At 41.2% G+C, this 72,089-nt stretch overlaps 1 pseudogene across 1 annotated transcript; it reads right to left on the reverse strand.

The window, feature by feature from the left end:
* Positions 1–35,970: 35,970 nt before the first annotated feature.
* Positions 35,971–36,678, reverse strand: LOC311608066 (aldose reductase-related protein 2-like; annotated as a pseudogene). Its single transcript has one exon. The product of its transcript is annotated as an aldose reductase-related protein 2-like (transcript).
* Positions 36,679–72,089: the final 35,411 nt, after the last annotated feature.

A 72,089-nucleotide genomic window follows, 5' to 3' on the forward strand; every position in this document is an offset into this window, starting at 1 on the left:
GATGGAAAGATTATAAGAGCCAGAGGAAGTGGATGATTTCACAGACACAGTGGTTTCTGGACACAAGAGAGAAGTTACACATATGAATTCATAGTAACTGGGACAGTTATTACTGGTTCTCAACTTGACTAAATCTGGAATAAACTACAACCCACAAATGGAGGGACCATCTGTGAGAGATTGTTTGCTTGGTTTGTAGTGGGTGAATCCACTTTTAGTCCAGACCTCTGAGATAGGAAGACACATGCTTGTAATCTTGGGGGGGTGGGGCGCCAGTGACACCTTTAATCTGGCCACACCTTCTGTTGGCAGCCTTTATAAGGACATAGAAAAAGGAAGCTTCTTCTCTTTGCCTGCTTGCCTTTCCTTTGCTAGCAAGTACATTCCTTCACTGGCAATAGAGCATATTTCTTGAGGATTCTAGAATATCTTGAAGACTAACTGAGACACACAGCCTTGCAGACTGAGAAACTACCAGATCATTGAACTTTCTGTTCACATCCAGCACCTGGCCATCATGATGATGACAAAGTGGGAGAAGTACCTATACCAAAAGATCATGTTTGGCAAGTGGCACAAAATCCGAGACCAACAAGCTCGCAGAGAAAAGGGAAGCCCATGATGACACTGTGAGGTCTGAGAAAAAGGCCACGAGGACAGGGCCTGTGTGAACTCAAGTCATCCCTCACTGAGATTTGGACCTGCAGAAGCGAGCTAGTGAAACAACACACCAGCCAACACCCTCATACTTTTGGCAGTGTGTGAGCATCCTAGCCTCCCATGGTGTCCATGCTGGTGTCTGGGCAAAGAGGCCTCTACCCAAGCCAGTCTTTACTCCAAGAGTCATCTGACATCCTCATTTTCTGTGGATTTCCACAGCCTTCTGCATAGCTTGTGCCCATCCTGTGCTCGGGATGCTGTCATGGAGAAAAAGGTGAGGAGCTTTTGCTTTTAAACGGCTGGACTTTTGTAGCCAATTTTGAAAAAAAAAATAGGGCTCAGAAACATTCATACTTCCTGATTTCAAAGCTTACTATAAAGCTATAGTAATCACAGCTGTGTGGTGCTGATTCACAGACAGACACAAAGACAAACAGAATACATTAAAAAAATACAGAGATAAGTCCTCACAAAAAGGGTCCAAATACTCTTTGTTTGTTGGCTTGTTTTTTGTTTTTTCGAGACAGGGTTTTTCTGTGTAACCTTGACTGTCCTAGACTCACTTTGTAGATCAGGCTGGCCTTGAACTCACATTGATCCGCCTGCCTCTGCCTCCCAAGTGCTGGGATTAAAAGCATGTGCTTAACAAGGCATCAAAGCATACAGGCCATGGAGAAGATAAAGGGCACTATGCTCAACAAAGAGTGCTGGGAAAATGGGGCCGGTGTGTGCAAGAGACTTATGTTGTATTCCACATCACATTGAAAGTTAACAGAAGCATACCAAACTGCCAAATATAGGAACTAAATCTATTTTGATAGAAAAGATGGTGGTGGGGGGAACATCATGTTTGGATTGGATAATAATTTCTTGATGGGACACCAGAATTGCAGTCAACTAAAGAGATTACTCAGCTATTAAAAGCAAGGAATTCCTGAAATTTGTGGACAAATGGATTGAACTAGAAATGATCATAATGAGTGAGTTAACCCAGAAGCAGAAAGACTCAAATGGTATATACTCACTTATATCTGCATACTAGCCCAAGGGACAGGTCCCATGAAAGTCTTCACTTACCAGGAAACTGAGACAGAGGGGAAGACATCCTATTGGGATTCTAGATGAGAGAAGCATGAGAGAATGGCAAAGTAGAAGGATCCAGAGGGTCCTAGAAACCTACAAGAAGAACATTTTGATAGGCAGATTTGGGCCCAGGGGTCCTGCTCAAACTATGGCACCAGCCAAGGACAATACAGGCCATAAACTTCAAACCCCTACCCAGATCTAGCTAATGGACAGGACATTCTCCACAGTTGAGTGGAGAGTGGGGTATGACTTTCACATGTACTCTGGTGCCTCACCTTTGACCATGTCCCCTGGAGGGGGAGACCTGGTGGCACTGAGAGGAAAGATAGCAGGCTACCAAGAAGAGACTTGATACCCTATGAGCATACACAGGGGGAGGAGGTTCCCCTCAGGCACAGTCATAGGGGAGGGAAGTAAGGGGAAAATGGGAGGGAGGGAGGAATGGGAGGATACAAGGGATGGGATAACCATTGAGATATAATATGAATAAATTAAAAAATAAAAATAAAAATAAAAAATAAAAAAAACAAATGACCTAATCTTAAAACAGGAAAAACACTTAAATAACTTTTTAGATCCAATATTTATGTGAAAAAAAAGTTCACTATTGCTAGAAATTCGCAGCTCTGTGGGTATAGCACATGCCACACAAGTGAGAGGGTAGTTGTTGGATTGCCCCAAACACCCATAAAACCCGGCACCATTGTGGGACCGAATGTCCCAGGGTTATAGAGGAAAAGTGAAAGAAGCTTCAACCCCAGATACCTCAAAACATGAGGATGGAAGGAGTTGGCCAAGCCCCCAATCCCATCGTAACGCCACAAAGCCTATGCCCTCACCATCAACCCTGGTTTATTACCCTGACAATCATCAGGCTTCACCGGACCTTATAAGGTCCATCTGCCACCCTCCTACACACCCTGGGTATGCAGATCTTCCATCACCCTATGCCCTGGCAAATGGTACACAGATACCCTGGCCACCTCCCCATAGGCATAGATATTCTGCTCTCCCCAATAAGCCTGTCCAGTTCTCTGAAGCTGTGTGTTCTCTACCTGTGAACTTTCCAGCCAAGACCCAGCACTGCTCTCACCCACACACAGCTGAGCTTTACTGCCTCTGGGCTAGGCAGTGTGCAATGGGGCTGGCTACCTGAGGGGTGGCCCATTGTAGCTTTTGAATCACAGCGTTCTTCCTACATTGGAGGTAAACACAGAAGACTCCCCAGCCAGCTAGCCTATGTGCAGCTCAGCACTGAGCCCCATGAGACTTAGTCCTATTTAAAAGAGAAGGCAAGGACCAATACCTGATACTGTCCTAGGCCGTCTACAAACATGCCAAGGCACGTGTGTGCCGGTGCTCACATGAATGAGTGCATGAACACATCACACACACACACACACACACACACACACACACACACACACACACACACACACACAAAATCTTAAAATAAAATAAAATAATAAGAAAGAAAAGAAAAACAACCCAGAAATGACAGCATTCATGAGGTTGTGAAAATGGAATGCTGGTGGTGGTTGGTGGGGAAGTGAAATGGTACAAATGCAGTGGGAAAACATGGCAGTTTCTTTAGAATTACCAAAAGACTCACTACATGAGCCATAACCCCTTTGCGTGACTCAGATATCTGTACACTGTGTTCATAGCATTATTACTCACAAAAGTAAATGATGGAAGCAACGTAAGTGTTTAAATGGTGGTTGTTGAATAAGCACAATAGAATATTACTTTAAAACAGAATTAGGATAATTAAGAAATAGAATAGGAAACAAATTCAAATACACTAAAAAACATGGATTAATGCAGGGCTGGTAGCTGGCTAAAACACTGCAGATGCAAATGTCCAGATGTTAGCTGATCCCACTTGCATGTGGTGTCTACAACAGGAGATTCAAGTGCAGAAAGAGGAGAGTGGTGGCTGCCCAAGACCAGAGGAAGTGGGAGCTAGGAGCCTTGCGTTTGATGGGAACAGGCTTTAAGTATCTGTGGAGATGATGGAGTGATAGCTGTCTGTACAGCAATTCAAATGGATTTAATGCCACTGAACCATGTACTTACTAAGGTATGAAATACTAAGTTTTATGTTAATGTAGTTTTTATTACAATTTTTAAAACAATTACCCTGTCACTGCACAGGAACTGCAAGGTCAATATATGAGGTAGAGTCTGCTGACGTAGCATTTTGTCTGTGACCACTGGGGAAGTCAGTCCAAGCATAACCGATGACACATAGGCCTGCTGGGAGGCCATGGCTAATGGGAGCCACTGGCACATTCTAAATAAAGCAGATTCACTCCAAGCAGAAGAAAAAAAGAGCTGCAGTTGCAAAACCTTGTCCCGAACACATGATTATTGTATTAAGTTCCTCTAACCATGATCTCTGGTTACGTGGGCTCTCCCCCCATGTCTGGAACTCTATCTTGTGGTCAAAATGGAAACATTTGTAAAAAATGATGAGGAGATATATATTGCACGTAGAGAAAAAGGGGCCAAGTTTTTAAAATCACCTCAGAATACTTAGAAAAAAAATAGCTCCCTGTGCCTGACACCCTCAGAAACTGGGCCTTAACTGCCTTATGGCTTTGATGCATGGCCCTGCTTTTCTGTGGGCTCCATTTTGTATCATGGAACTGTGAGGTTGCAAAGCAAGTATAACTTATAAATATCCAAATGACAGCATTAAGTCTACATGAATAATTTTCTCCTTCATAATAATAATGTCAGGACTGTTATTACACTTGGCTCTGTAGGGACTGGAAGTGTTTCTCAGAAGGGAAGTTCCAGCTCTAGACTCTTTCAAGAGCCCCATTCCCAGATACTCACTGGAAACCACATTCCTTTTTGCATGCCTTTCATCAGTGCGATTCCTCCCTTTCAGAACCCTTCCCAGACCACCTCATTAAGCTCAAGAAGGAATGTGACCACTAGGGGCTAGTGCACTGGGGAATAAGTTCTGTTCCCATGCCGGATAGGAAAGGAAAGGAAAGGAAAGGAAAGGAAAGGAAAGGAAAGGAAAGGAAAGGAAAGGAAAGGAAAGACCTCTTGCATTGGTGGTGGTGGTGGTGGTGGTGGTGGTGGTGGTGGTGGTGTGTGTGTGTGTGTGTGTGTGTGTGTGTGTGTGTCTTTCTTCCTGAGAATATTTTGTTAACTCCTAGCATATTTCAAAATGATCAAAGGGTCTAACAGATTCAATAATTCAAAGTCTTTAATCTGGAAGTGAGAGAACAAGCCTGTGATGGCAAGGTTATCAAAGTCTGTGTAAAGTCTCTAGAGTTGGTCTAGATTTTAGGTTGAGGATTTTCTGAAAAAATATCAGGGAAATCCACTGGATATCTTTGTAAATAATTACAGTAAAGAAAATAAAACATAAGAAAAGCAAAATGCTTCCTTCTTCACCATTCTTTGTTTTTAAAAAAAAAAGGAGGGGGGATCAACTTTTTTGAAAATCTAGGAGGAATTTTGAATATTAAATGTTTGAAACTGGACGATTTGTTTATGAAGATTCAATAAAGTAAATATCAGCACAAAGGAAGAATATTGAACATACAGAATTAAACGGCTTATTAAATTATTGCGTACCACAAAACACACCCCTTCAGGTGTGATGGCAACAGTTGTCCTGATGAAGTTGTGTAGTAAGTGGACCCCAGCCTCAGGGGAGTGGCTCTTTCTTGTCCTGACATTTCCACATCAGTGTTGGGGAAGTGAAAGGACCTTGACAGAATGGAGGTAAGAAGGTGAAAATGGCAATGTTTAAGGGGAGGCAACATTCTTTTTGGCATGCCTTTCATCAGTGTGATTTCTCCCCTTTCAGAATGCTTCCCAGACTTCATCATCAAGCTCAAGAAGGAATGTGACCACTAGGGCTAGGCCTACTCAGATAGGCCAGGTAGGCATGTGACTCCATAACTTATCATTCCATGCAAAACTAATTGTGTTCCTTCCTTGTCTGAAGTTGTAAAGTAAAACTATGTCAGTTATCAGAAATTTCCAAGGAACTCCAAGAAACACGAAGAAAGTCCCACTGTCCTCTGGGTGGTGGAAAAAGTGTGCTTAATAGAAAATGAACTAGAAACAGGCATAGAAGTCTGTGTATAAAAAAAGAAAAATAGAGTCTAGCTTTTGCTACACTACAAAGAAGGAAATGAGCAAAATGAACACCTGACAATCCTGTGCACCTCCCTAGACATCATAAACTGGCCCTGGACATTCAACAGATTGGATACTCAGCTTTATGTACATCCTCCGTGATGTCTTGTTCTCTGACCATCTTAGTGCAGAATATTTCTGAACACATTTTATTGTAGGTCTATGACTGACAAATTCTTCATCTGAGAGTCCTATCTTCCTTTTAAACAGTAATTAGCTAAGTGTAAAACTTTGTTCATGGCCTACTTCTGTTGAGGAATCTGGTTTTAATCTGAACATGTTTTAACTGTGGCTAGTTTTATAATTTCTTCTCTCCCATTAGTGTTTTGAGTGTCTCACTGCACAAACTTATTTTTAAACTTTCTACTTGGGACAGTGAGACTCTTCATTTTGAATGTTTTCATTTGATTTGTAAGTTTCTTAGGGACTGTCTATTTAAAATACTATCTCATTCTGCTTTTTTGTCTTCTAATTTCTCCTCTTATTATGCAGCTTATCAAGTAAATATATTACATGCAGCCACATCATATAGAAAACACAACTTAGTGTGACTCAAATAAAAAAAAAGAGACATATGTTTGTTTGTTTTCTTATAGAATGAAGACCTTTCAGATTTCTGCTTTGTATATCAGCGTCACCATTTGCATCCTGTTCATGTTCCACATAAAGGACTTGAGAGGCCAAAGATTCTCCTCAAAAACATAACTTGGAAATTTCTGCTTCTATTTCATCAGACAGAATTATATCATTTTGGTAATCACTTTCTACTGGGCAACTAGAAAAAAATTTTTTTTCTTGTAGGAATAATGTCATACCAAACAAATCTGCACTGAGTAAAGATGTCAGGATGGTGTTGTTGGTATTGGTAGGTAGGACCTGCCTGTGTCACTCTATACTGCTCTTCTGTCATTCCCACTTACGTCTGACTTCCCCAAATACACATCCCTCTTTCACTTCTGTTTAATGTGAGATTTAAACCAATTATAAAGTATTATTAATTTTATTGACAAAATATTCTATTAATTAAAATTATTTCTGAAAATTGCTGTTTCTTCACTGAAATTTAAAACTTTTTCTAAGCTACCTATTTTCCTTTAAAAATGACTTATCTTTTAAAAATATAATTTATTAATTTATTCATATTACATCTCAATTGTTATCGCATTCCTTGTATCCTCCCATTGCTCCCTCCCTCCCATTTCCCCCTACTCCCTTCCCTTATGGACTTATCTTTTTTATAGTAATTCTTTATCTTTTTTTACCTAATATTTTTTATAACTTATGGCATGCAAATTGTTTGACTATTTCAATTTCCTAGGATTTGCTGTTTCTTTTTACTTATCATTTATAATAGATACTTCTTTGTGCTTTTGACTTTTGATTTTGAAGTTGTCATTACAGTTTAAATCTGACATGTCCCCCCCAACAGGCTCATGTTTAAGTAAGTGTTCCCCAGTTGACAGTGCTAATTGGGAGGCATGGAGCTTTGTGACATGGCCTGTCCAGTATGCCATTGGGGTAGGTGCATTTGATTCTAGTCCAAATATTCCCGTTTCTTATTCTACCACCATATGAAGAACCCAAGTCTCGTGCTCCTGGCAGCTTGCATTCCACCATGTCATGAACTTCAGATTCTAGAACCAAGACAAATTTTTCATTTCCCAAGTTGCTACTGTAGGTATTTTGGGCACAGTGAAACTAAAAGCACCCATACAAAAGTTCATAAAGGTCTCTCATCCTTTTCCCTTGCCGTCTTGTGGGGCTTTGTTGAGATGGTTCCCCCAGGGTAACTTTATACATGCTTGTCTGGGTGCTTTGGTCATGCCTGCAGTGTAAGGATACTAGATCATCTACACTGCCGTAAATGACAGAATTTTCTTCTTTGTGTACTCAACTGTGTAGATGTCCCCCATTTTCCTTATCTCGTCATCTACTGAAGGATGCAGATTGTCTGAGGCTCTCACATTATCCCAGAGGCCATGAAACTCTTGTTTTCACAAAGCACATACACTATTAAACATGCCTGTGAGCAGTCCTTATTTTCCTGCTAGGAAGCAAGCACATGGTATATTCTAGATATATTCTTCAAGAACTAATAGATCCATACAGTGGGAACAAGAGCGTAGGAGTTCTGTTTTATGTCCCCTGACTTTCTACCTGTAGGAAATTTGAATGAACATAGCACCTCATCGTCCTCTAACGTCACCAGCCAAGCCATGCCGGGAGAAGACACTCACAGAAGCCTTCAAAGAGGGACCTTCCCGATGTATTCAGAAGGGCGTGCCTTTTCGCCTCTCTTCCAGAGGATCGTGTGGGTAGCTGGCCTCCTCCAGAGCAGGAGAAATTCCTTAGGAGCTCCCTGGAATGAGGCTTCTGTTCTTTATCGGGCCACAAGCTGCTGGCCTATCTGTTTACAAGATATCCCACAGCCTTTCAGAATGACCTGCTTTCAGAGAGCAGTCCCAAGTGGTACATGAAAGCTGCCCAGAGCCCCAGACAGCAGGAGGTCTTTGTCAGCAAGTCACGTCATTGGAGCGAGGGCTTCTCCTGCTCTTGTGGGGGTAGTGAGGGCTTGCTCTGTGGGTTGTCTGATTAAGTAAGATTAGGGGAATATGCTAAATGTGCAGGACAATAGGCTCCCAAATCCCTCTTCCTGGTGTCAACTGCCTAGGGATATTGAGCACTTAAAGGGCACTAGATCCCAAAAAGGAAAAGCAATCTTTTCTTCTAAGGAAAAACAGATACCAGCCAATACACTCCCTCCTCTCTTCTCTTGCTCCCTCGTCCGCTCTAATTCTTATCCCTCCTGCCTATCCCATCCTCCTTCCTGAGACTGCCAATAGATCTGAAGCTATTTTGGAAGCAAGCAGTGGGACTGGTTTTCTGTGTTTGTAGTTGGAAAAATGGCATTCTTGAAAATATTTCAATAGTCTATTAATGGAGTATGTTAACTAACAACTATTTAGACAGATTTTGTGCGGGTTCTTGTTATTGTTGTTGTTGCTTTTCCTTTTCATTCCCCACTCCCCAATGATCACACAGCAAGATTAGTTTTTTTTTGTTTTTTTTTTTTAGAAAGGCTTGCTATGTCGGCCAGGTTGGCATTGAACCCCTAGACTCAAAGCCACTTCTACCTTCAGCATTCAGGGAAGAGGTATGTATCCTTGTGTCCAACTTTAATCAATTTTTACAAAGTAACTTTATGAATGGACAAAGGGCAAATTCTTCCTTTGCTCATGAACATGGCTACTTTGTCCTGAAGTCTCTGCTAGCTAATCCCTCTCTGATTAGCAGTTTCAATCTGTTAATGTGCTTTATCTGTATGGAGACAGTCTATGGCCCTCATGGAAGGTGTGTGTTTCACTTAGGGTTTCTGCTGCTGTGATAAAACACCTTGACCAAGAGCAATCTGGAGAGCAGGGAGGGGTTAATTTCAACGTATAAGTCTCAAGTCATACTCAATCACTGCAGGAAGTCAGGGCAGGAGTTCAAGGCAGGAACCTGGGACCAGGAACTGAAGCAGAGGCCTTGGTGGAATGCGCCTTCCAGCCCAGGGAAAACCCACCCTCCTATATCAATCACTAATGGAGAAAATGCCGTACGTGCTTGCCTGCAGTCAAATGTCTGGAGGTATTTCCTCAGTCTAGAGTCCCTCCTCCCAGCTGACTCTAGCTTGTGTCATATTGCCATAAAACTAACCGACACTGTGCACAAGCCAATTAAGCTTCATGGGAGAAGAGTGTCATAGTATAAACACACACACACACACACACACACACACACACACACACACACACACACATATATGGGAAAAGGCAAAATGGATTAGCACAAGCAAGGGGAGTGGGTCTAAGGAGGAACACAAAACAGGCATCCCTATAGGGAGTGTTTCATTACAAGGCAAGTCTCAAGAAAAGAGCTGCCAGAGTTAATGATGGCACTGAGCTCTCTTTATCCAATATTTATTTTAGGCAAATACCATCCATCCACTCAAGGAAGACTTGGGGGAACATGCATTTTGGCCACCAAGAGTATTCCCCCTTCCCTATTTCAGTCTTGGGCTTGGGCAAATGCCAAGGTCCTCTTCTATAGACGTTTGCAATAAGGATAGGACAAGCAGGACAGACTTCAGTGAAATGACTTAGCCCAGCAAGCACTGAGGGCCTTTCAAGGGAAAGCCTTCTCAAGTCAATAGACTCTACCTCTGGATAGAGACCTGCCATAGTCTCTTCTTTCAGAGTTTATTCAGCTAGGCTGATCAATCATGGCCATCCTCAGGAAGGCAGGCTCACTTTAAACTTTGAAGAGTAATTATGTTTTCACTGAGACACTGTGCTTTCTCTCCTCAGAATTCTGCATTTCTCACTAGTTGCCATGAAGTTCAACTAGGTCTAACACCTTATTTTTTGTTTGTAAAAGTAACTTTCATTCTCCTGGCTCAATTGTTGTTTGGGGGGCTTACTACCTCCTTCTACTGGCTTAGGCCTACTCCTGGAAGCTTCTAGCCTCTGTATAATCTAAAGTAGGCCTACAATGTTTTCAGCCTCTGAGACTTACTGCTTAATGAGCTCACCCTTACTTGTTATTTTTGAGCTCTGGGCTGGCTGGTTGAACTCAGCTGCTAAGGCTCCAACTCCTCTCCTTGCTGACTTATTTAATCTAGCTTCTTTTTGCCCAGAATTGCTTTGCTTGGCCTAAACTAACTCAGCAATCTGTTCTGATCATCTGGCTTCTTCTCATTTTCTGAATTGGTCTATCTTTACCTGAGTTCTGTCTCTGCAATCCACCCCTCTATTACTGTCCTGGTAAAACTGCCTCCTCTCTCAAGTAGCTTTTCTTTCTTCTCTCTTCTCCTGAGAGTTGGTCATATCCTATTTTTTCAAATCTTCTCTGATTCATCACGTTTCTGCCACTCAATAGACATCAAACACGAGTGCTTCCTTCTACAAACTGACTTTACCTTGGGATGAAAGGCGTGTACCACCACGCCTGGACCTAAGCTTTTCTTTACCTGATACTTGCTCTCTACTTGCTACATGCTGGCCTTGACCTCAATTTTGCTTGCCTCCGTCTCCCAGATTTAAGGCATGTTTGTATTCCAGCTGGATAACACAGGCCTAGAAGGTCTTTGGATATGATCTCTTGCCAGAACAGCCATGTTCTGAATTAACATTCTTATACATTTGTCTGTTTGCTTGTTTGTTTATTCTGGCTCTTCCAGATGCTATCCAGAGTTTAAGTATGCTTTCTCTGGTACTTTGGGATTCCTTATTGTCGAGCTCTGCTTCCCACTGTGTGGCTACTGTCCATGCCAGACCAGCTGTTTTAACTCAAAGGGCATTCCTTTTCTCTTCTTCTCCATCTTTCTCCTCTGGACAGAATCTGCCTGTCCATTAATATCCACCTAATAGTGAGGACATAACATATTTATCTTTCTGGGTCTGGGTTAACTCACTCAGATGATATTTTCTAATTCTATCCATTTGTCTGCAAATTTCACAATGTTATTATCTTTAACAGCTGAGTAATACTCCATTATGTCAATATACCACATTTTCTTTATTCATTCTTTGGTTGAGGGACATTGTTTCCAGTTTTTGGCTATAATAAATAAAGCAACTATGAATATAGTTGAGCAAGTGTCCTTGCGGCATGGTGAAGCATCCTTTGGGTATATGACCAAAAGTGGTATGGTTGAGTTTTGAAGTAAATCTATCCCCAATTTTCTGAGAAACCTCCAAATTGTTTTCCAAAGTGGCTGTACAAGTTGGCAGTCCCACCAGCAATGGAGGATTGTCCTTCTTGCCCCACAGCAGAGGGAGGTTAAATGGCACAATCTTACTTCTTGAAGCATAGGCTTTTGAATTCAGCAAGGGTTAGACTTAAATCAGGTTCCAGTCACAGTGAGTCACCTCAGCATTCAGGTCTATGAATTGGGATAACACTGACCGCACAAGAATGTTCTGTACATGAAATTAGGTATGGAAAGACCTCAACATCTAACAAGTATTGGCAAATATCCACCACTTTTGTTTTGCTAAGTCCATGTGTGGGAGTACTAGGCTTCAGCAAGCACTGCCCCATGGTAGTGATAAGACAGGGGCAACACAATCATCTGATGACTGTTCCTTCTAGTTTTGAAGTCCTTGTCTATCCCCACAAGGACAGTTCTTCAGACACGATTTCAGACCTTTGTGGAGAGATGTGCATTTGCTGTTTCTCTCTTGGCAACAAGGCTGGTGTCAGAGGCAGCTGTGCAGCTGAGTTGTAATATTGCATTACAGTCCTGCAGGAAGCGAGAGGAGGATCCAGGATGCACACATGCGGCAAGGTAGGCACAGTGAGTTTTGGGATACTTGCTCTCTTCTTTTGATGCTTAGAGATGGCAAGGGGAGGCCTCTTCCTAAACTTCTAGCTGGTGGCCTCTGTGAGGCATTTGGGTGTGGTTCTTTCTCGGTTCTAAGAACATCTTTGCACCAGATGCACTGAACGATCCCTTTTAAGTATAGGTGCAGCTTATGCAGAGCTGGCAGAGCGCTGCCCTGTTGAAAGGATAAGAAGGCCATAGACTCAGCCATCTGGGGTAAAGATTGTAGCTGAGCTGCAGAGAGGGTTCATGGCAACCAAACAGCTCACTCTGGATCAGCCTCCTCCTAAGGGTACTGGCCTGATCAAAAGCATATCACAGTGACAGGGCGATCTCTCTTCAGCTGGAAGAGAGGTTTGGCAGCTCCATATTCTGCTTAGCTCCATGTTTAGCTTTGCAGCCTCTGTGGTATCAGTACACAGTTGGTGCTTGTGAAATGTGAACAAAAGGCTGGGGTATACCAACAGAAGATATTACAAGTTAGCCTTAGGGACCTTCATGCCTCAGCTCAAGTGGCACATACTCTACCCTGGAGCTTCCTTTCGAAGGCCTCCTTAGGACCCATTCACCCCCTCACACTCTGCTTACATGTAGCTTTACTCATGCACTGGTTACTCTCCACTTCCGAGTCCCTGGGCTATAAGAGAAGAGACAGTTTCTGTCTTGTCAATGCTCCTTTTAAGAGCTTAGGAAAATGACTGGTCCAAATAGCCACTCAAAGAATATCCGTGAACTTGATTGAATGGTTTATTATGGCTATGAGATATATAAATGTGAAATATAGTAGTACTTCATTATCTGGGAGTCAGAAATTTGATAACTTGAAATTCTGGAAAATGCTTTTGAAACTAGAAATACAAAAGTGTTTAATGCTAAAAGCATCAGGAAGGAACTCTCCGTACAAGAAACAAGGAGTGGACTTGCTCGCCCTTGAGAGTGATGTGCTCGACTTTCACATTTTAAGGCATGTGGAATGAAATGTGCAAGGGCCCCCAGGAAGCCTTGGCCTGGCCGGAAGTCCACCATAGTTGTCTGGGAATCCTGTGGCAAGATTGTAGATACCCACTTTCTGTGGATAAGGTGGTGGGAAGGCCTTAGCTCCACGTAAGGACTTTGAATGTGTAAACAATTGAAAGAGCCAGCTTATTCACCTGGGCTTGGTTTGGCTGACTCCTCATTGTCCAGCAGATGTTCACTGATGGTAAAGAGAAAATAATTAATTGTGAGGCTTTCAAAGACAATAGCACAATTAGATAATGCTTTTTAATACATGTGTTTATAACATGCATGGTTTTACCTAACTATTTAGATATATCACACAACTTATTTATTGTCTCTAGATAACCATGTTAAAAATATGGCTTTCTGACCAGAAGAAACTGAACCTATAAACAAGGCTGTGTGTGGCTAGAACAGTTGCAGCTGCTCTTATTTTTAACTGCATTTGTGTGTGGATACAGGGAGAAACACCGTGGGAAGAACAGGATGTTTTAGACATGTGTTCATTGCATTACTTAATAGTGCAGTTGCAGAACTCACAAGATTCCTCTGCAGGTGTTGGAAGCATCAAAGATTGATGTGGCTGTGCTTTAAGCAGAGTAATAGTGAACAATGAAAACCCTACCAGTGCATTTGTGATGCCAGAGGCTAACCAAGTACAATGCAGACTTGTGGAAGTCAGGTTCTAATTGTGTCACCATGTGGAGTTACCTAACTTTTGTGTGCGGAGGCCTTGTTTCCACAACATGAACTCAGAAAGGTAATAGACTCTGTGACAACTACAATGTACAACCATGAAATCAAGTAAGTTTTTGATGGGAAAAAAAAATTGCAACTCTGCCTCCTGCCCTTTGAAAAGTTTTTCTACTCAATCCACTGGACTTTCACTCTATTCACTTTCTGCCCTCTAATTTAGCTAGCAGCACATCTAGGGGTGCCCTGTCTTACAAATTAGGGGTAACTGCCAAGGTTATAGTCAAAAGGGGAATTTGGAGCTTTCCTCTCAGCTCCTAGGTGAACGCTTATGTTAGTGCCAAACACAGAAGGTATATTAACTATAAATTGCAAGTGAAGAAGACAATCCACTTAAGCATGGCAGCCCTGGGCACACAGAGTGGGGCTTCTCAGACACACTAAAGAGTTAGCATCCAAAAAGGCCTGTTCTTCTAGGGTTGTGGTAGACCACTGCAGGGGACTTCTTCACAACAAAAGCTCAGTCATGATATCTTCTTACAGAGTCTCAGGCCCATTAGGCTTCTAACAAAGTGTCTACACTTAAACATGGAACCACTCTACCACCTTGTAGTGTGAACACGGGGCTTTGAGCTTCCCTCTCGCCTTGTTCATAGAGAAAGAACCAGGAAAGCAAGCCAAGTGATTGGCTTATAAGATAGCTGCCAGCCATTAAAAGCTTAAAACTTCTTCAAAAGCTAATACAAACATCACACCATTTGTTCTAGCCATAAACCACAGGTAAGCACATAATAGTTAAAAACTTGAAAACCTTAGCTAGTTCCATCTGTGTTTCCTTGGGTACAACCACTCTGAGACTCGATTCTCTCTCTCTCTCTCTCTCTCTCTCTCTCTCTCTCTCTCTCTCTCTCTCTCTCTCTCTTTGTTTTGTTTTGTTTTGTTTTGTTTTTTGTAGTATCAGGGGCCATGGGTATTGATTAGGTTGGCGTGTGAAAACCACCTAGATAGCATATTATGGCCTGCAGCTCTAGTAAAGAAACAAGCTTGCCCAAGGTCATCAGTGCAGCCAGTCCAAACTCTCTTCTAAACATGATGCCTGCTACTAAGTCACACAGAGTCAGCAACAGGACAAGAAACTGCATAAAGCTTGTTGCTAGTCTAGGAAAGACCTTTGAATCCAGGAAAGTATTTTACCTACCCTTCAGCCTCCAAAATGCCCTCGGGCTGCTCCCAGCCTACATCCAGTAAAGAGGCTTGTGCAGTAAGGAGGGCCCATGGGTGGCTGTGTCAGTAGTTGTCATTTGTCCTGACCTCAGTTCTGACAAGCTCTGCATCTTCTCCAATGGAATCCAAAGCAAACCGCAAATGAACAGTGTCGCTTCACGGTGTGCAAACTGCCCTCCTTTTCTTCTGTATAAAAGTCACCAGATGAAGTTGACTTTTTGTTTTGCTTTGTTTTGTTTTTATTTGCTTTTAAATTACATGTCCATGATATTTTTTTGGCTGATTGGCAGAAGGTGACTGTGATCTGAGGATGACGTTGATTTTTATTTCAGTTCATTTATGCAAGAGGTTTGGATCCAAGACCTTGCCTTGTGTAGTGTGCATTGATTTCTAGCTTTGGCTGGTGGATATGATTGCTAGATTTGCCTGCCAGGAAGCTGTGGGCTCCACAGTGACTCTTGCTGTGGTATGAAGTCAGAGAACAGTGTGGTACAGTTGCACTGTGAAGCTCTTGTGAACAAGTTAAAAGGGAGGTTTCCATTCTTGACACCACTGATGCTCAGGGCCAGGTCATGCCATGTCTGGGGTGAAAGGACTGACCTGTGTGTTCAGGGCTTTGGACAAACAGCCTGATATCTACTCACTATCTACAAATAGCATACCCCCTTACACAGCTACGAATATATGCAGAGTTTGCTGATGTCCCTGGTGAGAGCTGTAATATAGAACTAAGAACCACTGTGTTAGACATTTGGATCCCCAGCTTCTGTAGGGTGCCGAAAGACTGTGGTCTTTAGTGCCCTAAGATAGCAATGCATGGAGGAGGAGGAGGAAAGTGCTCACGATGGAATCCCTTTCATGGAAAACATAAACTAAATAAATAGGCTGCACAAAGTGGCATATCTGGCCTTAAAGACCAAAAACCACATAACAACAACAAAGAAAAAAAATAGAACAATTAATTCCAGATTTTTGTAAAAACAATTTTGAACACCCAGAGGTCTATTGGGCTTTGTTTCTTACTGTTTGAAAAAGCACACCCTGAATAACATCTTGCACCAAGCCTCACATCCCAAACCCAACACTTCCATATACTGTCTTCCTTGACTATAGAAATAAATGTCAAAAAAAGGGGTAGGGGCTCAGAATAGGTAGAGTTCTTGATGGTTTCACGGGGACTATGTGGTTCACACTCTTTTTACCAAGCGATTTAGAAGCCTACAGTGCTCAAACTCCTCCTTTCCCTAGGAGAGCTGAAATGAGGTCAAAGGAATGTGGTCCCTGAAGCTGATCTTCCAACAGTCAACACTGTCCTGCAGTGTTCTGATGGCTGCTCTGTCACTGCCACGGTGACTGTATACACCCATGCTGTGTTTCTTTATGAGGCGGTATATGTTTCTGTGTATGAGAATACACGTCTGTGTTTCTATACCTTTGTCTATGTGTAAGCCTATAGTTCAACGTATGTCTGTGTTTGTCTACATAGATGTGTCTGTTAGTGTGTGCTCCTGTGTATGTCTCTGTATGTTAGTGTGGTTGAGACTGGAGTGTGGTAGTTGTGGAAGAGCCTTGCAATCTCTTTTTTTCCAGCACGGGAAGGTGGCAGCTAGGAACTATCCTGCACTGCAGAGAAGAAGGTAACATGGTTTTATGCAGCAGGTTACAGATAGGTTTTGTTTTGAATCTACAAAGTTCATATAAATAAAAACATAAAAAAAATTAGTAGCTTGTGATGTTATCCTGGTTAAAACCAAAAACATCTGTATAGCATGTCTTCTCTTGTGTTTCACATGGCATCAGACACTTCCCCACCCACCAGTCCCCCTCCCAATACTTTGTGAGCCAAAAATTTAGTGCCAGCACTCTCTGCCATGACAGAATTGTCAGTCACTGGACCACAGGCATGCCATTTGTGCTACTAATTCTCTCAGTCCAAGTGTACCGACATCAGCATTGCTGAGGACCAGAATGGGAGGAGGTAGGAGGAGCAAGGTTTGTTACTGCCTTTCCTACTGGCTTATCACTGGAGGCTAACTGAAGTGAGAGGCATCTGGATTCATAAGAAGCTCCTTTCTGGTGATACTTTGCATTGGGAGCCTCCCTAATTGATGTGACATTAACTTCCCTTATGGTAGACCAGGGACCTTTCTTCTTTGCCCCTGGGGGATGGAGCTGAAAGTTGGTGATTAGTTTCTGTCACTGGCAAGAACAGCAGGAGATAGGATGGAAATACAGCTGCTAGGTCTTTAGGACAAGGAAGAGGAGAGCTAGCTCTCAGGATAGTGGTCTCCCTTTCTCTGTGTCTGTCATGCTTGAAAGTCAGGCCACAACAACCCTACCCTTTAACATTGCGTTCTGAGTACAGGATCATATTTCTTTGTCTGGCATGGGTTTGACTCAGAAGTATATATGAGTCCCTGCAAAGGACTCTTTTTCATCCCTAGCCAGAGAAGCACCTACCTGGTCCTAGTCTAATTCTTAAATTAATAAGTGTGTTTAGTTCAAGAGATCAGAAACAGGGAATGGAACCTTGGTGGTTAAATTAATAAATGAATGGATATATGTAGACAAGTTTCTAGCACATAAACCTCTGGGGAACATATTTAACCATCACTAAGACTCAGAGAATTCTGACTAGACTTTAGAGTTGAGAATAGGGAAGGATGGGGTTTATTCTCAAGTTTTCATTTGAGTGGGAATATGTAAATACATTATTACCACAGTAAATGAGGATTAGGAAAAAAGGAAGATCGAGAGAGAGAGAGAGAGAGAGAGAGAGAGAGAGAGAGAGAGAGAGAGAGAGGCAGAAAGTTAGATTTAAGACTTGAGTTGGAAGTCTAATGATATTATATGCTTGAAAGTTGTGGAGAGTGGAAGACCCGAAGATACGAATAATTGGTAATTCAGAGTATGGTGAAATCTCATATAGGATTCCCATAGATGCTGGTCTTATACAGTGTATTATAGACTTGATTTGGGGTTTAAGGCTTGGCTAGATTTTACTACTAGAGGGACTTCCTTCTAGAAGCCACCATCTATGGTAGGAGTAGCTCTCCAGGATGAAACTGTAATACCCACAGCGGGCAGGGAATGGGAGGACAAAGCCTCCTCTCTCAAAGGCTTTGGAGGCTGGTCGGCATAACAAAAGAGGAAATAAGCACTGGACATGGAAATTTCACAGTCTGTAAGCACCAGCTTTTCTATAATGCAAACAAAAAGAACAGCAAGGAAACGAAACTACAGCACTAAGGTCATAAGTGTTGAGCATGCTGAGTCTGTGCCAAGTAGTCACAAGTAGCTAGCTGCCTTCTTCATTACTGCATCCTCAGATCCAGAGAGAGTATCTGATCCCTAATGGTCTGCTATGGGAGCTATCTTAGGGCTGTCAAGGCAGGGGAATCAGTTAAAGAGAAATTCTGCAAGCGCTCATTGGCCTGTGGGACAGGACAGTGATACTGTCTTCGGTAGACACTAGAAAGATGAGAGAGATCAAGCAAGTCCAGTTTGGGAAGAAAGAGGATACGTTTCCTTCCAAAACAGGTAGTTTTAAAGTATTGTGTGAGTTGTTACAGTTAGAGCCTGGGCTCTGGCAGCCCTGAGATGCCAAGTCAGGAGTTGGCAGTAGTGAAAAGCTGAGAAAGGAGGTTTACTCAGTGTGGTCATGTCGGGAAAAGTAAAGTAACAAGGTGGGAAGAGATCCCCTCCCACTGCATTCTATCTTTGGGCTAATAACATGAAGACTTATTTAAACAGGAGGTGAGGAGTGTGCATAACTAAGCAGCTATCCTTGAGCTGTGGTTCTTCCTTCTCTGACTCATCTCCATCTTGCCTCTGGTATCTCCCGGAAGGTGGTCTGACAAGGTGTTAGAATTGTATGAGATCTCTTCCTGAGAGATAAGTTCCTCCTCTGACTAGCACCAGGCTTACCCGGTTACTTCTCCCAGCATGAGACTCTTGGGGGGAAATTACAACTCCTCTGGGACCATTTTTTTAAGAACCCTGGTAGAAGAGAGCAACCAGGCTTCAGAATATCTTTGCTCCTATCTGGAGGCTTGAAAAATGGATAGTACATAATTCATTCACAAATGTTAATTGCAGCTGGGAGAGTGTACTGATTATTTCTATTAAAGCTTTTGATGAACTATAGTAGAAACTCTCAGTAGAGAGACAATTGCCAAGCCGTGGTTCGTAGAGTCAATGCCTCAGACACAGTGGTTTAAACCTCAGGTGGAAGTCGAGGATGGAGGGAGCTGTAGGGAAAGCTAGAAATGGGGCGTGGACTCTGGAAAGAAGAAAACCCACCGAGTAATGCCATCATCTGGAGCAGGCTTGCCAGCAACATTTGGATGCTACTTTTTAATCTACACGAGAAGCATGACTAATGGTGGTGGGTACTTTCATTAGTCAGATGTGTCCTGGCTGGGGGGAATGTGAGCCGGGAGATAAAGGACCCAGGTTACAGGGATTTTCCAGCTTGTAGCTTTCCTATCAATCGACTTCAAAGTCTCCTCATAAAGATAAGAGTCACTGGCAGATAACACCTTTCACTGTGTTCATGTCTCTCTCTGAGGAGCTCAGATATAATCAATTCCTGAGGTTCTGAACCTCAGAGATGATTGCTGGGACACTTTGCCTCCAAGTGCTCACCTGTGAGAATGCTTGTGCTCAAGAGAAAGCACTTACTGTTGCGTCTGTAAGAATACTCCCTCTCTTGTCTGCTCAGTTTTGTTCTGTAGGGCTAAGGCTCTGTTTTTGCTGACTTGTGCACAGACACCAAGAAGCACCCTAGCTTATTAGCAAACAGAAAATGAAATCTGAGGCACATATGACAGTAGGTCCTCCTGATGTGTAACTAGTTGGGGACTGAGATCATTCAGGGCTGCAGAGGCCTGCCAAATCCAGGTCTGCTTGTCTCCTCCTGTTGCTCAAACAGGTAGTTCTGTAAATGAGCAAGTTTTGCGCCCTTCCTGGGGGACCAAACACAGCTCCTGTCTACCAGTCCTCAACACACGCAGGGAGGAAGAGCTACTATCTCAGGTAATCCTTGGAGGAAGCAATGCAAGCCTGTTTTGATGAACTTTATAATTGCCTTACACCATAATTTTCTGCTTATTGAGATGGGTCAACAGTTACTCAAGATCTGGGATGCTCTAAGTTCTTAGATTCTTGAGTATGACCGAAAAAAAATCATCAAAACTACTGTACGACCAGTTTTAGCAAGCATGGCACAGCCTGCTTGAGCTAGGGGCTGGTTAGTAGGAGTTAGAAGTTTAGGGCTGTAAAAAAATGGTTCCTGTCTTCTTTTTATTACGACTCAGCTAGTAACAACTGTGTAGGCGGCAGGAGATCAGAAATAAATGTCTGACTTGGATTTTGCACAATTGGGTTCCGCTCCAAAGCGCTCTGCCTGCCCGCTGACCCAGCTCAGGTTTTACAGGAACAGCAAATGGGTATAGTTTGGGAAATCTCAGCCTAGCCTCCCGAGAGAGTTTGCACCCTGGAACTTGCAGGTTTGCAGGTCGCTGCTGATTAGAAGGCCGCCAGCTGGTCTGCTTTCCGATTCAATTCTGAGAACACTACAAAAACTTCATCTAGTTTCTTCTTTTTTCTTCCCCGGGGGCATTTGCCTCTTTGATTCCTTCTCCTCCCTCCTCTTTCTCTTTCTCTTGTTTTTACAGTCTCCTGGTAATGACTAATTGGCTGTGTTTCCCAACTTTTTTATGTTTCTCTTGCTCTTGTTACAAGCGGTACTAACCCCGTGATATCCACAGGGACCTATAGGCAGCCAACATTTCCAAATGATATACAGCGTTCTCCTTTCTTTCAAAGTGTAAAACATTTACAAGGAAATGTACAAATGTATTAGGCACATTTCCCGGGACAGTCATTAGCACGCCTCTCCGCGCCGGGGTGCGTTGGCCCTCCCCCACCTCCCGCCACGGTCCCCTCTGGAGCGCGCGTTTCCGCGTGCCAGCGGGGCGGCCCGCGAGACCGCAATTGCTCTGGCCGGGATTGACGAGCCTCGGATGCCCATTTACTACGCGCGGCAGCCACTCTGGAGCCGCGGCACATCTGGATGGAGTCAGCCGCCGAGCGCCAGGGGCCAGCGCAGCGCGGCGGCGAGCGTGAGGGAGGCCGGCGCCCGGGCCGCCTCCGCGCTGCCCCGGTGCGCCCGAGCTGGATTTCCTGATGTAAACAGAGTGGCCCTGCAGGAACACAGCCGCTCCGCTCCCCAAGTCACTGAGCGTGCTTTATCTGCTCAGGGTCAGCATTGGGACTTAGGAAAAACAGAAGCGTTGCTTTGAATTTAAACAGCTCCAAAGCCACAGCCCATCTCTGCTGGGCGGGGGAGGGGAGGCCTGGCAATCCAGCTCCGGCCTTTGTGTTTACTTGTTCCAGTTTCTGGTAATTTGGGGGCTAATTTCATTACCTACAGCAGAATTGGAAACAAGATGCTTTTTCTGTCCGCGACGCTATGGGCATGTGTGAATCTCTAGGCAGAAGCTGTGACGTGCCAGCTCACCAGCGATCCCCCCCACCCCCACCCAAGCCCTGTGCCTCCTGGGGCGATCTCTAAGGCGTGGTCTTGATTTGGGGCCTGCCGGGTTTACGGAGCTGTGGGATCCAGTCCTGTGAGGCTGAGCTCTTAAAAACCTTTCCCTAAGTAGAAAACGAGCCAAGTATAAAACCGTGACAAAGGCGTTTTGACATGGCCGGTGGAGAAGGAAAATTCAAAATGATGGCAGAACCTGTATTGTCATCACCGATAATTAAAATGAAATGTAGATAGATATGTTTCCAGTTCAACAACAAGCCACTTTAACAGCCACGTCTAGAAACTTCTACTGACAGAATCATCCTGGGATACCAGCAGAACTTTCCTAACAACAGTCAAGCAGGGACTGGTTTTTCACAAGTCTTTAAAGGGAAACCCGAAGGAGCGGGTAGTGTGCACGCCTCTGAGGACCAGTTGGGAGGATAGAAGTGGAGTGTAGGCTGGCTTGGAAGGCCCTGGGGCCCTGGGGGAGGAGACTTTCAGGGTTGCAGCTTCCTGTGACATGTGCCAGGGTGTTCTGAGTCCTGCTCGGGATTGCAGGGACACCTTGCCTTGGAAAGAACCCCTGTGTGTCACTGCACCAGAGCCATCTCTGTAATTAAATAAGCACTAAACACCCAGTCATACAGCGCTTACAATGGGACTCACCTATGAATGGGTTGAAGAACTTGTGTCATTTCTTCCTACAGGCTGTATTTTGATGAATTTGCTACAAATTGAGTCTATAGTGATGGAAAAAAAAATCTGGGTTTGACTAGGCAAATTGGCTGTTAACTGCTCTTCTTGATACAAAAGCAGGATAAAAACGAGTGTCACTGAGGTCGGTTAGGGCGACACCCCTTCCCTCAGAGCAAATACACGCCTGGCTTTACAGTATCTGAGGAAGAGGAGGAGTCCCGAATGACCTAGGGTTACTGTTGGTGGCTTAGTTGTTCCAGCACGGTGGAGATGCCCCAACATGGCAAGGTGGTCATCTCTGGTAACTCTTAGCACCCTGGAGACAGAGGCAGTAGCCGCGAATCTAGCGAGTTGCAGGGCAAACTGGAGAGCAAGATGCTGGCCCAGGAAACAAGAGCAGAAAACAAGTAAGCATATCAGTATCCGAGCCAAATAGTGTGAGTGTGGCCCAGGTACTTGGCCTATAAAATGTTTAAAGCGACTTAACTTTATCTCTGGTGTTGAATAATCTCCTTCTAATGCAATGTGTGTGTGTGTGTGTGTGTGTGTGTGTGTGTGTGTGTGTGTGTTTTAATTTCTTCATTAATTATCTCATCAGCATTTTTGTAATTTTCAGTAGAGTTCTTGGGCATGCTTTGCTAAATGTTTAAGCAGTTTTTTTTTGTGTGTGTGTGTGTGTGTACTAGATGGTAATTTGATTTTTATTTCAATCACTGAATGTTCATCTTTGGGAGAATTGCAAGTGACTTTTGTAGATTGGTCTTGCACCTGTAGTCTTATTAAACTTATTTTATTCTGGAAGTTTTCTGTGTAGATTCGTTTGGATAATCTACATAAGACACTACATAATCTGATTCTACAGTTTTGTATTCCTTTCTTTCGATATATATGCCTGTTATTACTTTATCTTTCTTTTGCGGTAGCTAGTACTTTTAGAATTGTGCTGAATAAGAGTGGGCAGAACGTCAGTGTGTCTCCATCTTGGTGAGAAAATAAAGAGTTTTTTGGTACTAAGTATTATATTAAGGGCCAGTGAGATGGCAAAGTGCATTTGCTGCCACGCCTGAATACCTGAATTTAGTTGTGGTACAGGGACTCATGGGTATGTGCGCACACACACAGAGTAGACAAGTGAAATGTAAGAGGAAAAATTTAAAAACATGTGACATCAGGTTGTGAGGGTTTTTGTATGGACTGTTTCTTGTCAAGTAATATCCTTCCATTCCTAATTTCTACTTTCATCGTGAATGGTTTTGAGATTTTTTTCAAATGCTTTCTGAGCATCAATTAATGAAGCTTTTCTTATTGGCTTGTTGAGTAGATAGAATACATCAGCCACATTTCAAAGGCTGAGGTAACTAACTTTTCATGTTCCAGTTGGCCATAGCTTGTAAGTATTTATTTAGTTGATGTAATTTGCTAATGTTTTATTGAGGGTTTTGGACTCTACTTTATTATTTCTGTATGTATTTCTTTCCTCCCCTTTTCTCTGTTTTTGTGTAAACATGCTTGCATTATCATGTGAATTCAGAAGTATTCCTTTCTCTTTCATTATTGGGAAAAGAATTTGGCAGCTTAGTTTTCTTTAACATTTTGGTAGAAATCTTTAGTCCAGTAAAAGCATTGGCCTTAGAAACTACTTTTTTGGTAGTTCCTTAATTATCAATCTAATGGCTTTAATGGTAACAGAACAATTCTGATAACATTTTTTATGTCAGTTGAGTTTGTGTAGCATTTGGTTTTAAATTTAAGGATTTGTGAGTATAAGCCATAATGTCCCCCTTATTACCTTATAGTGATAGTAGGATCAGCAGAAATACTTCCAATTCATTATTAATAAATTTCTATTGCTGTTCTTTTTAATTTTTGTCAATATAATATAATTATATTTTATCAATATATATTATTTAACATGATAATATATAATTTTTGTGCAATGTATTTCCTTAGCACATTTTTAAATTGCACCCTACTTCTCCTGATAAACGCTCTTCCTCATGTACTTTCATGTACCTTGTTTTCACCTCGGATTTTCTTTTGGACATCATTTTAAACTCATGAGTGACTTAGAAATTAAATTGGAGATATCCTGATGTATCTATTCTGCTATTCATTTGAGGTTTTATTTCATTGTGACTAAGAAGTATGTAATTTTTAATATGTGTGAGTTTGTTGTTCTTTGTTTTACCCAACAGAAGTAATCATTCCAGGCACACTTGAAAAGAATTTTCTATCTTTTTTTTTTTTTTTTTTTTTTTGGTTTTTAGAGACAGGGTCTCTCTGTGTAGCCTTGGCTGTTCTAGACTCACTTTGTATACCAGGCTGGCCTTGAACTCACAGCGATCCACCTGCCTCTGCCTATGAGTGCTGGGATTAAAGACGTGCGCCACCATGCCCGGCAGAATCTTCATTCTCAATGTCATGTGGTATGCTCTGTGCAGGTCAGTTAGGTCCTGCTGGTCAACATCTTTGCTCAGGTCCTCTGTTTTCTAGATTTCTGTCTTGAAGTGATATCTCTCATTGATATGGGACTACTGAAACCATCAATTATAGTTTTGTAGATTTGTCTATTTCTTTCCGTTGCTTCTTGTATTTTGAAATTTCTTTATTTGCTACCTAATCACAATATTTTACTGAGAGAGCTCATCTCTATTTCTATAATTTTCTTGTTTTCAAGTCTATGTTATCAATAAAAATAGAGTTACAATCGGTGGGTAAAATCACTATTTTATTGAAACATCTATTTCCAGTCTTCTGCATTTAATATGCCTATGTCATTGTATAAGAAAAGCAAACAGCATTTAGTTGGTAATGTTTCTTTATGTATTCTGTTAACTTATATTTATGATGATGATTAGAATATTTAGAAAATTCACATTCAGTTGACTTACAAATTATCAAATTCCTATTTTTATTGTTTTTCTCTGTGATTTTTTCTTCCTTTTCTATGGGTTACTTGATACTGTTTTAGGAGTCCCATTTAACTTACTATTAGCATATTAGCCTGTTTCATTAAATAGCTTTTACAGCACTTGCTCTGTTTCATGATATATACATTGTGATTCTTACCACCATTTTATAATTTATTTTCTATTAAGGGTTAAAAGTTCAATTCCTTTTGAATTCCTTGAACTTCTACCTTTAAGTACCATTTTTCTTATGAGTCAGAACATATTATGATTTTTATTCTATCACTCATGGTTTATATAAAAGTAAAAAGAACAAAACAATCTTTTGTGTGTGTTTGTTCATGTATATTCTTTCTTTCTTCTATTATTCCTTTTCTCTTTACTTTATTTGGGAATATTTAAGAGTATGTCTTCTTTTGAATTATCCCAGGAATTATTTTCATAATTGCATGCACCAGGAAAAGTATAATTTTCCACTTAATTCTAGGATAGTTTTTGCTGGATATAGAATTTAGACTGACCATTTGTTGTTGCTACTTTAAAAAGTATTAATATTTGTTTAACTTTTTAAATATAGGTTTTGCATGGCTTGATGCAGTTTCACACACACACACACACACACACACACACACACACACACACACTCAGGCATTTCTTTCTTTTTTCTTTCTTTCTTTCACACTCTAAAGATATGAATGTTGAATTTTCTGTCTCAGAGACGCTTAAAGAATATTCTACTCAGTTTTTAAGACCCTGGTGTTTCTTTGCTGCTCCCGTAGGGTAAATCTTGTTCTGTCTTAACATGAGTGCTAGCTAACACTCATCTTTATCTTTAATCTCCCCCCAAGCCTATGAAATATGTTTTTATACTTGTCAGTATGTTTTCAGTTCTATGGATTTTATTTGGAATTTAAAATAACAGTGATTTTCTGAAATTTACTTTTTCCTTTATTTCAAGAGAATTTTTAATGATTATGTAATGTTTTTGTGGCAGCTGCTGCTTCTGACACTGACGTTCTCTCCTTATCAGCACCTGTATTAACAGGCATTATTATCATGTGTGCCTTCATTTTTTTGTCTTCTTTATTATTGGTAAGAGTGGTGATTTTCACTTATAGACTGGGCATTTTATATATGATGTTAGGAATCTCTGAGCTCTAGGTGCTTATATATTTTATCAGGTAGTCAATCCATATAGGCTTAACACAATCCTAAGTGGTTCTGTGGACTGAGTTTCTAGGTGCAATTTAATTATCAGTCTTTGCTGTGCTATCTTTGGCCTTCTTGATTATTCTGGTTTCCCAGGATACACTGGGCTCCTGTTGGGATAGACTGAGGACTAGAAGTGGAAATCAAGTTTCACTTGGTGGGAGAGAGGCACGGTGGGATCTGCATCTGTGCTCTAGCACTACAGGCATCTCCTGCACAGGCTGGAGAGTCCACGCCCCTTGCAGTAGTGTATCTCTCACTAGTTACTTGCCCTTCTGTGTCTCTAGTCCTTGATTTTGTCTGTCTGTACAGAAAAGATCTGTGCTAGACTCAGTAGAAAGGAACCCCTGCCTCTATAGATCACTGAATTTTCATGAGGTTCTTGTCAGGGCCTGCTGATATTGTTGGAAATGAGCCCACTTCGATGACCACCGCCTTGTGCTGGTGTTCTTATTCTTTTGGAGAGTGAGCCCTATCAAGGTGTTATCCTCTTGGCTCTTGGGCTCACCTGTATTCCTCTCACCGCCAATGCATAGTCCTTCAAGGCCAACTTTGAGCTGCCTCTAGGTTTGCAGTTGTATTGGAGTGGATAACAGAGCAAAGCCTTCTCTCCATCTTGTTCTTCCACATGGCTTTAAGCTTGGTTCCTCCTCAGGAAAGTCATTGATTTTTCTGGGTGTCCTGTCACTCAGTAAAGATAATAGCCTGGCCTTGAATTTCTACTTTGTAGATGTATTTGGATCCCGCACCCATGCATCAGCCTTGCACTCATGACCTTGGAAAGTATGTCCTCTGTGATTCTGAAGCCAGATGACCACTGGCCAGTGTCTTAGGCTAGCTAAGCTTCATGACCGCTACTAAGTATGGTTATTCCAGTGAACCCTTCATTCCCTTCGGATTATGCTTTGGATAGTTAATCATTTGGTCCTCATCCCAAGGTCTGTTGTGAGGACTCTCTATTAGTTAACTTAGGTGTACTGCTTGATATGTTGAAATATCTTAATAAATGCTACTAATTACTATAATTGTGTAAATTTCCTTGCAAAGTGTAATATAGATATGTTATCTATGTCCCATATCAACCACTTACTAAATATTCAGGAAGCTTTCTTCTTATTTTAGGAACAAATGAAAGTTAAAATCCTAACTATGGAAGTCACTATGGAGGTTACTAAATAAAACTAAAAATAGAACTGCCATATGACCTTACTGAACCACATAGGACTCTCTAAGTCAGCATACTTCTGAGATACTTGCTCATCCGTCTGACAGCAACATCCATCTGAACAACATCCATTCGTTGTTCACAATAACTAAATAAGGGATCAACAAATGGATTGAGAAGGAAAATGTATTACGTTTACATAATGGTATTTTACTTAGTCATAAAGAAGAATGAAATTATGTCAAGAAAATGACAGGAATGATCACTGTGTTAATCAAAATAAGGCATCTTATGGCAGGATGACACAGCAGGCATACTGATAAGCCTGACAATCTTAGTTGGTCTTTGCCACGTGGCACCCCAAATAATAAATAAAGTAAAAAGACGTTAGACAAAGTAGACAAAGTAGATGGTCTATATGACAAAGTAGATGGTAGAGGAGGATTATATAGGAATAGAAAAGCACCTGAAAGGGGAGAGGGAAAGAAGAGAGGGTAATGGGAGAAGAAAGACTAAACTTTTTTTTTCCAGCTATGGAATCTAGATTTAAATAGACAAGACATGAAAGCAGAGGGTAGCTGTTTGGGAGGGCTGCTGAAGTCCAATGCACTTTTGGGTGCCCAGTGGACCAGCCCTAGAGGCTAAGCATTCTGAGTCTGGTATAAGTAGGAAAGAACATTCGCGGGGGGGGGGGGGGGGTAGGGGGGGAGGGGTGAGCGAGCACTGACAGAAAAGACATTTCATCATTTCATCGTGAGGAAACACGGAAGTGGAGGTAGAAGGCATAGTTTCCTCAAGGGGAATGATAGAAGAATCAGGTTATATGGCAATACAGCTCTCCACTTACTTCCTGGGCATGGCTCTCTGTCACAGGTGGGGGCTACAGAAAGCAGTGGCTGATTTTGTGCTCAACTGGTCCCTGAGCTTTGGATCTTCTGTTTGGAACAATACAGAGAAACTTTATGTGCCAATTTGGAAAACAAAGGTTTTGAACTGTTGGGAATGAAACAGAGTATGAAGGGTACAACATTCTGTTTTATGTGTCATTCTAAGTAATATTATTTCAAGTTTTAGGATAGCAGCAATGTAAACCCCACCCATGGGAATAGGAATATGGCATATGCTATTAATTGATTCAGGGAAGTCTATTTGGACTTTATTGCACTGTTGGCTTGTTCAACGTCCAGGCATTTTTAATAGTGACAGAAACGTATTTCTTGGCAGCTTGCTTTGCTTCCTAGTTATAGTTTTATTTTGGTATAATGACAAGTAGTCTAGAGGAGCAGGGCTGGTTCTCAAAAGAGAATCATTTAACCTGTGTTTTCTTGCCAATGGTTTTCCTGAAAATATAGGTATTTTGAGACTTACTAGAGTTTTCCAGTAGCTCAATATAGTACTTTAAAAGGGAGTCATTTCAAAGCAAACTGCTTCCCAAAACAATAATAATGAAGACCCTCTTTGCTACTCAATGAAAGAACTGAAGAGAACTGAATGGTTGTGTTGTAACTATTCCTTCTGATTACTACTATAGAGTTTTTAGTCACACAAAAGCCTTGGGGTATAGGTGAGATTCATAGTTGTACAACAAGCAATTTAACATATTTCACTCTATGTACATTTTCTGACTGTTCTCTAAAAGATGGAACCAATCAGAACTCACAGTTACCAGACTATGCAGTGGTCCCTGGAACCCATGAGAAGTACCATGCACTACACATATGCATTAGGTCTCCAGTTTGTCTTAGAGATCTATTTTTTTTTTATTTTTTTACTTATTTTTTTATTGAAAAATAAAACATTCATATTACATTTCAATTGCTATCCCATCCTGTGCATCCTCCCATGCCTCCCTCCCTCCCACTTTCACCCCATTCCCCTTCCCTATGATTGTGACTGAAGGGGACCTCCTCCCCTTGAATATGATGCTAGGGTATCAAGTTTCTTCTTGGTAGTCTGCTATCCTTCCTCCTAGTGCCATCGGGCCTCCCCATCAAGGGGACATGGCCAAATAAGGGGCAACAGAGTTCGTGTGAAAGTCAGTCCCCAGTCTCCACTTAACTGTGGAGAATATTCTGTCCCTTAGCTAGGTCTGGGTAGGTAGATGATGACTACACAAATTGTCCTTGGTTAGTGCCATTGATCAAGCAGAACCCCTGGGCCCAGATCTGCCCATTATAGTGTTCTTGTAGGTTTCTAGGACCCTCTGGATCCATCTATTTCCCTATCTCCTATATTTCTCCCACCTTAGGATGTCCTTACCACTATCCCATTTTCCTGGTAAGTGAAGACTTTCAGGAGACATACCCCTTGGCCTAGTGTCCAGATATAAGTGAGTATATACTATTTGAGTCTCTCTGCTTCTGGGTTAGCTCACTGAGATCTATTTTCTTAAGCAACAATAACAAAGCCAACACTGGATTTATTCTATGAAATCATTCATCTTCCTGTTTAAAACAATGTTTAGGTACGGAAAAAGAGCTTTGTAGATAAAAGTGCTTTCTGTCTACGTATGAAGATCTGGGTCATCACAGCACCCCTGTGAGAAGCAAGCACTTGTGATGTCAGTGCCACGGGGTGGGAGACTGGAGCTTCTGCGAAGCTTGCTGGCCATTGGTCTACTTTTTCTCTCAGTGAGAGGTCATGTCTCAAAAGGATAAGGTGGAAAGTTATAGAGCAATGCAACCAACATCCTCCTGTGGCCTCCACAGGCTTGCATGCCCACCACATAGGTATGCATGCACATCACACATACATATATAAGCCCCACTCATAGGTATTCAGAATAAGAAAGTTAGTTATTGAAAACTGAATGAAAAATAAATAAAAAAGGAAAGGAGATGACTACTTCTTGATATGGTGGAGGAGAACATTTATTATAGATATATGTATGGGAGAGCATAGCCAGAGGCAGGGACATCTGGGAGAGTCCAGTCTGATCATGACCAGGCTGAGGGGGACATGTTGGGAGAACAGGAGGAGAAGGGAGAGGAGAGAGAGGGGAATCAGATGCAGCAGCCAGGAGGCCCAAAGCACAAAGAGCCAAAAACCAACATGGTTGAATTAAATAGGGAAGAGCAGCCTAGCCTCCTGGGCTGGAGAGTTCAGCCTAGGGTGGGTAAATACAATCCCCAGAAGGGCCCTATAATGAGTAGGACCTGAGGGATGAAGGGAGAACCTAGTGGGAAGCTCGGCTTTGACATGTTAAATAGGCACCTCAGTTAACCATTTGTTCCAGGATGTGAAACCTAACAGAAACCTTATATAATATAGATACATTTTCTTTAAAAACACAACATTGGTCTGGGCATGGTGGTGCACGCCTTTAATCCCAGCACTCGGGAGGCAGAAGCGGGTGGATCGCTGTGAGTTCGAGGCCAGCCTGGTCTACAAAGTGAGTCCAGGACAGCCAAGGCTGCACAGAGAAACCCTGTTTAAACAAACAAACAAACAAACAAACAAAAAAACTCAACATTGCAAATGTTTGTTGCATAGATGTTAACTTTTTTCAGTAGAAAATCAAAGGCCTTGTTATATAGTTATGTCTTCCAAAAAATGGTATTGTGAAGACTAGTGCTGTCAAGAGCAGTTCATTCACCAGGCACACAGTAAAAGCAGGAGTGACCCACAGCATCTGTTTGATGAGCACTGAAGCATCACAAGCTTCAGGTTAGACCAAGTCAGATAGATGTGGGAGCACCCACAAAGTCCTAGTGAGATACATGCCACAGCATACCCCAAACGTGAAGCTATCAAATGGCCACCTTCTGGGTTCAGCTTTGTTCATAGATAATTGTGTTTTTCTTGTAATCATCAAGGGCTCAGTGCAAAACCAATGCAAATCTCCCTTTTATATTATGTATGGAGGAGGCTCACTGCTCCTCCTCCTCCTTCTATTCCTCCATCTCTTTCCCCTTCTTTTCTTCATTGTCATCCTTGTCCTCCTGGTTCTAGAGATGGAACCAGAGCTTCACTGAGCTGTACTTTCCCATCCCCTAGGATTGTGTCATGTGTCATTGAAGCAAGTTTTCTTCTGCACTATTAAGAGGTTCATTTACATTTTTTTTCTTCCCCGCATTAAACCAAGCAAGAGAATCTGAGACAGAAATCACCTATGTACAAACACAGTATTCCAAATTCACTTGGGAAGCAAGCTTAAGCTAAAAAGGAAGTAGCTTTTCATGATTAGTGAGCTATGTTATTGCTTTTCCAAACATACTGGGATTATTACATGATTTTTTTCAAGTCAGTGAACAATTGACATACTATTGCTTCCTGCGGAAAAAAAATCAGAAAGTGCAAACCAGAAAGTAACAGTTTGGTGGAAATAGTGATCAAGTAAATAAAATACGAACAATTTCAAACCTAGCACAGAAAAGCATAGCGTGTGTTATATTTCTATATATTCTTCAAACATCCTATAAAATCTCCCCACAGACAGGAAAGAGTCTGGAAGATACCTACCAAGCTCAGATCTTCAGCCTGGAGGCACAACCACCATGCTGAGTGAGGCTCAGCTGGGGACATAGCGGAACCAGAGAATTCAGAAGTTTATTGTCTTCATTCCATCTTTTCCTTACAGCTATTTCAACATACAGTGCAAGGTTTAGAGGTGAAACTTGGAGGTAAAATGAACTACAAACGCTCGAGTGTTCTGCATTTATCAGTTTCTGATAATCCAGACATAGAGGAAAAGGTTAAAAGAAAAACATGGGTGCATCTTTTTTTTTCCAAGGCAGGGTTTCTTTGTGTATCTCCGGCTGTCCTGAACTCATTTTGTAGACCAGGCTGGCCTTCAACTCACAGAGATCCGTCTGCTTCTGCCTCCCCAGTGCTGGGATGACAGGTGTGCATCACCATGCCCAACTCATGGGTGTATCTTAAATTGTACAAAAAAAAAAGTTAAGTTTGCTTTGAACAGTCCATAAGAGCAGCATTCTAGCAGACAAAATGAGCTAATTGATAGGTCAGGGGAGAATGTTAAATCCTGCCTGCTGTATCAACCTGATGTACCAAGTCATATGTAGGGGGAAAGATCTGATTGGGCCCCAGGTCCCCACATGCATCTGAAGAAGGCTTCTTGTCTGCTGGAGCGACTGAATTCTCCACTACGTCGATGCAGTCATCTGTTACATGAGGATAACTACAGTAGTCATGCAATTAGTGCTTAGCCACTTTCTCATGCACTGTGGCTGTAAGGTGCATCCAGCACTGCCAGGCTACATGCCAGGCCTATGACAACTTGGGCCCCACTCAGGAAAGAAGTTGAATGGAAAGCAGTCTGGTCCAGAGGAAACAGTATGGCTTTGATGCAGAAGAATAGAAGACTATGCCCTGGGTTTTCCTCAACAAGCAGCATGTGTGGGTAGCTGGTAACTTACGAAGGGTTTTATACATGTGCACGTCTAAACTGCAGCCTCTTCTGCCCCAGGATAGGAATTTAGGATGTATTTAGTAAGTCTTAATAAGAACTAAATGAGGCAGCAGGGCTAAATACTTCATAAGGTGTGTAATGGCATTATAAAGTTCCTGAGGTTGACCCATCCTCTACCTGCAGCCAGCCATGGAGAGATGAGGCTTCCTCTGGCTGATAACTAGGCAGTGGCCCTCTCCTAACTGAGTCTGTGTCCTTATTGGACAAGAAACGTGAGTGCCATGCTTTCTTAGGGTGCTCTCCATCAAGGTTAGAGGTAGTTGTTTCAGGATTTTAGACATGTGTTTTCACTTTTTACTGCCTTTTCTTGATAATAAATTGTAAAAAAACAAACAAATAAACAAACAACAACAACAACAACAAACCTTCCTTGAAGTTTGCACCATGGGGCAAAGCAGTTAGCTTTCCCAAATCTCTTATTCTTTATCCTAAGTCAAAGGAGGAAGTCGCTTGGTAGAGTCTTGTAGACATTGTAATCCACAGAATAGTGAATGAATAACTGCCCTATCATGGCTGAGAAAATGGAACCATGTTTTAAAAATAAGAGGATGGCATGCAGAGAGAAGCATTAAGCTTCCCTAAAGATGCAGACACCTTTGGCTGCCAGAGGTGGTGTTAAGGGATGAGTCCAATGCCACCGAAGGGGCAAAATCCCAGCAAAACCTGCTTAGTTGCAACAGATTCATTTCTTTTGTTCACTGTTTATCATTCACACAAAATTGGAAAGGATAATTTTCTGTATAATTGACAAATATTTTATTTTTGAGAAAATACTTTTATGTTTAGGTAAGTTACCATTACATTACTTTAAATTACAAATTATTGTCAGATGAATAGACACATATTCCTTCTCCAGTACCCTCTGTAGTGCTCAAATCTCCTGATAAATGTTATTTCCTAATACTGATTTCTAAAATTCAAATGAAATAAATAACTTGAAAGATACATTTTATACCTGAGATTATCTTTGTGGTTTCAGTCACAGAATGTTCATTCTACTTTTAAAGGAGAAGTATATAGATAATTAGAATTATTTCGTAGGTCACTGCTGGTGAGTTACATAGGAAGTGTCCAAACTAGAACAGATAATCCCTTAATTATTATTATTATTATTATTATTATTATTATTAGATGATGATGATGATGATGATGATGAAAATGACAAGACCTTCTAGATGAACTCACTGTGTAGCAGAGGTTGACTTTGGACTTATGATGCGGCTGCCCCTGCTGCTCAAGTGCTGAGATTACAGGCCTGCTTGCCTGGTTTAATGCAGTCCTCGGTATTGAACTCAAGGCCTCAAGCATTATTGACAGGCATACAACCAACAACCATACCTGCTGTCTGATATTTAGCTCCCTTTATACATAAAATATTCAAAGGTTTTAGAAATTATGCACTGAATGAGAAGTAGCCAGCTACTGGTTTGAGCCTTGTTTATTTTCTTAGAATCCTGATGACAAATTCCATATAGTATTTTTATTCCTAATTGTAGTTGCTATTTAAAAATATTTATGTAGTCACAATCTTAGTGTAATTTAAATCCAATACTTTCTAAGCTAGTTCTTTTAGAAAACTTTTATTTTAAAAAATTTAAATTTATTAATTTTATATACATGTATTAAAATTTTCTTTACTCAATTTTTATTATTAAGTATAATTTGTTCATATTTTTCACTTCCTCCAGTCATTCCAAGTCCTTTCCTCCTTGCTCCCTATATAACTTTAATTTCTGTCTCATAAAACCCAAGTGTCACAACAAGACTCCCTAAAACAAAAAACAAACAAACAAACAAACAAACAAAAACCCCAAAAAGAACGAAAATCAAAATACAACAACAAAAAAAAGCACATCCCAAAAGAAGAAGAGAAACCTACCACACTGTAACCAAATAAAAGCATACATGTGAAGTTCATTACACGTTGGTCAAGTACTTTTGAGCAGCTTTTCCCTCTCCCAGCTGTTAACTTTTACCATACTGCCTGGGCTTTCATTCATTCACTCATTCATTCATTCATTCTTTTCTTTTTAATGTTTGTATTATTTTATCTTTATTATTCTCAAATGTTACCAGAGTTCCTAGTTTTTGACAAACATTTGGTCAGATCAAATCAGACAAGGAAATGTCCATTTGCTTCTCTTAGTCACACTTCCTTTCACCAGTCTGCCCCTGGTTCAACGTGGGGATTTATTTTATTTTTATTTATTTTTTTATTTTGTGAACTAGTCTTTTAAAATTTGATTTAATTTATTTATTCAGATTACAACTCACTTGTCTCCTCCCATTCCTCCATTCCTCTTTTACCCTGTTCCCCTCCCCTAGGTCTGTGACAGAAGGGGACCTCTTCCCCCACCACATGGTCACAGCCTATCAAGTCTCATCTTGGTAGCCTGCTTATCCCTTCTCTGAGTGCCACTAGGCCTCTCCACCAAAGGGAAGTGATCAAATACGGGCCACCAGAGTTCACAACATGAGGATTTAAATACAACCTTGCCTATAGCATGATGTCAGGTAGGCTTGGCTTAAATAGGGCTCCAGGAGAGAGATGTACATCACAAAGAAGTCTCATAGGGTGGTGCAGCTTCAGGATTCCACATTGGAGGATGTTCTTCCATGTTCCCTGCAGGCAGGCCCTCCAGTTCCTTTTGAAGCTGAGGATGTCACTCAACTGGAAGCCAAAGCCCTGAAAGTTCTCATGTACTGGCACCAGTGTTACAGACTTGGGACTCACCACCACACTCCTTCAGATGTAGAACTGATTCAGATTCTGATCTGGGTTGAGGCTTTCTTGTGCTTCACAGCAATCTAATCTCTTTACTCTTAGGGTCCGGCTAGTAATGAAGAGTCCTCTGGCTTGGGCAAAGGCCTATCTGGGGATTACAAGGGAGAAGCAACTGTAGGTTGTGACAGTGACATCCTTGGAGTGACAGTACTGGATTAGTTTTTCCTGAGTGAGGTATGGGTGACACTCAACCTCATTGGTCACTGGCTTATGTTTCACTCCAAGCTTATTCAGGAGCCTTTCAATCTGGAAGTGGATGAAGTTGGAGATGATCAGGGCTTTCACCAGGCCCTGGTCCACCAGTTCCTCCATGTCCTCCCAGACATCCAAGAATGGCTATTTTACTAGTTGGGATATTGCCTTGATTATCTCTGGGGAATAATTCCTTCTCTGGCTGAAGTTCCTGTGGCCAGTGAATAAGACAGAGGTCCAAGTATCTTCAGATTCATGAGGGTCTTCTGGAAGGTTTCCTTTATCAGCTCTCTCTCAAAGCAGGTGGGCCATAACTTGCTGACAACAAGGGGGCACTCCTGAGTCACAGCTTCCTCTTTGAACTTCTCTTGGATGGTTTCTCCAACTTCACTCTTGTTGTAATATGTGTATGCGCAGTCAATATGGCAATATCCAGCACCAATGTCCACCTTCACAGCTTCCTTGACTTGGCCTAGGGGAGACTTCCAGGTGCCCAGGCCAACACCCACAATGGGTATCACGGCCTCGGTACTGAGCTCCACAGAAAAGATCATAATTGCTGGCAGAATCTTTCTGGGAAAGCAGATGTCTGTGTCCTGGTGATGGAGGCTGGTAGAGGCCTCGTGTTGAAGAGGCTGGCTCTTCTCATTCATTTTTTAAAGCCTAAAAAAAAAATAACATAACATAAAACAAGAATTATCACATCAAAGTTGGACAAGGGAAACCAACAGGAGGAAAAGGACCCAAGAGAAGTCATAATCAGATGCCAACTTTTCCGTACACTTAGAAATCCCACAGAAACACTAAGCTGGAAACCATAATTTAAGCACAATGGGCCTGGTACAGACTTACAAAGGCCCTATGCATGCTGCTTCAGTCTCTGTGAGTTTATATGAGCTTTGCTCATGTTGATCTAGAGGGTCTTGTTTTCATGGTATCCTTCATCCTCTCTGATCTTAAACTCATTCTGTTTCCTCTTCCACTAGGTTCCCTGAGCTCTGAGTGGAGGGATTTGATTGAGACGTATCATTTAGGGAAGAGTGTTCCAAAGTCTCTCACTCTCTGTGTCATGTCTGGCTGTGTGTCTCTAAATATTTGTTTTCATCTGCTGCAGGAGGAAACATCTCTGATGATGGCTGAGTAAGGCACTGTCCTATGACTATAGCAGAATATGATTAGGAGTCATTTTATCACTACTTTTTTCCTCTTATTTTACACCAATATTATTTGATTTTACCCTTGGTCTCTCGGCCATTTAGAATCAGGTTCTTGGTCACTCAGGCAGTATCTGATATGGGTTCCATTTTTGGAATGTGGCCTTATGTTAAACCAATTATTGGTTGGTTAGTCCCTCAAGTTCGTGCCACCATTGCCCTAGCCTATCTTGCACATAGTAAACCATTGTACATAAAATGTTTGTGGCTGACATAGTGCTTTTTTTCTTTTCCTTTCTTTTTTTCCTTCAAGACAGGCTTTCTCTGTGTAGCACTGTTTATCCTGGACTCACTTTGTAGGCCAGGCTGGCCTCAAACTCACAGAGATCCACCCTCCTCTGCCTCCGGGGTGCTGGGAGTAAAGGCATCCGTGCCTTCCTGTAACAAAGACACTGAGACATAAGGGTAAAGTCTTTATGTAGGTTAATATACACATATAAGCAAATGCATATTTATCTTTCCAGGTCTGGGATACCTCACTCAGGATGATTTTTTCTAGGTCCATCTATTTGTCTGGGGATTTAATTATTTCATTTTTTAACAGCTGAGGAATACTACATTGTATAAATATACCACATTTTCTTTGTCATTCTTCTGTTCAGGGACATCTAGGAAGTTTCCAATTTCTGGATATTATGATTAGAACAGCAATAAATGTGGTTGAACAAGTGTCTCCATCATAGGATGAAGCATTTTGTGGTTATGTTCAAGAATGTTATAGCTGGTCTTGAGGAAGATCAAAATTCTATTTTGATACACAGACTCACTGACTCTTTAGTCTCGGTACATTTTTGTTATGTTTTATTACATGCTAGGTGTATTCTCTGTGTGTTATAATCTATTTCTCTGGATAAGCATATATTATATCTCAGTATTTTTATTCTAGAGCATCACGACTCCTTTTATAAATTAGGTGCATAGGAGTCATCATTGAAAACTCTCTTGGTTAAAACTAAATATCATTTTTCATGTCATGGAAACACACACATTTCTTTGTTATTTTCATTTTTATCATGAAATATCATCAAATCTCTTGCTTTGGAAAGAATCAATAAGAAGATAACTGTGGCCATTATAAGCTCTTCATCTTCAAACGCTCTTAGAAGCTATCCTGAAGAGAAACTGCCAATCATGGGACATGCCCAACTTTACCCAAGACCCTTAAATTTAAATATGAACTGGCATGTAATCTTAATTATAACACTTTTTTCTTTCTGGCTTAAAGTACCTTGAACAATTAACTTGCTATTTTAGTTTTGTTTTTATTAATGTAATAAAGACCATGACCAAAAGCAACTTGGGAAGTAAAAGTCAATTTGACTTACAAATCCTTGGTCTCAGCCCATTGAGGAAAGCCAACAGACTCAAAGCAGGAATCTGGAGGCAGGAACTGAAGCAGAAGCCACAAAGGAATACTCCTTCTGACTTGCTCAGTTTGCTTTCTTATACACTCAGTTCTATCTGCTCAGGGGTAGCACTGCCCATAGTGGGATGAGCCCTTCCACATCAAGTATAAATCAAAAAGATACCCCCGTAGACTTGACTATAGACTAGATCAATCTGATGAATCCAATTTCTCAACTGAGATTCCTTCTTCCAAGATATGTCTAAGTTTATATCAAGGTGACAAAAAACCAACCAGCACCCTTCTGTCTGTCTGTCTCTCTCTCTCATGTGTGTGTGTGTGTGTGTGTGTGTGTGTGTGTGTGTGTGCGTGTGTGTGCGCGCGCCCACACACGCACACACACACATACACGTTCACGCATGTAGAAGCCAGAGATTAACATCAAGAGTCTTCCTTAATCCATCTCCACCTTATTTTCTTTTGAGATGCAGTATCTTGCTAAGCTTAGAGTTCACCAGTTCAGCTAGAATGGCTGGCCAGCTTGATCTCAGGGATCTCTCCTCTCTGAGAAGGAGGCACATTGCTGCCTCCCTAGGGCTGGAGTTGCAGGTATACCTTGGTTCACCTGTTTTTTTTTTTAACATTAGTTCTGGGGACTGGAATTCAGATTCTCATGGTAGTTAACACTTCACCTCATAACGCTGTCCTCAGACCCCAACTATTTACTTTCACATTTTCTCTCTTTATATTGGTTTTTCTATCCTTGGTGCCTCCTTACTTTGTATCTATTTGGTTATAATTTATTATGACCTGACCAAAGCATACAACTAAACAACTACTGCCCTGAGACTCAAAGGAACCTCTTATCTCAAAGCACAGCCTGGCTGTTTCTTCCAATATGAAATAAGGTATTGGGATCAATGCCTGATTCTAATCAAGCCCCCACTTAGAAACTCTCACTTGAAATTCTGATTTTCAATTTCCAATAAATGTAGTCTTGACCTTCCTGCCTCTGAAGATCTGCCAAAATTTACTCCAAGCAATCAACTCAGCTTCATTGTACAGACAGGCTTTGCTTGTGATGTCTGGGATGCCTCACCAGCCCTTTTCAAATGCCAAATATTAAAAAAAGAGTTGTAGAACATGAGGCTTGAAAGAGTTTTTGATTAATAATTGTGTGTTACATCATAATTTTTAATATCATTCTGAATTAACCTTTATAGATTTAAAAATATTTTAGTTTCTTAGCCATCAGCTAAAATAATAAATATTTTGCTTCAAACCTTGACAGGTATCTCTTTTGTTTTTTAAAACTAGTGGCTGGACATTACTAAAGGATAGATCTGGGAGCACAGATGCTAGCAGTAGCTAGGGTAGGGATGAGCATTAGCCTAGAACTTTATGTACATCTTCAGAATTACCTAGGAGTGATGTCATTTTATATTACAGGTTAAGAACCCAGCTGTCATCCTTCAGATTTGTGCTTGTCCTCCATTCCTACTTTGCTGTAGTGTTTACTGTCTGCTTGATGTATGTGACCATAGCTGCTGGGAAGCCAACCTTGAGGCATATCACAAGCCACCAAGAGCAAATGGAGAACTATGAAATATGTCTCCTGAAAATGCAGTGCTAGCCTGAGTGTGACCCAAGTATAAACTGAAATGGGATGTCCCACGCTCCTTACACAGCTCTTCAAGGGCTCCTCCAATCCAGGCTGCCCTGTCTTCTTCATTCCCAGGAATGTGTGCTGTTTTAAACTAACATCTTCCATTAAACCTAAGGCCACGTAGAATTGGAACCCTGACTTTTTAAAAATTAATTTATTCATATTACATCTCAATTGTTAGCCCATCCCTTGTATCCTCCCATTCCTCCCTCCCTCCTGCTTCCCCCCTACTCCCCTCCCCTAAGACTGTGACTGAGGGGGACCTCCACCCCCTGTATTTGCTCATAGGGTGTCAAGTCTCTTCTTGGTGACCTGTTATCCTTCCTCTGAGTGCGACCAGGCCTCCGCATCAAGGGGACGTGGTCAGAAATGGGGCACCAGAGTTTGCATGAAAGTCAGACCTCACTCTCCATTCACAGTGGAGAATGTCCTGTCCATCGGTTAGGTCTGTGTAGGGGTTTGAAGTTTACTGCCTATATTTTCCTTGGCTGGTGCCATAGTTTGAGCAGGACCCCAGGACCTAGATCCGCCCATCATAATATTCTTCTTGTAGGTTTCCAGGACCCTCTGGATCCTTCTATTTCCCCATTCTCCCATGCTTCTCTTACCTAAAGTCCGAATAGGATGTCCTCCCCTCTGACCCACTTTCCTGGTAAATAAAGTCTTTCATGGGACATACCCCTTGGGCTAGTGTCTTGATATAAGTGAGTATATACCATTTGCCTCTTTTTGCTTCTGGGTGACCTCACTCATTATGATAATTTCTAGTTCAATCCATTTGTCCACAAATTTTGGGAATTCCTTGTTTTTAATAGCTGAGTAGTATTCCATAGTGTAAGTGTACCACAGTTTCTTTATCCATTCTTCTACTGAGGGACACTTAGGCTGTTTCCGGAGCCCTGACTTTTCACTCCACTCTTCTACCGGGACTGACTCATCAGATGCTCTCTTTATTCAGCTTGTGAACTGATGCCTTATGATGGGATGAGCTATGTTTATGCCCTGTAGACTCTCTGTGTACACCAGCCTTGCTGGCCAGAAGCTACTCAGCATCTTCAATTTTCTTTTTATCAGGAGTTGTTATTCCCTTAGAGGTTGTCTGTTAAGCCATCCAGTCTTTACGACTGAATGCTTCTTCCTCACATTATGACATGCCTGCGTTCTCGGAGTGTGAGTGTCAAGCAGGTCTGGGATGTTTAGCCTTTTTAAACGACTAACCTATCTAAGTTTGCTTCAGGGTCATCTTTCTCAAAAATCACAAAGCATTGCCATTGTTCTTTCTGTCTTTGTCTTTCCTGCCTTCTGTCTCCTTGTGAGCAATGTGCCATCAGGTAAGTCTTAGGAAATCTGTTGGAGGACATTGAGCTTGGGGGGACAGGCACTTTTCAATTATCATGCTTCATTAGGGCTATATAACTTTTAGTTGGTCCTTAGCCAAAGATAATAATTCATTGGAAATAAGTTCCCACTACTAAGTACTATTTCCCTAAACATTTTGGTTGTTTAAGGATTTTTATGTGAAGCAAGGGCACATAGTAACTTTCCCTCCTTTCCAAATAAACAGTTTTGTTCCATTGTAGCATGAATTTCTTTCAGTGTTAAGATATATTTTAGTTATTTTAAACTCTTGTTTGTCTCATAGAGGACTGATGTTCCAGGAGCAAGGCAAGTCAATCAGATTTGGGAAGCTCCAGTAGTCCAGAAGAAAGGCAGTTTCTAGTTTTGTGCAGTTTTGCTCACTTCTGAGTCTGACCTTCCGCCTGGGGTCTGTGCCGTGGAAGGGACTCCAAGAGAAAAGGAGCGCCTGTGAGGCCCTGGACTGTAGATGACAGGGCAAAAACTCTGTTGGGGGGTTCACATCCGTCCAACCAAAATGTTTTGTTTTCTTCTGAGTAATAACTTGAATGGGCCTGTGTAAACATTTTGAGGTTAGATAGTTCTGATTTGTGAGAGAACTTGTTTGTTTGTTTTGTTGTTGTTGCTGTTTGTTTTTTTAATTCATTCACTCTTCAATTGTGTAATAAGCTGTGATCTGGTTTTTGTTTTGTTTTTTTGTTTTGTTTTTTACAGTCAGTCATTCATTTTAATTGAATGTTCACTATATGCAAAATGCAATAATGCATCTGCATTATATACATAGAAGGTGGGATAGTGTGTTGTAGATTTTCATATTCTCTACAAAGAAAATAATAGGACTAATATTAAAGAAACTCACAAGTGACTGAGTTAATGTTGCCAGAAAATCTGGCTGACTATGATTGACAGATTTTACTCATCAGAAACATGCTCATATTTGCAGCAACATCAGTAATTTTAATTGGCTCCCACTCTAAAATATCATTCAGAATTGTTTAAAAAACTCATACAAATTTACCAATATGAAATAGAGAACTATGTCCTTAATTGTGTACTCCATGCTATACTTAAGCAAAGCTATGCAAAACGTTACATTGAGCAGTGAAAAATTAAAAATGTTAATTTTTATGAATAATGCCTAATTTGCACATTCTGGGTTTTAATTTGAGTGCTGTGTGGATTATACAACTTCTCTATTACTCTGACAATCAGAGATATGATCGTTTATGCAGACCTGGGTTGTTGTTCTGCATGTGTGTAGTTCAGAATCTTCACTTCACATTCCAAGAGCTCTGCTCTTGTTTGTAAAGTGGCTTATCAGTAAAATAAAATGACAGTTCTATGTGGTAGCACATGCTTGGAATACTTGTACACAAAAGGCAGAAGCAGATGAGTCATAGGATCAAGGCAACCTGGACAACAGAGCAAGACTGTCTTTAACAAATGAATAAAAAGGAGCACCTCTTAAACCCCAGTGCACAGGAGACAAAGATAGGTGAGTTTGAAGCCAGCCTGGCTTCCATACTGAGTTCCAGATCAGCCAAGGCTAGTGAGATGTTGTTTTCAAACAAACCAAGCAATCCACTCAACCAACCAAACAAAACCTCACAGACAACAAAAATATCTCCAAAAATAATATCCCCCCCAAAAAGGTACTGATGGATGCTTTTGTTCAGAGTTTATAAGCCCTATGTATGCACACAAGGGGATGTACATGAGAGTGGATGCACTCTAACATGAATGTACACATGTGGATCTCAGAAGACAGCTTTAGGTATCATTCCTCATGCATTGTTCACCTTTTTATTTATTTATTTATTTATTTTTCTTGGCTTTTTGAGAAACAGGTTTTTTTGTTTTTTGTTTTTTTTTTGTTTGTTTTTCTGGTCTGGAACTCAGCAAGTGGGCCAGGCCCTAGGGATCTTTGCATTTCTGCTTCCCTAGTGCTGGCATTATAAGCACATCTCACCATAACTGCATTTTTAAAAATCTGGGTTCTGTGGATAGAATTTATGCCCAGATGTTTGCAAAGTAAGCAGGCAGTTAAGTAACTGAGCCATCTCCCCCTCCCTGTGATCAGTTTGTTATAACTGTGAATGCAGTCTTATTACCACACCTTTCAAAGAACACAACCTACAGAGCAGCTCTACCCTGGGGATCCTTTGTCAGAGTTTGCCACAGGCCTTTCGAGTAAAAGGACTATTTACTTTGCCTGTACAGTGAAGATGCTAGTTTAGTGCCTTTAGCTCCCAGTAGATTAGACATCATGTCCAGCCAAACTCTTAGCAAAAGTTTAACCAGATGGGATCCTACGCTGCTCTTTAATACACTGGTGTTAGGATTTATGTACTTAAACGGATTCTTGTAAGCTACACAAAGTCCATCTCTCAGGTCAAATGGAATCCAAATAAGTACTATCAACCTAAAACCCAAGCTTCTCACCTACTGCCTATCTCTGAAGGTGGGATTCCTTCTCCTTTTATCTGGTCCTGGGCAGGGAGGGATGCTCTCCCATGACAGGTAGGCAATGACATCACAGGTAGGCAGACTGAAGCAAATCCTAACAGCTGGCATCAATGCTACAAAGTTACATGGAGTTGGGTGGATAGCAAACATAAGATGAAAGGTTGAGAACAGTCTTGTTTCCCAGAGACTGCTTATGTCAGAGACATTTTTCTCGGCTCTTCTCATACAACAGTGGCCTCGAAGTCATTGTAGATGAAGAAGATTAAGGATGGGACAACTTGGAAGCACTCAGGCCTTGTTTTCTATTCTTGGTACTTCTTCAGATCATTTTTGCAGCCCTCTGGGACTGCCTTAGGTCATTATCAGACAACTTTTGATTGAAGGCCTTGTATGCCGTCAGTCTTTTGGCCACAAACTAAAGGACAGGTGGTTCATGAGTCTCACTTGAGGCTGAGGAAGATAGCATAGTTTTATCTAAGCTGCTACTAAAGCATACTTAGAAATTAGACTAAATAAAGGCTGTTAAACCTCAACAGACACTTAAAATTCCATGTAAGGAGCAGCAATCTTACAAAGAGAAGCTGTGTGTAAGTGACCTTGTAAGGCCAGGTCGGATAGATTCCTGGTAGTGTGACTGAATTGGGGATATCAGTTTGATTGGCTTTGCCATTTTCTCAGGCACAGCATGAGGTCCCTAATTGCTATTTCTTTCCATGAAGCATGCCAATTTGCATGAGCTGGGGTTCCTAATGAGATTAGTGTTACTTTAGAGACATCTGTCACTTGTATCTTAGCGCAGTCTGTCTGGGGAACTAGGAGAGAGCGTATGATATGGCAAGTAGGCTCTCTGTCTTGTGTGTGCACATGCTTGGGGCAGGGTTCAGAAGAGTCTGTGCAGCCCCGTGGTCCTCATGCACAATGAGATGCTGCCATCCATGCGCTACAATTCCTTGTCTGGGAGACAATTTCATGAATGAGATCGACTTTTGGCAAAACAAACAGAAGAGGTGGCTGGGAGGAGCTAGTGCTCAGTAGGAAAAAAAGTAGTAGAAAGGAAATATTTATCAACTACACTTTGAAACCTTTGACTTCACATTCTTTTTTTTTTTAACTTCACATTCTTAAAGCCTGGACTTGGCACTCCCAACAGTCCTTTGTCAGGGAATTTTGGTTAGTTAAGTCACCGTGGGCTGCTTACTTGGCTCTCTTAGGGGTTGAAAATGGCATTTCTCACCTTCTCCACACCACTCTCTTCAGAAGCTTGCCAAGTTTAAAAGGGTCGGAAGAAATCCCTTAATTCTGGTTAGAAGTGTTTTAAGCATTAAAGAAAGCCTGGCTTGGCCAGTGGCCTCCAGCACAGTGAGTTTTGTTTCCGGAAGCATTTCAGCATGCTCTGCAGGGTGCATAGAAGTGACTTAAAGTCCTTAGCATCCTGACTTCACTGTGGCATTATTTGGCCTGAGAATACTACCAGTGTATAAAATAGCAGCAAAAGCTAATAAATTGTGTTAGCTAAGATACCTTGATGTACATATAGAAATGTGTGAAAACAAAATGTAGCTTGAGAAAGTTCTCTGATTAAAAAAAAAAAACAACACTTTTTTTTCCTCAGTGCAAAAACTCAAGAGGCTTTACATGTTGGTCTTCACATGGATTGGAACAACTGATAAGTGGTGAATCCAGCAGTCCACAAAAGTCAGTACCTACTCCAAGTCAGAAACCGGTGAAATCAGGAAAGGCTGCACTATTGATAATATTTCCACTCAATTTTCATTGGGTTCATTTATTTCATTTTTTTAAAAGAAAACAAAACAAACAAAACATGTTTCATTATGCAGACCAACCTAAAAAGAATTCTACTCTGTACTTAACATTTTGTAATTAGGAGGAACAAACTATGTTTCTATGCTGGCACCTGTAGTGGCTGTCCAGCGTAGCTTCTGCTTTGTGCTTGGCATGCCAGCTCATGTTCAGTCTTGGAGTGCAAGTGGGAACACCTTGCACAGGGCAGGGATGACCACTGTTAGGGTGTCAGCACAGCTGCCTTTGGTCACAGAGCTGAATGTGGGCAGCACTGCTAGGCGCTCACCGGGCCAGGATGGTGTCAGAAAAATTTTTCTTTAGCTGCTGCCATTTCATTTGGGGGGGGGGGGTCAGAACTTGTTCCCAAAGAGCATGGTAATTTTGTGCCCATAGTCGTATGATTATGTCTGAATTTGGCAGGAGCTCCAGTGCTTGCAGAGGGCACCTGTCATTGCAATGATAGGGAGCCAAGTATTCAGAATCTTCCACAGGGAGAACATTCTTGGAGGGGATTTGACTTCACCCTTGCCCGGTGACTTTATGGGGCTGGAATGTGCTCTGATTCCTGCACCAGTGTCAACCTTTCTGCCCTGCCTCCCTCGTGAGGGTTCCATTCATGTCCCCTGTCGTGAATGTGTTCCCTCTAACTCATTTGGCTGCTCTTTAGTTGAAGACATGTTTATTTTTCTTAAGAATTCCTTATATAATACTTGGAGCTTTTCAGAGAAAAAAAAAACCTCAGTAAGTGCTTTGTAAAAATGTAGTGAAGTAATTAAAGAAATGTGGGTTAATATCCTGTGTAAAGATTCTGCCTTGACTAAGAGAAATACCAAGTGTGGCCTTATTTTATACGCCTGGCATTTGGAGACACTTTAAAGTGCAGCAGTGCTTGTGGAGTGTAGTAAGTGGGGTGAGGGGCGGATGAGCAGGGCCTCCAAGGCCCTGGTCTGTCAGTTCAGATAAATTGCACAGCCTGGTTGTGGATCCCAAGCTTCAAAGCCCTAGTGTCAGGTTACATTTTATAAGTAGAAACTCAGATTCAAAAGACACACAGAGATAATTTAGATTTAAGTTAGAGACCCTTAAAGCTTACTACTGATATTTATGTTCCTGTTCCTTGCTTTCAGAGACACTGGTTTCTGCTGGGGATTTTTTTTTTGGCGGGGGGGTGGTGGTGCGGGGGGGGGGGGAGAGTAGGAAGACTGTAAACCTAGACTCTCGGCCTTCCACCCAGCACTAGCCTGCCCCTGCTGTCAGCCTCCCTCATGACCTCAACTCCGCCCTGACAGGCTCCTCTGTGAAGACTCAGATCTAGGTTCTAGGACTTTGGGGACAAATGCCACGCTGCTGCGCCGCTTCTACTCAACCCTGTGTTTACCAGGGGGCCTCTGGTGCCTCCATTGTTCCTTGATGGGCTCATAGATACCTCCCTCCTGTGGCCTAAGCCCGGGGCTGCCCTACAGCCTCTTGGCCCTTGGTGACCTAAACGCCAGGCCAGCTTGTTTTCCTTCATTCCCTTGATTCGCACAACGGGGGTTTGGGCCTATCGGCCACCCCCTTTCAAAGAATCCTAAGGCAGCTCCCAGAATCCGTTCCGAAGGAAAGACACCTCCTTGTCCCCAGTTCTTTGACAGCGGGGGCCCGCTAGGGGCGTCCGCCCCTCCCCCAGGTTGTGCTCTCTCCTCAGGGCAATGACTTTTTTTTTCACTTCGCATTCCTCTGCCTCCTTCCGACTTGATGCTGTGGAAGTCCACCTCGGTGGCTACAGCAGATGGAGTGGAGGCTGTAAAGAAAGAAAACGCCGAGGGAGTAAATATGTGTCAAGGAACTCATTGTCTGCGCTCCACCTGTTGTTATTCTGGTCCCAATCAACCTGCTCGCCAGGCTGGAGCCAGCGGCCATCTGGAAACACTGCTCTGTTTATAAACTTGGCATGAAGCAGCACTCCCGGGCCCTGACCTCCCACACGAATCTGGAAACAATTAGAGCAAGATGATAGGCAGGCTGGGAGCACTGCTGGGAGGGAGGAAGAGGGAAGGCAGGAGCCTGGGAGTAGGAGGAGGGGAGAATCTGAGGTTGGGGGCGGGGGCAGAGCGACGCGGGGGCTCAGCATAAAATGAGGCCTGGGTTTAGCAAACCTGGCAGGGCCTTGGTTAAGGTTTAATGGTAGTGCAGAGGAATATGTGGAATTTTTTGAGGAAGGATCAGAGAACGGAACCAAGCAAGGCCTTGGGAGAAGCAAGGCTTAGGGATTTCAGGGACGTTCCGGGGTGGGTGAGATGCAGCTGGCTAGATAGTCAGAGCTGGGATCCTAGAATTGTCCAGGAAACTGTGGGTCCCAGTGGGAACCTGTGGAAACCTAGTGGGAATCCTAGTGACCAGCCTGCTTGGAGTGTGAGGACAGGGAGGTGGGGGTAGGGGGCTGAGGAAGGTGGGGGCGGCTATTTGGTTAAGATAGTTGGATAGCAGCAGTTGGATAATTAATACCATACCCCTCCAACCCTCAGCCTTATAGGGTGACCATTCAGTTTTCCGGGAGATGCTCAAGGAACCAAACAGATTAAAGGCAAGAAAGGCCTAAGTGTTGCTTCGCTGTGAGCAGTGAGGGCACGATGCTTTCTGCATGAGTGAAGGCCCTTTGCTCTGGGGGATAGTACAAGCATCCTTTCTGTCAGGTTTCTGCTTGGAACTCACTTCTGGAAACCTCATTTTCACAACAGGACCTTAAGCATGTTGATTTTTTTTTTTTTTTTTTTTTGCTATGGAACTGAGGTGCTTTGAATCACAGAGGGGAGGGATTCTGTGTATTTTCAGGGCCACATATCAAATCTGTGCTGTGCCAAGTGTGTTGGAATGTATGGACTTGATTTTAGCCTCTAGAAGCCCAAGTATCAGGAAGATGCACGCTCTTCCTCCTCTTGAGAAGCTTCTGTGGTCCCTGTCTCTGTCTCTGTCTCTTTGTCTCTCTCTCTCCAATTCCAAGTTCTCATTTTCATGCGGAGCTGGGTTTCTAATTCCTGAAATATTAATCTGTAGGCGTTGCTGGCATGCCGATGATTGGCACTAATTACTGTGCTTCTGGTTAGCCAAATGGTACTTAAGGAAGGAAGCGTAGTTTTTGTGAGTCTTGGCTTCTGGGTGCTCAGGAAGACCCTCTGGCCTTGCCTCAGATGCACAGAATTGCAGGTTTTAGCCTGGAACCTTGGCCCACATGCATCTGCACACATCTTTAAAAGACAGCCCAGAGAAAGAGGCGACATCAGCAGTTTACAGACCCTGTCTTCCCGCGGGCTCTGCTTCATGGCTGGATCCTTTCTCACAGCTCTTCTGGGCATTGGCTTCCCATGCATTTTCTTTTTCTGCCTGAACACATTCTTCACAACTTCCTGCTCCGGATAGGCTGGTTACTGAACTCTACCCCAGGAATGTCTAGGGCTGCAGAGCTTGCAACATGTGCTGAAGTGAAAAGAACCAGCCGAGACATGCATGCTCCTGCGTCTGCTCCTGTGTCCCAGGAGAGAGAAAAGTCCTGTAAGCCACTTTCAACTCTTCGATTCATTGAAAATGGATTCATTGGGTCTCTAATATAAAATTTTGTGTTTATTTAACTCTCATAAGCTTATCTCCTTTGTCTTTGTAAGCTGCCTGGGCAGCTAAGGAGCTACATTTTTTCCCCAGTTAATAAAGCTTAACATTTTCCTCTGTGCTCATAAATTTAATTATACCAGGACTCATTTAATTTGTCAAACTTCACCCAAGTTTTTTTCTTTTTTTTTAAAAAGATTTATTTATTTATTATCTATACAGTGTTCTGCCTGCATGTAATGCCTGCAGGCCAGAAAGGGCACAAGATCTCATTGTAGATGGTTGCAAACCGTCATGTGGTTGCTGGGATTTGAACTCAGGACCTTTTGAAGAGCAGGAAGTGCTTTTAACCTCTGAGCCATCTCTCCAGCCCACATCCAAGTTTTTCAAAAGCAACACAACATGTATCATAAACTTAATCTTTAGATTAAAAAATTAAAATTCATTTTGTTCTTTTTTGTCTGAGAAATATCATGTAGGTCTTTCCATTTTCAGAAAAGCAGCAAACAGTGATGAAAACTCTGCGGCAGGTTCTTCCAGGGCTTTAGAATAACTCTTCCTTCCCCTCCTCTGGATTCTTTCTCCTCTTCTTCCTCCTCTGAAAAAGAAGGAAGCAGAGGAGATGGGCACCACAAAATAAAATAAGCCTCGAACTGAATCCCTTCATCCTGCTGGATGTATTTGTGATTTCTAGGAACTCTGGAAATGGAGAAAGTGAGCTAAGGGAGTGTCCCTCCTGGGACTCTGCACAGTGCTCTTGGGTCACCACGGCATCCATTCTGGCTCCGATGGGCTTTTTTGGATTAGGGAGGCAGGGAGCTTTATGAAAGCTGTGAAGTGCAATGCTCTTTCTGTGAGAAACAAATGCAAATGAGCATGCCCGGATGCTTCACTCACTTGTCTCATTGAGGCAGTTAATTGGTCATCTACCTTGTTTTAGACCTCTTTCAAACAAATCTATATAAAAATACTACTTCTTTTTCTATGAGGCGCATCAGGAGCCTCCTTTAATGAAAAACATTGATCTTCGTTTTCTTTTTCTTTTCTTTTCTTTCTTTTTTTTTTTTTTTGGTGAATTATTGGCTTTTATTCAATGGTGCTCAAGTATTTAAGATATATTTTAGCATTTTGATTTTCTAGGCTTATATTCCAATACAGAGACATCTCCACCTTCCTTAGGTCATAGGGCAGTGGCTCTCAACTTTCCTAATACAGTTCCTTGTGTTGTGGAGACCCCCAACCTTAAAATTGCTTTCATTTATTCTTTGTAATTGTAATTTTGTTACTGATCTTCGTTTTCAAAGCTTCTTTTTCTTCCTCTCTCTGAGGCATCTCTAGTAACGCTCAGGACTTCTTCTCTGCATACACCTAAATGAAGATTCCTACCTTCTCTGTTCTTACCCATTTGTTACCTTCTGCCTTTGCTTCAGTTCAGTGAGTAAGATCTCTACCCCTTCGTGTCCCTGCTACACAAATTAAAAATTCAAAACCAATACTTAAAAAGAAAACAATACCTAGACATAATCTAGAGAATTACCCTTTCTTATTTGCTTCAGAAAATTTCTCTAGAGTATATTCTTAGATTAGCATTTTACTTAGATGTTTAGCATAAGAAAGATTTTAAAATGTGAATGTCTTTGCAGCTTTTTCATCTGGAATTCTGATAGTACTAAACTGATGAATGGAAAAATAATGACTTTTAATTTTTCTTTTAAGGAATGAACTTTATGTGTATGGTATAGATAAATGCTCAAACATTTTTTACAGCCAAGCTGTCATTAGAAAGCAATTTATTCCTGTTTGATCTGGCTGCTTTGGAGATTCTGGAGGGGAAAAGGGTCAAGACCATTTCCAACTACATAATGTGTTCTTGTGTTATGTGGACTGTACAGGCTTACTGATTCTTGGATCACTTAGTAATGTGTAGATTTACTAATTGATTGCTTTAGAGACAGAGCCCCGCTATGTTGTCCAGGCTGGCCAGTCTTCCTGCTTTGCAATTGGAGTGGTATTACTGAGGCATTTTGCTGTACATAAGACCCCACCATGCTGTCAGGCTTGTCTCAGACTCTTGGATATAGACTTCTTCCTAATTTGCTTTCTGAGTAGCCAGGACATAGGTGTCCTGCTCTGTGTTTGTAGTAGTGGAGCAACAAGAATTCTGCTCTAAACCAGACATGAGAAGAGCGTTGTGTTGTTAAGTTTTTGAGGCAAAGTGTCATGTGGCCTAGGATGGCCTCAAACTTGATTTGTAGGTCATTATGTTCTTGAACTCCTTAATCCTCCTGCCTCTACCTCCTGAGTGCTAGGATTATATGAAGGTGAATTTGGAGGACAAGTACAGGATCAAGCCCTCTGTGGTAGGTCTGCTCTCATCCTGTTTCAGGTACACTTGAAGGTACTCTAGGCCTGTGTGATTATAGCTATTCCCAGAAGGATCCAGCGTCCCATTGCTACAAGTTAGAGTCCTTTACACGGCTCTGACCAAGTGGACAGGCACTTTCTCCTATTTCATTAAATATATGTAGTGACAATGCCTGGGAGCATAACCTGGCACTTTTACAGTGGCTGTAAGATGTGCTTATTGAGCCTTTGTTTTGTGTGATTTGGGCTGCTCTCAAGAGTGACATCACTAGTACTACTCCTAGGAGCAGCAATAGGAGAAGACTTTGGAACAGACAATGTTTTCAGAGGGATTAACAAGTGAATATACCAACTCCAAGTCTAGCCCTTAGGAGGTCCTCTATGCCTGTTCTGTCTGTATTGGAACACTGTCACTGCTGTGAGAAAAGTTCAGGCTAACACATTGGAGAAAGAGGCCATATAGGGCCTAATAGCACCATCTTCAACAGTTGAGTTCCTAGTGATCTGTGGAAAGGATGTTGAGAAAGTCCAGATGATATCAACTGAGCTTCTTGTGGTACCAGCTTCCTGGTGAAAGTATAGAGTTTTTGGGGCTTGCAAGAAGAGGAATATGAATCCAGCAACATGGCTATTCTGACTGCATACAGACATACCTTTAATCCCAGAAGTAAGCAGATTTCTAAGTTCAAGGCCAGTCTGGTCTAGAGCAAGTTTTAGGTTAGGAAAAGCTTAGGTTCAGGTGTGGTGCTACAATCTTTCAATCCCAGCACTTGAGAGACAGAGGCATGCAGATCTCTGAGTTCTAGAAGTGCTGTTCAGGTGGTTTGTTTGAGAGTGAGTTGAGAGGCAGTACAGTGCAGTTGAGTTGGTGGCTGTTCAATTTGTGGAATTCAGGGGTAGTTTTACGGAGAGAGGTTGAATAGAGAATAAGCTAGACACAAGTAAAGACTGAATAAACCAGAGAAAGAGAAGGAGACAGAAGATTAGAACAGATTCCTAGAGTTAGTTTGAGGCCAACAGAGCTATTCAGTGAAAAACTGAGAGAAGCCAATTTGAATCAGTCAGGAAGGAGAGAAGTTTGAGCCAGAACAACTGAGTTGAACCAGCCAGCCAGAGTTCAGAAAGAACTCGAAAGGGTGAGCTTTCAGTAGTAAGTCTCAGAGGTTGAAAATATTCTAGGCCTATCCATCTGTCTGTTTATCTAAGCCTAGATTGGATATTATGGAGGCTAGAAACTGGTCAAGGTTAACAGAAGGCAGTAAGTCTCTGAGACAATTACATCAGGAGAATAAAAGTTAATTTTACACCCCCACCCCCCTTTACTGCTATGCCTTTTTCCTTTATTATAGGTTCACGTCTACAAGATAGTGTCTCTCTCCCACATGGCCATGGACTTCACTCTGACTGGTAAAATATGAGCGGAGGTGATGAAAGGTCCTGTTCAGTACCTGGACCCCATACACCCTCATCCTTTGACAAATGGAAGCAAACCAAAAGGAAGCAGAATTACATAAACTATATGTTCAGGTTCCTCAATGAATTTAGAAACCCAGCAATGCCTCAAGGTCACCCAGCCACTCAGAGCTGAAAAACAACTTGGGGAGAAAGGGCTTTTACTAGGCTTACAGGTTATACAGTCCATTAGGGAATGCCATGGCCAGAACCTAGGAAGAGGAAGATTGCTTCCTGGCTTGCTCCCCATGGCTGCTCAGAATTCATTCATTCATTCATTCATTCATTCATTCATTCATTCTTTCTTTCTTTCTTTTTCTTTCTTTCTGTCTCTTTCTAAATATTCATGTCATAATTATAAGTTAATCACTGAAATTACAGAATATAACATGCTATTTTTCTTTTTTTATTAAAAGTAGATTTACACACACACACACACACACACACACACACACACACACACGTATGTGTGTATATTATGGGTTTTTTTCTCCCTCTGATTCTTCCAGTTCCTGCCCACCTCATCTTCCCTCCCATCTGGATCCACTCTCTTTCTGTTTCTTATTGGAAAACAAACAGGCTTCTAAAGGATAATAATAATAATAAATAATAAGATAAAATAAAAACTAACACATCAGAATTGGACAAAACAAGCAGTCTGTGGGACAACACTATGTTCCACGTGGGTCTCATGTGATACCTGAAAATAGCAGTAAATTTCTTTCCTTGGGAGTCTATGTTGGGTCCTGCCTTTATGCGCATTTTGTGTTAGACTTTGCAGAACCTGCCTTCTATGTTTCAGCAACAAAATATAGGGGAAGAGACAAGAGCTGTAGATCTGTGTACAATCTTTGCACAGGCCTTGCTACTTTTCTTCAGAGAAGGTCTGCTTTCATTAATAGACCCTGTCCTGTAGCCAGCCTCTGCCTCACATAGTCTGAGCGCATTTAGGATGGTCGCATCTTTAGTCTGCATTTCATTCTGATAGTTGTGATCCAGGGAAGGAGGCCTAAGAAGTCTGAGTGCTCCATCCACATCACAAAACCAGGACAAGAATCGTCTTCTGTATTGACCAGTACTTTCTTTCACATGATGCTTCAGGACTCACTTGTGGCTTATGATCATCTGAGTTCAAAGCTTGGTACTTATTACTGAACAGGAGGATTCTTACAACATGGGATTCATGTTCTCATGGTAATGATCTGCACCTGATTAGATCAATACAACATGTTCATATTGTTTTAAACATGGCTAGGCTTGAGGAAACAACATATCAGGAAGGACAAGGGGTTGAAGGAACTGCAGGGTGGCTGGCAGTTTTAAGTAGAGTGAGCAGGGTGGAACTCTCTGCAATGGTGACACTGAAGAAATGAGCAGAAGGAGAAACAGGAGTACCTGTGTAAGAGCAGAGTGCTGGGGAGACAGGACACTCTGTAGAGATATTTCCTGCTAAGAATTTGATGGAACACAGACAGCCAATCTCTCCCACACAGCATGCTGCCTTCTGTTAGACCCCAGTGAACGCTATCACTTTAATGATGTGGAAGAGCAGGACCAAAGTCTGTCTCTAGCAGGAGGCTGGAAAAGCAATCTATCTATCTATCCATCAGCCCCAGTAGTAATACTGATCTTTCTACCCAGACTTTCCCCTTTGAACACAGAGAAGCAGTATTCAATCTTTGGTTACTTTTATGTTTGAGAGTGTCTTGCTAGTAGTCTAAGCTGACCTCTTCCTCAAGAGTCTCTTTTGTCTCCCTCTCCAGGGCTGGGGTGTACACTACCACATTAGGCCAAACATAACATCCTAAATATCTCCTAATACCTGTAAGATAGACACAGGCCTAGACTTTTGGATAATAACGCTATCTATCACATTGTAGAATCTACTTATATAAATATGGTGGAGGTAACAATATGATCATCAAATTATCTGGGAATTAGGAAAGAAGGGTCATTTCCTCACCAACCCTCCCCTAGCTTCTGTCTCTTAACTGGGTCTGGTGTACTCTAAGTGGTTCCTGCATATAACGTCAGTGTCTGTTTGTCTTCGATACTCACCTGTTCCACTCATGACCATTTGAGTCAGTGTTTTTGGTTCAGTTCTTTTCACTGGCATTTGTTTAATTTCTTTTGTCTTTAGACAGTATTTGGGTGGTTTCCAGCCAATCCACAGAGGACTATTAAAAATAAAATTAGAAGAGATCAGCTAGAGAAAGAGATTAGTGATTCTACTAAAGGGGTCAGTGTTGAAACCCTCCCCAGATCACCTTCAGTAAGCCAGGGACATGTCATCCATCACTACCAGCCAAAACATGACACACTTCTACTGTGTCAATGAGTAGCATATTCTCCCTATGCGCATGTACTATCCCCCTTTATAAAATGCCAGTGCCCTCACAGGCCACCCTCTTTTGTCCCTTCCATGCTTGCTCAGATAGATTGAAGCAAACAACTGAGACACTGCATGTCTTGGAGGAGACCCAGCTAGGGAGACTTGGGATGACTAGAGGTTTGAACAGATCTTACCATGGTTCCTTAGATCCAAGGAATCTATGCAAACATAATTTGCAAAGGTAAGCTGATCTTGCTCTCCTGTGAGGCCTGTTGCATGGTATAGCTTTGTGGTGTGGTTTTTGTTTTTTGTTTTTTGTTTTTGTTTTTTTTCCTCCAATATACAAATCTTAAATTGGTTTCATCTCTAGCCTTAGGCAGCTACTATTCTGACTTCTGATTTCTGTGTGTGTAGATTTGCTAATTTTGGACATTTCATATAAAAAGAATCATATAGTATATCATCTGTCATCTTAGCACAATGCTTTACAGTATTTTCAATTTTTTCCCCATGCGAGGCACATATATATGGTTCATTTTTATAGCTGACTAATATTCCATTATGCAGATGTACCACCCTTTTTCTTCACCATAGATTTAGCTAGTATGAATTGTGCTGCTAGGAACACTTGTGTACAAATTATGTTTTTCAGCTCTTTCAGGAATATGCCTATGAACAGTTTTGCTGGTTCATATGGTAATTTTAGATTAGACCTGAGAAGCTGTGGTAAGATCTGTTTAAACCTCTAGTTATCCCATGTCTCTCTAACTGGCTTTCTTCCAAGATTGTTTCAATATCTGCTTCCTGTTTCAGGTGGGAGTAGTTTATTTCTTTGTCTTGTAGGAACTCCCCTGGGTAGCTTTCAGATTCTGATGTAGGTAAGCCAGATGGAAATCTCCCATGCCAGTCCTTTGGGAAATCTCAACCTGGCCTAAATTCCTTGAGATCAGAGTCTAACCTGTTTCCTCTAAATGCAGGAGCCTTCAAGTGCATACTGAGAGAACCTGGCCTGCGGAGCCTGATACCTTGTGCTGGTGGCTGAGAAGATGTCAGAAGAACCGGGGAGCAGCAGAGATGCATGCAGAGGCAAGCAGGAGCACAGGCTTGGCGGACACTTGCCATTCACGCATGTTTGATTATGCATAGATACGTTATTCTTTTTTTCAATATTTGTGATTGTTTTATAACATGTATTTATAACTTGTTTTATGACATATTTATATAATAAATCTAGGAATGAGTGCTTTGCTAAAAAAAATAAAATCGAGACTTTTCTATGGCTTTGTGAGTTAAATGAAAACTCCCTAGACTGCTATTGAAAATTTCCCCACCAAGTGTCTGCAAACCACACTTTGATTTTTATTGTCTACCATTTTGTTATATAATGAAGGAAGATAACGTTTATTCTTTGAGCAAAATCTTACTTGGGTTCCCATTTCTTGTTAAGCCGTTTTGACCATTGTTTGCAAGATTCATGCCACCTCTTCATTTCCTGTTCCCTTCATCTCAAGCAAATATTTTCAGCGGTGTCATTATAAAACCAGAGTTACATCTTTATATAAGTATTTACTTGGATATATCTATTTTCTATTACGTATTATTTCAAATTATTTGTATTTTCCAAAGCTTATTTATTAAACTATTTCTGTAAATTTATATTACTTTAATATTAATATAAATAATGACCTACAATACCTTTATAAAATGTAAAATTATATTAGTATAATACCAGACATAAAAATGATGGAATCATTATGCTGGATAGTCTTATGTCTAATGTCACCTGAGAGAAGGGAATTTAAATTAAGAAAATGGCTCCATAAGATCAGATTGTAGGCAAGCCTGTAGGGCATTTCCTTACTTAGTGATTGATGGGGGAGAGCCCATTTTGGGTTCTATAAGAAAGTAGGATGAGAAAGGTGTGGGATCACAGCTGTAAGCAGCATTTTTCTATGACCTCTGCCATCAACTCCTGGCTCTAGGTTTCTGCTCTGTTTGAGTTCCTATCCTGATTTCCTTCAATCTTCAGAGATGAAATATAATGTAGTAGTGTAAGCCAAATAAAACCTTTTCTTAAGTTACTTTGATCATGGTGTTTTGTTGCAGCAGTAGAAACCTAAACTATGACAGTTTTTTCTTTACACACACACACACACACACACACACACACACACACACACACACTATATCAATATATATATATATTCTGATTATGGTTCCTTTTCCTTCCTTCTATTCCTTCCAGTTTTTTCCAACCTCCACTCCCATCCAGATATATACTCTTTTCATCTCTTTTAGAAAAACAAACAGACATCTAAGGAATGATAATAAAATATAATCAGATAAAACAAAATCAGAATATGACAAACAAAACAAAACAAAAAAACAATTAAAACAAAACAAAACCAGAAGATAAAAATCCAAAGAAAAACTATAAAAAAATGCATATGGACACAGCCATATGCATTTCTTACACAGGATTCCCATAAAACACGAACCTAGAGCCATAATATATAAGCCAAGGACCCGTAAGTGCCGTCTCAACACTATAAGGCAAAGATGCTAATGAGTTAATTTTATGTTGGCCATTGACTGTGGAGGATACCTTTAAGAGTGGTTTCTACCTTAATGGGACTCACTTGGAGAAAACTAATTTACCTTATCATTTGTAAGTATTTATCAGTTAGAGATAGCTTCTGGGTTAGGGATGGATGTGTCCTTTTCTTTCAGCTCTAGGGCTCAATCTTTGCATGCTGCCACAGTCTCTGAGAGTGCATGTGTTTGGAGGTCATGTTGTCTATCCTTCATCCATTCTGGCTCTTACATTTTTTCTGCCTCATACACACCGTGTGTGTGTGTGTGTGTGTGTGTGTGTGTGTGTGTGTGTGTGTATGTGTGTATACACATATATAAATATATAATATATGTGCATACATACATACATACACACACATATATGATGTGTAGTTTGTAAAAAAAAATTCCCATTCTGTAGACTGCTGCTTTGTCCAAACAATGGTGCCTTTTGCTGCAGAGAGGCTTTTCCGTTTTATGAAGTACCATTTATTAATGTTCTTACTGCCTGTGCTGTCGGTGTTCTTTTAAGAAAGTCTTTTTCTGTAGTTGCTTTTGGTAGCCTGGCCATTTTTACTACATTAATTCTACCTACATATGAACATGGGAGACCTTTCCATCTTCTGATATTGTCTTCAACTTCTTTCTCCAACATTTAAAAGAATTAAGACTTTTTTGATTCTTTGTGAGTTTCACAGCATGTGCCCCAGTGCAGCTCATCTCTCTATTCCCTCTTATCTGCCCTTCACCCTTGCAACCTCACCCCTCAAATAAAATGAACACAAACAAACAAACAAACTACAACAAAACATAGAAAACATTTTATAATGGAAACTGTAGTATGTCATAGTGTATCCCACAGTTTATCCCTCTGTCTAAACATCTTCACTTGCAAATGTTCATTGCAGTGAGTCATTGGTCTGATTTGAGATCTCTGACTTCTGAGACACCATCAATATTGGATCCTCACCAAGACTCCTCCCAGTTACCCTGTTGTTGCCCAATATCATGGAGAGATTCTGCAGCTTTGGATCAGCAGGCTCCACATGCCCCAACCATTTGCAGATGATGTAGGATTTGATCTGCACCTGGGTGGCAGCTTAGGTGTCAGCTAGCTGGCTCTCCCTTATCCTCACCGCCAGGGTGAGCTCTACAGCCCTGCTCCAGCTAGGCCACCCAATGCCACCATAGGCTGACTCTCCAGAGCTCAGGGCCAGCTCACCAGCACCACACTTCCAGAGCCAGGTCTACTGTACTGCCCAGTCATGACACAGGACTCACTCTCTTGCAAGTGCTGCAGCCTGTGAGGGGTTGGGATAGCTTTCCTGCTCTCACACCCTCGGGGTTGCTCAGGCAAGGTGCAGGGCCAGCTCTCCTGAGTGCTACAGTGATGAGATAGGGATGGCTGTAGTCCTCTCATGCCTTTGGGGCCAGCTTTCTTGACTACCACAGGTGGCAAGCTGGGGAGGAGGAGAGTATTACCCCAACACCCATAAGACCCCAGGGGAGTGGTGGGACCAGCTCTCCAGTGCTCTTACATTCAGGGTAGCTAACCTGAACCCCTAAACCCTTGACTAGGTTCACCAGTACTGTGCTGCCCAGCCTAGGTACAGGGCCCGCTCTCCTAAGTGTTAAAGCTGGTGAAGGGCAGGTCCGTCTCACCCACTCTCATGATCCCAGGGTCAGCTCTCCTGACTGTCTCAGATGGTGAAGGATGAGGGGTGGCATCACCCACTCTACCTCATGGTAGATGAGTGGAGGGGCCATCTCTCCATCACTCATTCCTTCAGGGTTGGCTCACTTATACCCTCATCACCAGAGCCAACTCTACCAAGCTGATGAGGAGAGGTGTAGGGGCCACTCTCCAGAGTGCTACAGCCATCAAGGGAAGGGGCATCTCTCCTGCTATCATGGACCCTGGTCCCAGCTCTGCTGATCACTGAAGATGGTAAGGGGCAAGGGGGGCAAGGCATCACCCCAGCACCCACACCTACCTCACAGCAGACAAATGGTGGGGCCAGCTCTCCCTTGCTCTCACATTTGGGGCTGGCTCACTTATGCCCCTACCATCAGGGTCAGCTGTGCTCTGATGTCCACTCAAGGAACAGGGCTTGCCCTCTCAAGTGCTCCAGCTGGTGAGGGGCAGGGCTAGCTCTATGGAGCTCATGACCCATGCTGGAGGTGGAGATGGTGGTGTGGGGGTGGGCATGTGTCCAGTGAATGCCCTAACTAGGACATCCACATGTCCATGGTGGTTATATGGGCCACGGACATCAACACCAATCCCTACCAATGCATAGCCATGGACTCAGATATGACCCTCATCAATATCCCAGGCTGGCAAGCCACCATGGACCCAGGTGGTAGAGTTGGTCTGTTGGAGATTGATTTGATGTATTTTGATGCTAATTAATAAGAAGCCATCCCACCTGGGCAGGGCAGAGGAGATAGAGGTGTGGCTAAGGTTCCCAGGCTAAGAACAGAGAGACCCTGAGGAGAGAGGAAGAGAGGAAGGATGTCATGGGTTAGATGGAAGAGAAACATGTGAGCGGCATGGATGGAGATTTGGCCCAGATTGTTTGGGCGTGGTCTGATGTATTGTGATGTTAGTTACTGCTTGTTGTCTCTGTGACTTACCTTTTGTTTAATAAAAAGCCATCCCACCTGGGCAGGGAAAAGGAGATAGGTGGGGCTAGGAGAGAGAATAATTCTGGAAAGAAGAAAGACCACCATGAGGAGAAGCAGAGAGACCTGAAGTGAAGAGAGGAAGGCCACCATGGGTTAGCTGGAGGAGAAGCACATGGCCAGCGGTTTGGATGGAGAATCCAGGCCAGATAGAGAACATTAACAAGTATTTGGGATTATGGATGGGAGGTAGCTTGATAGGAGTTATTAGAAGCAGATGGCATGGGATTGAGGCAGGGAACCCATGCCTGGCCCACTATGGGAGGTAGTTTAGAAGATTGATATTTGCCCTGCCCCAGGTTAACAAAGGCTATTTTAAAATATAACAAGTGTCTGTGTCTTAATTGATCACTAGCTGGGCCTACAGATAATATAAATAATACATGAAAATTAAAAACAATAAGTGGTGCCCAATGTGGGGCAGGTATCCACAATCTTAAACATCATATTTTGTGATAGTCAAAAAGGGGGAAATAGCTCCCATAAGGGAACCCATGAGCCAGAACAAAGATAGCAAAGATAGCTACATACACGTGGCCAGCTGGAGAGACGGAACTAAGAGGCTGGCAGTCTTCTAAACTAGCCTGAGAAATGGAGTTAAATGCCTAAAAAAAAAAAATAATAATAATAAAATAAAAACTACTATGATCCCAATCTAAGGCACCATGGCAGAAGGCTCCTGGATCTTTTTTGGCTTTGTTTTGGTGTTTATGAATTTGTTTACAATGAGCTTAGTCATAGTCACACTTCTCCTTACCCTCTCTAAAAAAGTTCAGGGAGCAAGACAGAGAGTGGAGAAATGTGAGACTTAAGTTACTAGCAACTAGAAAGAGAGAAGGAACTGAACTCTTCTCCACAAAGTTGATAACAACTAATATTCTAAGCTCCTTAACTACAAGGTGTTTGTCAGGGCTTCCTGGAAAAGGCCCACCAGAAGGAGATATCAATAACTAAATTCCAAAGAATGGTGGACAGGATTTCACTAACTATAACCTAAATTGGCACAAATGACCCCAGGCTTAGACTTTTCTGGTTTCCTTGTTTGATTTTTTTACTGAGATTTCTAAAAGTTTTGACTAAATTGAGATGAAATAGTCAAAGAGGGCAGTGGTGACACCAGCTCTTAATCCCAACACAATAGAGACAAAAGCCAGGCAGAACTCCTAAGTTCCAACCTGGCCTCCACCTCCTTGACCCCCTGCTGATAAGATAAGTTACTTACAAAAAACTACTTAAGATTTAAACTAACAATTTTTTTTTGGTATCTTCCTTTTTCTTAACAATGAATTATAAACTTACTTATCTAGGATAGATACACATCAATCTGAGGTTTATGTTTTTGAAAAAAAGGTAATAAAATGCTTTAAATATGTTTTATTGGTTAAAGTAAAGACCAAGGTTAAACAGGGAAAAAGACAAAGCTTCATGGCTCTCACATAGAGAAGGGGTGAGACAAAACCACCCACAACAAATGTAAAAAGCCAGGTACAAGATACCTAGGCCTAAAATATGTATTTTGTTGGTCAAGATATAAAGACCAAGGTTAAAAAGAGAAACAAACATACAAGCTGCCTATGTAGGTGCAAGATACCTATGATATACATAAACCCTAAGATAAAATGAGAATCTATCGGATGTTTATTTAAAATTTAATGCCTTTTTTTCTGCTCAAGACAACTGGCTTGTTTCTAAAATGAGAAACATGTTATCGAGAAACAGGTTGCGGCCTAGCTTATACATCAAGCACCACAGAGCCTAAAAAAGGATATTTAGAACTATACAATCTTATTTTTATTCCAATATGATAATTGTATGTTCATTGTTAATGGTGATGTTATATTTTGTCTTTAAAAGAGGTCAAAATGAAACAGACCTAAATAAAAAAGACTACTTTTAAAAAAGTCTATTTTTACATAAATTCAAACTACAGAACAAACAGTTAACTTATATTGCTAATCTCACTACATGGGAATAACTCTAAGACTGGCTGAGACATGTGCATCCTGCACACCTTATACATTCATAGTTTTAAGACTGTATAATGCTTATAAAAAATTATGTGTTTTCAGAATAAAAGAACCAAACACTGGATCAGACCTGACAGGATTCATTCCTTGAACATGCTAAAACACTGACACCCTACATCCTTCATGTTCCAGCCCCAAGTGCTTTGGCTACTGTGTTCCTCATCAAAAAAGGACAGCTTCAAAGAAGGTTCCTGATCCAAATTGGTCCAGCATTTCGTACTGCCCCACACAGGACTAATATTAACCCTGAAATTTCTCAATATTTAGAGACTAGACCATAAATACTGTTCCCAGCTTGTTTAACCATTTTTTGGGCCCCCTACAGGTATTCTCTGCCTCAAATCAGCTTTAAAAAACTTTAAAAAGAAGATGCCCATTTCCCTTAAGAGGAGGTTGAATAGGTTTTTGGTTACTTTCTTGGTATATATATATATATATATATATATATATATATATATATATATATATATATATATTGTAATTAAAAGGTATAGGGATAGAAGTTGAAAAAAAAGAAAGGAGAGTATAGAGATATGTATATGGATGATAGAACAAAAAGTAGATTATTGAATTGTTATGCTGAGATTACCCAGATCATGAGACCACCAAAAAAAATGACCACCAGGACTTGATACCGATGCAAAATACATAGGGTCCTGTATTACGGGCCCAGAGCTTCGGATCACAGTCCTTCCTGACGCAGCAGGATAGGAGAGTGATACTGGAGTTTCAAGGGTAATGGGTTTATAAGGAAAAACTGTAATTAGGGGTTGGGATTACAGGGAAGTAAGAAAAAACCATAAGCAGAGGTCATGAGTCTCAGGAATGTCGACTTTCCAGCAGGTTGGGTCCAGGAGGCTGAATCTCCAAGGAAGTTGTTTTATCTCAGAGGATCATTGCGCATTAATTGTATCTAATTGTTCCAGTGCAGTTTCTGGAGAGTGTTGGCAGGTGTCATTTTCAGAACACAGGAAGAAGGGCACCTATAGGACAAGTTCTCATACAGACCATCATTAATTGCAGAATATAAATTGCATATAGGATATGGCAATAATTTTTCCTGTACAGAATCTACTCCTCAAGTGAGGCCTTGTTACTCACAAATAGGGTTAATTTTGATTCACTGATATAAAATTTTGTATATTGATACAAAATAGGTTTAATTTTGATACATTAAGATGGAATTCAAATTTGGTATTGTTCTTCACACGTTATATTTCTACTCTATTATGAGGTATTGTACACATACAGCTCAATTAATACATAGTTTATTTCCAATAGTCTGATACTGTTATTGTAGACTGTTTAAGATAATTAAGTAACACAAGTCAATTGTTGATTAATTCATAGTCATGTCAAGTATAAAAATATACATACAAGGTTTAACACATATGATTCTATAGATAGATATGGTAAAATAGATAAGGTTTTCAAAAACCTCAGAGATCTACAGAATATGACATTTTAAAATATTTTTATTTTTTTAAGGATTCTTTGACAATAAGACAGGTTAACTCCTGACAGCACCCAGCCTCCATAAAAAAGATCATAAACATTGAAGAACCTCCTTGTGGAGATGGCTTTACATGTGACAAAACAGCCACTGAGAAAAAAAATGTCCTTCCAAACAAAAATGTTTCTCCCAAAGACAGAATTCTGCCTAAAATGGACAAGCTTAGATACAGGCAGAGTCAACAGCCAGACTCTGCCAAGACAAGGTAGCTAAGTTCTCAATGGTTCCTGCTTCACAAATGTCTGTCAGATATATTGACCCAAAAGGCTAAAGATGATGCTCCAACATTATAGAGAGTTTTGGGTGTCTGCTCAGACAGTAAACTGCCTCTGTCAGTTTTTCATTTTGAAAGCTGCTAACCCACCAAGGTGTCTCTTTGCCCATTGCTATAGGGGTACACAAAATTTTTTATCTTACATATCTTTTACTTGCTTTTTTAGAGTTACACCAAGATATTTTACAATTTTTGAGGTTGCTATGAACAGTGTTATTTCCTTGATTTCTTTGTATACAGCTACTTTTCTGAAAACATTTATCAGCTGTAGGATTATCAGCTGTAGGTACAATTTTTTGGGCCAATATGTATACTATTCTATCATGTGGTAATAGAGAAACATTGCCATCTTAAAGTTTGTAACCACTTGATGACATTCAGTTGTCTTATTGCTCTAGATAAGACTTCAACTAGTATACTGTGTAGATATGGAGAGTGACTTTCTCTTGTTCTTGATTTCAGTGGAATTGCTTTGAGTTATTCTCCATTAAAGTTGATGTTGGCTATGGGATTGCTGTAGATAGACTTTATTATATTCTGGTATTCCTTCGAATTCTTAGTTCTTATAGGAGTTTTATCACAGAGGGGCCCTGGATTTTATCTAAGGCGTTTTCTGCATCTAATGAGATGATTTTGTGGTTTTTGCCTTTCAGTCTGTTTATATGCAGATTACATTTGTCAATTTATGTATATTTAACCATCCTGGCATCTCTGGGATGAAGTCTATATGAACATGGTGAATAATCTTTTCGATGCTGTTGTATTCAGTTTGCAAGAACTTCATTGAGAATTTTTACATCAATGTTTAAAAAGGAAACTGGTTGTAATTATTTTTGTTTGTTGTGTCTTTTCATGGTTTAGGTATCAAAGTAATTAGGCATTAGGGTAAATGTGGCTTCATAAAAAGAATTGGGCAATATTTCTCCTGTTTCTATTTTGTAGAATAATTTGAAATGTTAATATTAATTTTTCTTTGAAAGTCTGGTAGAATTTTGTGCTAAAGCCATCTGGACCTGGGTTTAGACTTTTCATGACTAATTTTATTTTATTAGGAATTGTGAGTCTGTTTAAATTGCTTATGTGATCTTGATTTAACTTTGGTAAGTGGCAAAAATTATCCATATGTTTTAGATATTCCAGTTTGGTGGCATATAGGTTTTTAATGCATGTTCTTATGATTTTCTGAATTTTCTCAGTATCTGTTGTTATATCTTCTCACCTCTAATTTTGTTAATTTGGATATTATCTTTCTACCTTTTAGTTAATTTGTGTGTTTGTCAATCTAATTGATTTTTCTCAAAGAACCAACTCTGTGTTTCATTAAGTCTTTGTATTATATTTATTTGCTTGTTTGCTTGCTTGTTTGCTTTCAGTTCTGGTTTGCTTATTTCTTACTGTCTACTTCTTTTGAGTGTTATTTCTTTTTTTTTTTGTTCAAGAGCTTTTAGGTATGGCATTGAGTTACTAGCACAAAACCTCTCCAACCTTTTTATGTAAGTACTTAGTGTTTTAAACTTGCATCTTAGAAGAGCTGCATTGTATCTCACTAGTTTGGTTATGTTCTATGTTCATTTTCAGTCAATTTCTCTGCTTAGTTTTTGTCTGGATGACCTATCTACTGGCAAGAGTGAGTATTAAAATGTCCCACTATCAATGTGTGAGGGTCAGTATGTTATTGAATGTGTAGTAGTGTTTCTTTTATGGACTTGGGTACTCTCTGTTTAGAGCATAGATGTAAGAATTGCAATATCCTCTTGGTACACCTTTCCTCTGAATATGTAGTGTCTTTCTCTATCTCTTATGATTAGATTTAGTTTAAAGTCTATTTTGTCAGATATTACAATGGCTATCCCAGCTTACTTCTTAGCTTTGTTTGGTTGGAATATCTTGGGTGCTCTGTTGATGTTGAGAGAGATCAATGACTAGTGGTTATTTATTCCTGTCATTTTATCATTGTTGTTGTTGTTGTTGGTATTGGTGGTGGTGGTGATGGTGGTGGTGGTGGGTGGTGGTGGTACTGGTGTGTGCATTTGTGTGTGTGTGTGTGTGTTTTCCTCTCTTTTGATATTGCTAATCTGGGATTGTCCATTCTCTGTGTTTTCTTGGGTGTTCTTAACCTCCTTAGGTTGAGCTGTCCTTCTAGCATGTTTTGTAGGGCTGGATTTGTAGATAGATTGCTTAAATTTGGTCTTATTTTCTCCATCTATTGTGATTGAAAGTTTTTTTTGGGTATAGTAGTCTGGGCTGGTTTCTGTGATCTCTTAGAGTCTGCAGCATATCTGCTAGGACCTTTTGGGCTTTTAAGTCTCCATTGAGAAGTAACTCTAATTGGTCTGCCTTTATATGTTACTTGGTCCTTTTCTCTGCATATTTTAATATTCTTTCTTTAGTTTTTACAGTTGTGTGCATGTGTGTACGTGTGTGTGTGTGTGTGTGTGTGTGTGTGTGTGTGTGTGTGTGTGTTGGTATGTGCTGACAGGAATTCCTTTTCTTGTTCAGTCTACTTTATGTTCTGTATGCTTCTTGTATCCTGCGAGGTCTTGATAAGATTTTTCTTCTTCAGGTCAAGAACATTTTCTTTGATGATTTTATTGAAAATATTTTCTATGCTTCTGACCTGGTTTCTTCATCTTCTTCCATTTCATTATTCATAGATTTAATCTTTCAATTGTGTCCCAGATTTTATATATTTTATGTGTGGATATTTTTAGACTTAATATTTTCTTTAACTGAGGTATCTGTTTCTTCTATTTTGTCTCCAGTGCCTCTTATTTGCTCTTCTACCTGTTGTATTGTGTTATTGAAACTTGCCTCTGAGGCTCCTGTTAAATTTCTTAAATTTTTCATTTCCAGTTTGTTCCCAGCTTGGGTTCTCTTTGTTGATTGTATTTCTACTTCCATGTCCTTGTGATAACACTGATATGTGGTGTCTAAGAACAGGAATCTCCTAAAAATGTAAAGATGTATAATTATTGGAGGTCAGGGAAAGAGAGGACAGTACAAGATGGAGAAATATTGATCAGTATATACTGAGCTATGGTTAGGAACAAAAACATTGATACTGTTCTGCCCAGTGCTATAACTAATGGTGATGACAGTGCACTGTGCATTTCAGAAAACTGAAAGAAAGGAGTTTGAATGATTCCCCCTATAAAGAGATGTTTGAGGTGACAGATAGTTAGCCATGATTTAAATATTATACTACGTAGCTGTGTCTCAAAACACCACAAGGTACTGCACAAATATGTATATTTTGTTTTGTTTGGCATTCTGTGTCAGTTTAGAGACAAATGTAAGGATAGGCTTTGTTTTTCCCACTCCTTCTGGGCTAGGTTCATGGTCCCCCAGGTACTCTTGATGACCAGGCATGAATTCCTTCCTACATTTTGGGTAGGGTATTTTTCTCAGAAGTATTCTTGAAGCACACCTATCCAAAGAGCAATGGGTAGTGACACATAGAGGCCTCCCTTCTGACCAGGGGAGTAGGTAGGGGGGGAGGATGTAAAAGTCAAAATGCATTTCCTGCTAGCTATTGGGTTGATGAAGATAGAGGATATGGTATTTGGGGACAAATTCAGACTTGTGAGTTATTTCCTCTCTTCCTTTCACATACTGTTCCCCAGACTGCTGAATATGTACTGTCTTGTCTAGCTTTTAGGAAGTGTTTCCTGTGCAAACATGGCTCACTCTTGCAACATCTCCTACAGGACCCCTGGGCCTCTTTCCAAAAAATCCCCATCTGATGTGTGGTACCCAAGCTCCCTAGGGTGAGATACTTTTCACATAAATGATTTCAGTCAAACTTTTATAGAGGTGCTCTGGAAATGGGACTGTTTCATTTCAGGAGTTGGAAGGGGAAAGGGAAGAATGCAAAAGAAATTTCTAGAACCCTTGTACTCTGCCTAGAAACTCAGTGAGATACTTTTAACAGTGTGTCTAGGCATACTGTGCTATGTGCTCCATGTCTGTTCATAGCTGTTTAATGAGCTTGTATATAATGACACACTTACTTAGGCACAGATCTTGGTGGGCTATTTGTCTGTGGAGACATGTATGCTGCATTTACATTGTATACATGGTTTTCTGTAAGGCTTTCACTCTAAATTTTAGAAAAATATTGTATGTAAATTTTATATGTACTGTATTTTTATTTATCTATTTTAATAATATTTAGCAACGAGACTGGTGATACCACATGTGCACTATAGCCAATGCTGGAAGTGGAATTTTCCTGTTCCTCTTCCCTCTGGCTAGTGATATCTGCAGACTTTCCTTCACCTTATCTTGGTGGCTAGGGGAAATTTGATTTTTTTCAGAACTCTTGTGCACAAGTATGCCTTAGTCCCTTATTTGCAAGATATCTTTCTTTCCCAAGTTCTGCTTGGTGATGAATCAAATGGTTTGTGATGCTTGCAAAGGAGAATAGCTATATTCCACATGAGACATTGTTTCAGCAAAACCCAAAAATACCCTTTAACTTCAAAGTCATTAGAGAGTGGCTTTTTCTATAGGGTGGGAAAGAGAAGATACTTTCCAAGAGAGTTGCCTTCTGCTGCTTCTCAGGATGCTCTCTGGGAGGAAATGTACTGTAGATTGTCATGGATAGCTCAGCAGGGCTGTTTGGATGCAATTCTAATGCTTAAACAGATAAATTAAAAAGAAGTTATTGGCTAGAATTAATTTCTCAAATCCCTCTTACTAAACATACTTTTTATTTTTCCTTCACATCTCTCCTTTTCATTTGGCCCAGGTACCCACAAAATCTTAATTTTTATTTATAATATGGAATTTAGTTACCATGATGGAAATAATTATGATATTAAGCATTAGAGTTGGACAGATTTGCAGGCCCAAGATAAGGACTGCCTTCACCCCATCCTGCCCTGGCTCCACATCATTTCACCCAAGTCATCAGCTTTTGGTATGTTTCATTCTTACAGTTTGTTGCTATGGCCTTAAATGTTTAGACCACTATCTCTGGGTTATCAGTTAGCCTTTGTGTCAAGGATTCTCGGATTTCTCTGGGAATAAGGCAAAACAAGGCTGTCTGGGATACCTTTCAAGTAAGGAAGCTGTAGCAGATGACTCCTTAGTAGCACTCCAAGAATTTGGCAGAAGGGCTGCAAGAGTGTAGTCAGAACGTCTTTCAAGAACTAAGAGAGAAAGTTGAATGAACCTTCTGTTGAGGAGGTAGTCTCTATAGTCATGAGTCACTGTAGTATGAGGCTCACAGAGGAGGAAAATGATGGCTGCTAATGTTTCATATTATTTGGCTTTTCAGGAGAAATCTTAACAAATGTAATGTTTGGAATAAGACACTTTCACAGAGTAATGAGCAAATTCATACCTTTTCCTATCTACACTGTTCTTACACCTAGCACATTCTTGGTGTGGGATACTGGAAATACAGCCAGGCTGCTGTCCTAGTTGGTGGTGCTGTATCTTAAGCCTTCTCTGCCCATTCTTTGTGGGGCCCAGAGTATCCCATGCCCCTCATCATTTGAAGTGAGCAGGTAGAAAACTGAGGTGAGTCAGCCACAGAAAGATCTGTTCTAATGAAGATGCTAGATATTTTAGTCCCTCATAGAATCAGTCTGGGAAACCCATGGCCTTTTCGGTGTTCTACAGACCATCCAAGTTACCACTACTAACTAGAACAGATAAGAGCAGCCTGAAGAAAAGAAGGCTTTGGGCAAAGCTTTCCTTCCTTCTCAGGTACAGGGATGTTACAATGACAGTCTTTTCATCTCTATGCAGAGATAAGGCAGAAGTGCTTCCTGGGAGTTTTCCAGTGTCTGACACCTGTCCCCTGACGAGGAGATTTTTTTTTCCAGCCATCTGATTAGAGAGACTGGGAAAGGTTAAATGGTGTTTGCCCTCACATATGAATTTTATTTGAGAAAATGACAGGTCTGTTGTGATAAAATAATCTGAGGCATGAGAAAAATACATTATTGTTAAAGTATTTGGTAGATCTTCCTTTCCCTCCTCCTCCTCTTTCTCCTCCTCCTCCATTTTGGTTTAAGGAAAAGTTAGGGTTTTAGGAATCTATCCTCCTGCCCATGGGCTTGCCTTATTCAAGTAAACACCAAACTCCCTCTCTTTGATGAAGCCTGGGTTACATATAATTTGGGATTAACCAATGCCCAGACCTCTTGGGATGAGATAGGGGGGAATCTGAAGAGAAATCTGAAGAGGTCACTTCAGTGCAGAGAAGGGTAAGTCTGTTAACTGCCCTTTTGAAACTCACTCTTTTAAAGGGCACCGTAGGAAAAGGAAGACATAGGAACCGAAGAAATTAGACATAAGCATGGCTTGAAGGGTTAGGCTTGCCATTTTTGAGAGATGTTTGCCTGGAGGAGAGTTCCCTGAAGTACAGAGGATGGACTAGAGCCACAGAGGACGTTTGTGCTGAGTGTCCATTACATGCTTTCTGTCTTCCTGAATATTTGTGCAGCCCTGAGCTTTTATTATTAACAAACAAATTTGCCTTCCACTTTGCCAAGCCTTCTGTTAGTTAAAGATCACTTGTACCTCCTATTAACTGTTGTATGGAAAAAGATGAATTCTCCTTCTGGGAGTTTGAAAATGAGAATTTCCCAGGTTCAGAAGCATGATGGTTAAGGCCTATATTCATGGGGAAGGGGCTGATTGGCTCCAGGAAGATTGGCAGTTTTGGGGTGGAATGATCTCACTTCCATTGGGCTGTATGTCTAATGGCTATAAGCTAGGCAGGTATAACCGCAGTTAGGAATTCTGTACTGTACTATAGCCTACTTTCCCACAGGCATGTTGACAGGCAAGATGGCTGGCAATTGAGGAAAAGTGTCTCAAACGGCAAAAAAATAAAAAATAAAAAATAAATGTAGTTTTCGGCTGTTCCGGATAATTGCTGTTGGAGAGTTGATGCTTTTTGCTGGAAGCTTATTTCATAGGCAGATGCTACTGTGGAGCCAGAGTAATTTGGGCCTGAAGGTTGGCCCTGCTCTGAAGCTAGGTTGCAGATGGCTTCAGACTAAGGATTTCTTGGCCAAGTTGGAGGAAGCTTATTGTAGCTAGGGATCTGCTTCAGCCTCTCCTCAGTGTTGCTCCAGGGAGGACCCAGCTCATCAGAACTGTGCTAACAAGAGATGAGTGCATCAAGCCGCACTACATCTTTTGCCCCAAGGTCCTTTTTATTCTGCTCCATTGGTTTGTCTTCCAGGGCTGCAAAGAAAACTGGTGGGTAAAACTGCTGCTTAAGTGAAGGTACTTGGGAACATTCACTCTCCATGTGATATTCCTATGTGGAAGTCTGATTGGTGCTTTC

The sequence above is a fragment of the Acomys minous genome (assembly GCF_964271855.1).
Source record: "Acomys minous genome assembly, chromosome: 11".
Classification (NCBI taxonomy): Eukaryota; Metazoa; Chordata; class Mammalia; order Rodentia; family Muridae; genus Acomys; species Acomys minous.